The 66426-nt window shown below is 39.9% G+C and overlaps 1 protein-coding gene across 6 annotated transcripts; it reads right to left on the bottom strand.

Moving 5' to 3' along the window:
• Positions 1-4064: 4064 nt before the first annotated feature.
• Positions 4065-45686, bottom strand: gabrg2 (gamma-aminobutyric acid type A receptor subunit gamma2). 6 transcript variants are annotated; one of them, XM_076102527.1, is made up of 10 exons: positions 45548-45686; positions 37892-38031; positions 31999-32066; positions 28900-29120; positions 27251-27333; positions 25295-25432; positions 11359-11511; positions 8898-9103; positions 7394-7417; positions 4065-4343 (listed from the first exon to the last, which is right to left on the bottom strand). In XM_076102527.1, the coding sequence occupies exons 1-10, from the start codon at positions 45661-45663 to the stop codon at positions 4065-4067; spliced, it is 1428 nt and encodes a 475-aa protein (XP_075958642.1). In that variant the 5' UTR covers positions 45664-45686. The 6 variants fall into 6 exon arrangements, with proteins under 6 accessions (XP_075958642.1, XP_075958641.1, XP_075958644.1 ...); XM_076102526.1 differs by having other exon boundaries at positions 4065-4346; XM_076102529.1 differs by lacking the exon at positions 45548-45686 and adding an exon at positions 14532-14561 and having other exon boundaries at positions 37892-38006.
• Positions 45687-66426: the final 20740 nt, after the last annotated feature.

Below are 66426 nucleotides of genomic sequence, written 5' to 3' on the forward strand. Positions count from 1 at the left end.
AATGCTAAGTTATACTGTCTGGCATGTTTTTTCTCCCATTCGTTGAAATGCATAGTCATATTGCTTCACAACCAGTTTTCCTTACAAACTGATGTTTGTGTCTAATTGTGCCGGAAAAGTCTGCTGCTAAGCAATCTGAAAGACACACTTTCAACACCCCCTCTAAACGTCTCGCATTGTTTTATTTAAACACCTGTGCTAGGCCTCATAAGGTAAAATTATACAATATTTCATAAGAAATGCATGTCTTCTTCCCTCCCACATTAATCATCTCATGCCTCCACAGTGACACTTTGGAAGGATCCCAACCCCCACTTTTGGAGCCATTGGACTAAACTACCAAACTGTATGCAATTATAACTATACTTTTACTCAAGTATGATTTTTAATGTAGGAATTATCCTTGCTTGTCTGTTCATGGTATCGCATATATATTAAAAATATAGCATAGCAATGAAATATTACAACCACAAGTACACATACAGGAATACATAATAATGATGAACCTATGCCAGTGATAAATGCAATCATTTTATTGTAAAATTCCACAGCTATGTGCCATTCCCTTATGAAAAGGATTTTTTTCCAGTACATGTATAGTATATAATGCAGACCCTAACAGAATTGATCAGTGCCCCCGTTTTTTCTTTTTTTTTTTACAATACTCAATATACATAGATGACAAACAACATAATGTATGTATGAGGATCATATGAAATTAATTTTGTTCTTGGATACCTTTTGAGCTCCGTAATTCCAGTGTGTATTATTTTGTTTCCATCTGTTTGACAAAATACATAACAATAGAAAATATCTACATGTGCGGTTCACATAATATGTCTCATTTGTGGGTCCCAAAATAAATAAAATCACCTTGTCAAAAATAAGCACGGCGTAATAAACGTCCATGTCAATGCAGGCAAAAGGACTGAGACCAGATGAAACAGTGCTTGAATTAGTCCCAATTGTGAAAACATATCCAACATGCACACCACTGAATAAATCGTATCTCCCATATGCCTTTATAGCTCGGAATTTACAGTAGAGTGCACAAACAACTTATAAACAAGCTCTTACCATCATGGAAATAATAAAATGCCATATAGTATGTTTGTTTTTTGCACACTGTTATCCAAACACAAGATATGCTTGGTTATTTACAAACCCAGCATCCTGATAAAGTCAGAATCAGAAATGTCTTTGTGTTAGCCGTGATACAATGATTGGTTTTTATTGGTCTGGTCTACATTCAAACAATTGTCCTGATGCTTTTGGATCAGTACCATATCAATAACAAACAAAAAAACATACAAAAAAAGAAAAATGTCTGAGGAAATAGGGTGTGGCCAACTTTTGCTGCATAGCATTTCCTTCAAGGAAACGCACACTTTTAGCATATGTTTTTACTATAAGGCAGTAAAAGTGGATTCACAAATGATATTATGGTTTGATATTCTCTATTGCATGTGTGTCAGTTTGGCACTTTAAACTACAGAACACTGATGATGACCATTCTACATCGCTATTGACACACCTACGTCCCTAAAGATGTCAGAGATAAGAGTATGTGCACACTGAAGACGGACTACTAAGCGGCAGCTTCGGGACACAACAGGGCCACCATTAAATACGAAAGGGAAAGAACTTCAGGAAATATGAGATAATCTGGTAAATGCATATGTTAATATCATCATTGATGCTTTATTAAAGATGGCAAATACCAAGACCGATGAAAACCTTGCGGAGGTGGAAAACAAATATATGGATATAATCAATAGTCACTTCGACGAGCAAATGTTCTTCTTCTTCTGGTGGCTTGGGAACTGTTTTTTGTGTTTCTCCCCCCCCCCCTGGAAATAGTCTACTACTCAGAAGCTGCAAAAAAAGGTAATGTTGCAACTCACAAATTCAACAGATATAACAGTTTGACAGGCCTTTGTGAGAGTAGTGTACATCGATCACAACATAGAAAACACAAGATAAATAAGCTCAAGCTCCATTGACACATCAAACAAAAATGTATCTTTGATATAAATGACAGCATTCTGTGTTTCTTTTTAGGGGCTATATAAACATGAAATACTTTGTTTCAAATAAAATAAATAAATAAATACCATTAATGAATAAATAAATAAATACCCCATAACCCCAAAGTATTCTACATGGTCAGTTCAGCATAATACAATAAGTCTAATATACTGTATGATGATATATTGTAACAATGCTGAAATTACAAAATATATACCCTTATACAAAATCCCAAGGGCAGGACGAGTGTTTTCTTCTATTCATAATTTATTTACATAAACAATGTGATATACACCCACTCCTTTTGAGTTTACAAATGATACTGAAGCACTGTCTCCATTTGTTGCATACCGGTGTCTATCAAAATTGTAATCTGTAAGTGGTTGTAATTCATGTGCGTTACATGTTATCATACACAACATTTACAATTCAGACGCTTTCACCGTGCGAGCCGCTCGCTTCACACTCTTCATATTATGGCATTCAAGCTAATTTTATAGGGAAAATTTCAAAGAAAATACAAAAAAATAATGAAATTATGTCGAGCCAGTGAATCAATTTCCTCACGATGTAATAATTTACATTCTCAAAGTGTTTCTCCTAAAACAGATAGGACATGAGATGCTTGATAATAAAGTTTACACATCTCTTCTCAAATTAAGAAGATACTTTTTTGTACTTGGATTAAGTTCTTTAGTTTGTTTGATATAAATTCATATTTTTTCATTTTTTTTCGTTTTGTTTTGTTGCTCAACTTAGAAGAATGACACAGAATGAATCCTGTCGCACTGCAGGGATTTCAAAATACCCAACAGCTGTCTGTATCGACACTCACATTAAAGTGTAGATACGTTTGAAACTCACACAATGGTTACACTGTTGCAGCTTTCACTCTGGGAATGTAAAGGGCAAACAATGATTTTAAAATAAAACTAGTTTTAGTACAGCTTATCTTGCATAACCAAAATACAACAGAAGTGTGTCATTATGTAAATGCACACTTTTAACAGCAAATGTAGGGGAGGATGAGAGGTCAGTGTTGTCTATACTGTAAGCTAATAGCTGTGAGGAAAATAATTAAACCAGTTGTCTGGCCTGAAATTCTGGGCTGATCCTCCTACCTTGTATGCAAAGATGATTCCTCAACTGAAGAGGATAAACCGGGCACATTTTTATCATTTCATTTTCCTATTTTTCTAGAAAATAGTTTAATTAAATCTTAAATGTGAATCAACAGTGCTCATTTTTTTTTTTTTTCTATAGCCAACAACAGAAGACCATAAAATATGTTGATTTGTGGCCTGAAAGGTGCATGCAATAAATGTAAACCACTATGTAATAGTAAACTATATACAGTGTCTGTACAGTTGAGCATTTTTCATAAATAGCATCGTCTCTCCGTCTCTGACCACACGTGAAAAATGCAATGTTTAATTGTGCCAATACTTAAATGAATTACTTAGATTAGCATCACAGTCAAACATAGCTCTATTAAAGTGCTTCAGATTGTGTTTTAATATTTTAAGTGAAAAATTTAAGTGAAAAGGAATGATAAGATATACATTTTCTCTTTTTTTTTTTCAAGCGTTTGATGTGATCTGAATTGCTATTCATGTCAATTGTTTTCTATGGAAGGGATGCATTTGTCTTAAAATAAAGCAATTAGTAGAAGACCCATTGTGAAGAAACGGAGGAGGAATTCCAAAATAAAATGTCCAAAACCATATCATAAAACCAGAAAAAAACCCAACCTTGTGAATCCTCTTAATTGCTTACACAATCAATGATTTCACAACACATTTACAAACCTCCTCATACCAGTTAAATGTAATGCTACAACATTTGCAATGTCTGTTAACGTTCTCAAATAATAAAGCTAACATTTCAAGAGATTAAAACTAAGAAATTAAAGGAAATGCTTTAAATCAAATCAGTGGGTATTTCAGTGGGTCCCCTCCTTCGCAATGTCACTTGCTGGCACAGAGCATATGTAGAATGAAATGAGCTATATGATGAGGCTGGAAACCCACCCAGGCCTAGAGATAGAGATAGGAGACCCAGTAGACCAGGTTGAAGAGACCAAATGCAGTGGGGAAGAAGATGCGTGCATATGAGTCTATTTTGGCGACACGGATGTGCAACCTGCCGTGCCGCCAGGCTCCGGAGCGGCAGTCCTCGAAACAGCAGAAGAAGCTGGTGCAGTCCTTCCCGTCCAGACACTCATAACCATACTCTTCGTCTCGCTCCTGCATGTGCGTAGCGTTGTTCATCTGAATGGCTGTGGCCGAGCGTGGACGGATGTCTACCGTGGGTGTCTGCTTTTAACAGGACAAAATGACACAGTTAGCTGTCGGAGCCCCAGAGTGCCATAATTGAGAACTCCCTGACATAACAGGGGACCTAATTTGAGCTGCCATTTCCTGTCTCCCGCTTCAATTTCTGTCATTAGTCAGCAAAATGTAATTTGCACCCTCAATTTGCCAATGGACCCTTTCAATGTCAGAAAATACTAATTCAGCCATAACTACCACCTGTAGTTGTAATTAGTGAGGCTTATAGGAGCAACGGGTCAGTCGTCCCTGTGGAATCTATGATGCAAATTACACTTTTGGGCTGGCGGCTGAAGCAGCCATAATATTTTTAGTACAGTAGTCCATATTGCTTTACTTAGCAGCTATACTTTTTAAAGCTGGGGCTGGATAATGCCTAATTCTTTTTTTTACTATGCATTATTGCACAACATTTACAAGGTCAATACGAAATTCAGAGCATATCTAGTTCCTCGACGGCTGAGCCAGCAGCTCGCAGCTAATGGTGCTAAGAGCACTAAAAGTGCAAACAACATCAACAGTGATGACAGAGATAACGGCGTTAACCTGAGGGGGAACGGGAGGTGGGCGTAACGCGTCCAGGACGACGGGACGGCGTTATCGTCTAGAACTGCCGTACGAGTAGAATGTAAAGCGGCGGCCGCGAGTTAACCAGCGGGGCACGCTCACATGCACTAACATGCACTAAAAGGCACGTGCAGCTATGTAAACAGAGCTCAGAGTAGCCCGGAATACAACACACAAAGAAGAGCAAGACCTCACTCTCTGCTTGGGTAGATATTACTATATCTTTACATACGAATAGTTGTTTGATGCTATATTAATGTTCTAAATATCGTATAGAGAACCTTTAAAAATGCAGTGAAAACGCTGCAGCAAACAGATGACTGTGAGTCACATGTTCTAAGCACTTCTTTAAAATCTTTCGAATGCCCTGTGACTCAACAAAATGTCATAATTTGGACCTGTATGGATGTTGTAAGCATTTTTTTCTGAAATGCATTTATAAGATAGGTAGTAACTGGCTTATGATACATCATTAAGCTTAGCTTAGGGAGGAGCATGTGGTGGCAGATGTGCGGTACACAGCTCAATATTTCTCCAGCCCACTCTTTCTGTCACTAAATGGGTTGAAACAAACCTCCTTTTCAAATTGTGCTCACCACTGGAGGGCATATGCCTTTTATTTGTTCCTAAAATAGGACATCAGTAAGTCTGTGGCCCTGTCATTCTAAAGGGAGACAATTAGTATTCAAACAGACTGCTTTCATCAGCTTTTATCTTGAAATACCATGCCACCTTCGCACAAATTGGAATTCTGGCTGTTTGGCAGGATAAATGCCCCCCTCCCCCTCCCCACCCCCTCTGGCAGAGGTTCCTTGACCTTGCTGATAAACTAGAGTGTCAAGCTCATCATTTAAAAATGACAGTGCGTTGAGCAAAAGTTCAACTTCTAAGAATTTCACATCACCACTTTCCCTCAAAGAAATACCAGTAGCTGTCATTTCGTTCTTTATGTATTGTTTTTTTAACATAGGAATAATATTCTATCAATGATTGTACTGGCACTCCAACTATGTTTTACATCACATATTTATGCTCTATGTTGATTTGTTCTTTTTAAAATTGCAACATAGATCACAAAACCGTAAATACTCTGTCTCCATGAATGTTTTTGGCCCCATTTCAATGCATCTACAGCTTGCTACAAAAAAAAAAAAAATTGGTCATTGCAGTTTTAGTTTCAAAATATAATTATCTGTCAGCATGCATTCTCAAACAAGCTTAAACATACTTAAACTTGATTGAACTATTCATTCCCTACAACTTCTCGTCTTGCCCAGCACTAGTGCACAAACCTGTGGTCCCTTTGAAAACGATACATAACCACAAACAAAACAACATACGAGTTAGTTTCGCCATTTTTGTCCGTATTAATGCATGTTGAGGTCATGAGGCGATTAGCAGAACAGGTTATGACTCAGTTCTCAAAGGGGATTGGTTGCACTGGAGGAAGCGCAGTGGAAGCTCAAGCAGAAGGAGCATTAACAGCATCCTGCCACATGACCTGGTCAAGCTGGGCTGTGCTGTGTCGGTGTTAGCAAAAAATAAATTAAAAACAACAAAGAAACAACACAGTGGCATTGGCAACTTTAACTGGCTGAAATTAGACAACCTCTGAGAGAAGACAACAGGCAGAATCATTCAGGATCATTGCTGGAGGATCCCTCGTTATCTGACTTAAATTGAATACTTGATGGTTGTGTACAAATAAAGGTGGATTCTTCCGCAGTACATTTAGACCCATGTGTAGGCTGAAAATCTAATCAATCTGAGTGATTGCTCCCAATAACATATTGATGTGGACCACTATGTGTAAAAGAAGATTTTCTTGTCTTGAATTGTGTGTAAGATTAAATTCAGATCTTTGCTAGCTCCCACCCACCCTGGATGCTTTTTTGTGTGTGTTTAAAGATTGGCATGTGTTAATCTTCTGAACGGACCTCCATCTCTAATTAGACCTAACCGTGCAGGGGTTGTCTGTTTCAGTCTGCTAAGGCTCTGCTGACTCTGTAGGAAGAGTCAGGTTGAGAAGCCCAACAAACACACAGGTAGATTTACTGGCAGGAGAAGGGAAGGAACAGGAAACTATTGCAGCTACTGCTAGATCACTGTGGTTACAACAACAACAACAAGGAGTGAAACAGGACAGAGGGAGCCAGAATGAGTCCACGCAGGGCCTGGACTATTATATTCCTCTGGACAGGGGACGTGTGGGATGCTTATTTTAATTTGAAAAACTCCATAAGTACGTCTGGCTGGCTGCCTCCGCACTGTGCACTGCAGAGCGCCCCTTTTTAATGTTATCTCTGATACCTATTTGTTAACTGATGAGTACAGTAGGAATGCAGGTAGATACAGAGGGTGTAAAGAGAGGCATATCTGCTGTAGAACAGACAGAAAAGCAGTGAGGTGCTGGGGGCTCAAAGAGCCAAAATGTAGCAGACGCATGCAGTCAGACACAGGCAATATACCTTTGAGGAAAAGAGCCGGAGGAGCTTTTGTCCAGACAGGAAACAAAGAATATGTGGAATTGAAAGAGAGTAACAAACAAAAACAAAGAATACATGTAAACAGAGAACAAAAAAAACACAAGATAATGTGTGAAATTTACAATCACTCTACTGGCTAGCTCAAAATGGAAAGAGGAGAATTATACTGTAGAGAGACATACATGTTATGAACATACAGAGGGGGAGATGCATGGTGGGATACATGTATTTCACATGATTCTTATGCCAGCATCACCTTAGGAAAGATGTCACAGATGCCACACTGGAGAGATTAAGTCTATATGTAATAATACACCTTGTGATAATGTATGACGGTAATCTAGAAGAAACAAAATAAAATGATAGGAGGACATCTGATGTTGAAAATCCCTCTGCATCTTATGAAGAAGATCACAAGGAGCCAACACAGCTTACAAGTAAGATACACTTTTGAAGTTCTTTATTTATATTTCCTCGATTTCCTATTCTTTCCATGCTTTTTAACAATTCATGAATACCAAATGAATTTCAGTCAAAGACCTCGTTTTCTTGCATACTTTCTCCTTCCTATATCTTGGCAAGTCATGCAGAGAACCTAGAAAAGCCCCTCTGAGATGGCAAACTGGCGTGACACCTTCCACTTCATTAGTCATTCATTCGTCCACGAGACACTTAGAAACCTTAGTTACAGAGGCTGAAACTAGAGCGCCTCACTTTCCCAAAGTTCCACTTCAACACTCCTGTTCACCCAAGCACAGTAAACTTAGTGGAGAGGTATAATATCTTTCAAGTCTAATCCCACCCACCTAAAAAAAATGACATGACTACAAAGATGGATTTCAGTTAAACAACAAGAAAAATTCAAGTTGTTAATTTGTCTACTAATCACTTGTTTCATGCAAAATCTTCATTTCTATTCTAGCTGATTAAGTGCTCATCTCGCTGTTGAGAGGAAATGTCCTCGGCTCCATAAGTGCTCATAGATACATGACGAGAAATCATGTCCCTTCAAACCAAGCTGCCATGATCTCTTGAGAGATTTAAGGCTCACATCACATGACTGCAATTCTCCTGTCATGTGACATGGGTCTAAATTACAACTGTAACAGATACGTGGCGGATTAGAAAAAGGTTTTAGCGGCACGCCTCGCTCATTGATTAGTTTGTGTGGCGGCCCCTTGGAAGATGCTCCCTTAGAAATGCAGTGTTTAGCTTTTTTCCCCAAGACTTACTCCCTGAAGTGTAATACTGTGGGGCAGGGACAGTGAGAGAAATTGACATTTCACCTAAATAAAAGGATAATGTAAACGCTCTAATGATATTACATAAAGATATAGTATATAAGTAAATAAATAAAAGAATGTTTGTAGCTACATTGAGAAATTGAGCAAACGTTCCTGGTCAGAAACTGAAACCTCAAGAAAGTGTCCTCATAAAAAAACAAAAAACAAAACATCACTGTAATTAGTTTCAGAGAGACGCTCACCGGGTTTCTCCTCTTCTTGTCCTTTTTGGCGCTCGGCTTCCTGTTGCTGACAAAGTAGTGCAGCGTGCCGTACTCTATAAGTGCGGCGAAGACGAAGATGAAGCAGACTGACACAAACAGGTCCATGGCAGTCACATAGGAAACCTTTGGAAGGGATTTCCTGGCAATAGTACTCAGCGTGGTCATGGTCAGCACAGTGGTGATTCCTGGTAATGTGATTGGAGGGAAGACAGCAAATTAGATCTGCTCTAAATCACAACAAAATAGAAATGTGTAAGTTCAGTTTCTGTACTCTTTTGCACTGCCACATAGAGCTCAAAGGAATGCATCATTTTTACACTCTGAATTCTTATTTCATCTAAAAATGCTCCACAATTCTAGTTATACCATGAATACAATCATCTCGCCGTACTTAATGTGCTCGTCAATCTGTCATGAAGTTGAACATGATCCGCATGCTGCTCACAGTTTTATTCAGACATTTCTTCAGGTGTATAAAGAAGAGTTGATAAGATAGTATTGCATTTGTCACCAAAAGGATGTTCTCCCCAAAATAGTTTCGCAGTTGGAGGGAAGCTGAAACGAGCAAAGGTCCAAGTGGAGATCAAAGGAGTGGAGGTTTTTAATAATGTTCACAGATGAGAAGCAGTTTTTTTCAGTGCATTAAAATACTCAAAACTTATAGCCAAGTGCTGCGTATGATGTACATTTCCAATTTAGAAACGCACATGCCAAGGGGAGAAAAGAAAAGTCACTGGAGAATTACAGTGTCATTCAAATTTTCACGGAGATGCATAATATCATATTCATATGATGTCAGGTGAGATATTTATTTTCTGGTATTTTATTTTCTGATGTAATGCTGGAGGATTATTTCGCTGAACAATAACAAACTGTGACTTAACAGTAATATATATATATATATATATATATATATGAATTAAAGAGGATTAGTGTTTGCTGTTTAATAGCAAGCTCTTGCAGTTAGACGCCTATAAGGACGGAGTGAGCAGCTGTTTTACTGTCCCCTTGATCCACATAGTTTACGGTTTAGCCGCCATTGACCGTCACACTGACGTAGAGCATTCTTTTATCCGCCATCTGGTAACCCTCTCCCCCTTTTCGCACTCCCTCTGTCTCTAACGATGATGTAATGTAGATGGAGGCGATGACACATGATAAAGAAATGCGTTTATAAGTACACTGATATAACATTATTATCAATAGCAACGTCACAACCCTCACACTACCAAGAGTACCGCCTTGTACATAGGAGATGATTTGTGTTTAAAGTTATTGCCGACAGAAATACATCATTGTAAGTCTAGAATAACATCGTGGTATTGCAAGTGAATTGACATATTTCTGGATGTCATTGAAGGATTAGGAATTATGTCATCTGCATTAATCCGCCTCCTAACCACCTGGCTTCCTGTACCTTCTGCATCATCTTTCAACGGAAATTAAAATATTTGACTCTTGGTACAATTTTAGCTGGGAATTAGAAGTGTTATTATTTAGACTGCAAATCATGGCTGGAGCTGCATAAGCAGGGGGGAAAACCAAATAACCTATTTTTAGACAGATTAATGATGGGCAAAGTAACGATGCTGGTGAGGTAGAAAGAGGGTTTCTTCCTGCAGGGATTGTTTCACATTAAATTATGCTCGCTAATCATCCCATCACATTGACTTGAGGTCAGGAGTTAGAGCCTTAAGGGGCCAAAAGGAAAGCTGACAAAGGAATATGTACGCAACACCATCATGAGTGAACTTCTGAAGATGTCCAATGGATGCCGAGGGCAAGTTCAAAAGCTGATACATTTCCTTGAAATCCTCGCTCTCGCCCTCTTTTTTCATTGCGTGTCTCCTTATTGCTTTCGGTTAGGAGGCCACCTGCATTCTTATTTTGCTGAGGATGCATCTCTGCACTTTCCCTGCTGCATTGCATAATTAATGCCTCATTAAGGCATGTATGAAAACACATGTGCCAGGATAGGCTTTTCTAATCAAGACGAACTAGATTCGTAAGCAGCTGCCCTGTCTCAGAGGGGAAAAGAGGAGGAGGAAGGATGGTGAGGGAAAGAAAAAAGGAAAGGAGAGAAAGGCAGGAAAGAGGAAGCTTAGGCAGATTGCTTTTCAGTTTGAGGTGGTGTGTGACCACCACAGGGTTTTTGATGTGTTTCACAGCAGAGAGTAATTAAGGCCCACTAATGAAGCACACTGGTATAACTGAAGCATATGTGTGTTTGGGCCAAGTGGAATGATTATAAAAATGAACTACAGCAAAGGAATTGTCAAGGCTTCATGAGCAGTTACAGAGGAGAGGGATGTGGGGTCTAAAAGAAAATAAAAGCTACATTTTTGCTAACTGACCTTTTTTCTTTTTTATAACTGATTTCAGCATGTACAGCAATTGGTAAAAACCTTGCGGCAGAAATGACTTTCTTTTTTCCGTTTACCTAATGATGTCCTTGCAGGTACAGCATCCTTGTTGATCCAGAATGAGACCCAGGAGAGGACAACAATCAGGGTGCATGGGATGTAGGTCTGAATGGTAAAGTAGCCCATTCTCCTGCTCAGGTCAAAGAAGACGGTCAGCACCACATAGTCTCCTGGAGAGAGAAAAATAAGAAAGGAAAGATAGAGTAAGGGCATGTGGAATGTGTGACAAAACATACGGGATGTAAAGTGTCTATATGGGATAGAATGTACTTTATTACTTTAGTATAAAAAATGCAAAGTGATTAGTCTTGAGTATTGATTTTCACATCCATCCTAGAAGACAAGGACAAAATAATCGAACCGCGCCCTGCAGTTAAAAAAGTATGGTTCAAGTATTAGTAGGTATTATCTTAGGTTGTTAAAACAGAAACACCAAGCATGGATTAAACAAACTGATAAGTCATGGGCTGATCAATATGTAATGTTGTGTAACCAAAATCTTCACAGCATGTTTGCCCAAGGCAAGTGGAGATCTAACATGAAACGGAGAGTTTCAGAGAGCTAGAGCCAGACTTGCTTGGAGACACACACACACACACAAACACACACACACACACACACACGCACACACACACACACACACACACACACACTCAAACAAACCCTCATCTCTTGCCAGTAGTTAGCTGGACCATGAACACTAGCGTCCAGCTGATGATGAGCCATCCCTGGGCTGGCTGGCTGTCTGACCCCAGCAGATGTTAGGTGTTAAGAGGTTGAGGTTAGCTGAGCCCAGATAGGCCTGACCCTGACAATATGGATCATCTGGCCTGCCTGTTCAAAATGCATGCTAAGCACGGACGCACACGTGCGTGCACCCTCTTGCACCACACACGCACACACAATGGGCTTCTATCACCTCAGCAAAAAGAGTGAATTAAACCAGGACCAAACAGGAAGACAGGCATGTACAAGAACAAATTCATCACACAAATACTCCAGCAGCATTCCTGCCAGCCGGACTATGCAGCAATGCTTGCCAACAGTTACTGTCCTCTTGAGCGGTCTAACCGTGTACCTGTCTGTCAGTTTCCCTGGGTTTAATGGCAGTTCACTGCTGGCCTCCAGCTCAGTCAGTTGTCTGCTAATTGATTAACATCAGACTGTTAGCGGTGTCGGAAACCTCCCCTGGCCTCTCGCTATGGCTTGTAACATGCAGGGCACAAAACTACTCTCTCTCTCAGCCATGTATCTACAGTGTGTGTTTGTGTGTGTGTGTTTTTAGGTACCCACAGCAAATTGAATATTCTCTGCAGCTGGGGATTGAACAGCTGGCTAATAATTTCCCTCATGCGCACAACACATACTGCAGTTTATTGAAAAACAGCCAACATCTGGGTATTTGTGTGTTAATGAGAAACAATGAGGGAACGAGATGTGTGTGTGTTATTTCTGCGAAGATATGCACTCTGTGTGTGTGTGTGTGTGTGTGTGTGTGTAAATCCACTTAGTGTCTGGACAGGGACCAAGTCTGTGAGATTCATCCCACAATGCACCTCTGTTCACCCAGCCATTGATAGCACCATTAAATAAACCAAGTGCAATAACCTCAGCAGCACAACCATAACTGTTCATATCACCATGTGTGTTTTCTGCTGATGCAGGCAGGTGCACGGTATATTACAGTGCGCCGCCTCGGTTTGTAGGAGTACGGGAGATACATGAAGGCTGCTCTCGGGGGTCCCACAGCCCACTATTTTTTTTATTTTTTATTAACATTACATTAGCAGGGGCCTAAAACCGAGACCCCTGACAGCTGAGAAACTGCCGGTTAATACACTTATTCCAGCTCGGTCAGCAACATGAAGCCTCCTTCATATTTCTTCGGACACTTAATGATAATGGGATTGCCACCACAGGGGTGAGGTCGGCTGGCGAAAGACCCTCCTGGCTTATGCATCTCTTCGCTAGTTTCATTACGGGGCACAGCACTTGCCAGGAAGACACTTTGAGGAGTTGTTATCGACCGATGCCCTCCATTCTGGCAGGCTGATATATCTGTATCAGCCTGCCTGCCATTATGACTCTGTAATGCATCAGTTTGTTAATGACTTCCTGATTCCACTCAATACGAAAGGCTTTCCAGTTCCGTCCCTGGTTTAAGTGTTTGGCTCTGATTTCACAACATTACCGAATGGGGATCAAATAGTTTAGTGCTCAAGATAAACAATCCCAAAACAATTAGTGGACTGCGGACATGTTAGATGTTGTTTATTTATATTTGAATGCCTGCTTGAGTCAATCTTAACTTGTTTAATTCTTGTCTGATTCTTCGATTTTTTTTAATTATTCCCATAGCATATGTTTGTGTTTGTAAAACAAGTCTACAAAATGTGTTAATGTGCATTGCCAAGACAGTGTTTCCCCTTTTCCCTAAGGTTGACTGCTTTTGGGTGATGGGCGACCATGGACGACAGGGTAAGACCCGCACTAGGTGTTACGAGAGAGTATTTTGATCGTGTGAACTTTTAGCAGCGGCGCTCATAATTCGAATATAGCGTAAAACCATTGCCTGATATCAAGCAACGAAAACAATACACCACTAAGAGAGGCCAAACACTTGAATTTATTTCAAATGTGTACATTTTGTTCAAGTTGCACTTTAAAGTGCTGTATGGCAAGTTAGATGGTGGCTCACACTTGCACGCACTCAACGCCTGTGTGTGGGATGAAAGGTCCGTTTATGTCACATACGACTGCAGCTGTGATATCAAAGCATCCAAGCCTTCGTGCCTGCATTCATCCTAACGCGAGCCCTCAAACTAACCTTAGCTAGAACACCCCATCTGTCAACGCCAGCAGATGAGGGCGTGTTCACAGGAGTGTTCACACGCCATCTTCACAGGGTCTATATAAAAGCTCTCTTTTTTCAAGGGTGTTACCGCTGAGGTCAAATTGACCTTCTCAACAATGAATATAAAGAAGATGTCATACATGGTGCTATGATCTCACAGCCTTTCGCATGTATCCAACGACACCCACATCTCCTGTGATCTACAGGCAGCTGCAGTCCTAAGTCTTTCATAATCAACTGCATGTGCTGATTTCCCTCAGTAACAAAAAGCACACTCAGAGATCAGATCTCTGTCGAGGCCTCTCGTTTGGCCTCTTTTCTTTGCCTCTCTATTACCAAAAGTTAAAATTTCAACAATCCTATCATCTTTTCGCTGTAATTACATCGCTAAGTCAAGCCTTTTATATTTCATGAATGAAAAATGCTGATGACAGCTGTGTGAAAAATCAACTATGCAGACAACAGCTCAAATCTATTGTTTGCATTAAGATATGGTTTGAAGTATTTTCATTAGGATCACACATTTCCTCGGCAAAAGCGATTTACTACAAGCTGATGTAATCTACAAAAAAAGCAATAAAAACTTGGCGGGGATGATCATTCATCAGAATTGTGTTACTTTGTTGTTAAAAGCCGCAGAGACAACGCACTCAACAGAATTTAGACGCACACACACACACACACACACACACACACACAACGGAGCAGAGCAAAGCAGAGGAAACGAGAAGATTATTGTTACAGTATGCGCCTTCTACTGAGGTGGAAATACACACAAAAAGTGGATGTTTTATTATTATTATTAGAATACAGATATCGTTACAACATTCTCTATTTGACGGGAGAGTATTGAACCTGTGAGAGGGAATGTTGATCCAAATGTGGCTGTGCATTATTGCAGAACAGCCACAGGGGAATTCATGGGAATGAAACATGGTAATTCAAAGATTGCTGACCAGGGAAGAAAAAAAACAAAAAAAAACTGTCACATGAGAATATGGTTCTGCTGGCAGCCAGGCTGTAAATTGGTGTGGATATGGATGAGCAGGGGAGACCTGAGGCACATGCTGGCCATCCAATGAAGGGAGACGAGCCAGACACATGGCAGGGCCGCTGACAGGCTGTCATACCGAGCTCCTCTCCTGTCAAGGGTCAACCAAATCAGGGGTGACACGTGTGCATGTGCGTGTGTGAGAAAGACGGGAGCTTTGCTAATGACCAGGGTTATGCCACGGCTGTTTGCCAGGGTCAACAATACTTACAGGGAATGTTAACTCACCACTTCCTGTGACATGACTAGAAGCTATATACCAGTGATTAACTAGTTACTATGCTTTTGCATTTTGCCTCCGCAGGCTACTGCAGCTATTCCTGCCCTACAGCGGGTGGCAAGATGATGTCACGGCAAAAAAAAAAGAAGAAAAAAGCACAGCATTGTCGTGGTGAGTGACTGCGGGAACAGAGCAGCATGATTAAACACCAGACAGGAGTCTGCAGAGTTTGATTGCCTTGTTGTTAACATTGTGTTGAATGTGACAGAGACCGATGAATATCCCTCTCTACAACACACTAATAGCTCTCACATTATTTAGAGCAACGCTGTTTATAGGATTGATGACTCGTAGTGAGAATCTGCCAAATTGGTTTTCCTTACCATTATTTGAAGTGGAAAAGTTAGGAAAGCATGTTTAAAAGTTAGTATATCTATGCAGGGGGAGGGTTGGGCTGTTGCCACCTTGTGGCCCAGATGTGATTGTGATTTAGTGGTGCGTATTACCACACAAATGTGTAATCAATCTATTCACCACAAAAGCATTTACCACACAGACCATGGGGCAGTTATTCCCTCCGCTACCATCTTAAAAGATGCCACCCTTTCTGGAGCTACAGCTTATTTCAGGTCACAAACAAACATCTTGTTTACTTCTTATCGCCTAAACCGTTTTACTTCTCTCCAGATAAGATGAGACAACTGCGTTAGTGAGTTTATTACGCCATATGATGAAAACACAGGCCAACACATTCAACTTCTCTCTCAGTGTGTTATCCGTGTTTCAGCTTACCTCGTCTAAAAATGGCTTCATCATTTCTTATTCACAGTCACACACTGAGATGCAATTCACACTCGTTACATAAGCTCCAACTTCTAAAAATTAAACTCTCACTCTTCTTTCTCCCCATATTTAATATTTCACCTTTTTATTAATTATTTTTAGTCTGACCTCCTGTTTGAACTATTTCGGCCAGGTGACAAGACTTATTCTTATTCAGTCACGACACTGATGGCTAGACTTCTTTAAAAAAAAAAAGGACAGATGAGCTGCAATTCAAACTAAATATAAAGCGAGGAGAGAAGAATGAGACGCAGTGTGTGACGCAGTGAAAGAAAACCAGAGATGAGCACACAAGACGAAAAGCTTTCCGGAGGTCATATTGGTGTGGGGATCCGTTCAGCTAGGATTCGTGTGAAAATATAAATGGACAACCTGAAAGCAAAGATGGACGGACGGATGACTGTACAAGTTCAGACAAGCACTCAGGAGGAAATGGATGGACAATATTTGCCATTGTTCTCAGTAATATCTTGCACCGTATGAATATCTTTTTAAGTGATATAACACAAGAGTGATTCAACTCGAATCATTTGACATTTTAGCTTCCATTGTTCTACTCGACACACCTGCTGCAGGATACTGACCAGAACAATCTACAAGTACCTCCCACAGGCAAGAATTCCCACACACGAGAACTCAAACAACAGAGTATACACTTTGTTATGTGACGATATGATGTCTCAGAACATTTTACTGTTCAACAATATGATCTTATTGAGCTGTGACGATTTAGGTCACTTTGCATTGATTGGGTGTTTTTGAGAGGAATCAGTTGACATTCACTATATCTCATCTTACTGTAATGTCTTCTTTAATGAATCATATGAGCTCAGTGATAAATAAAAAAGACTCATTATTACAGGATATCTTGAATTTGTCCGTCCTAATGGCACCATGTATTGATCTTCACAATAGCAACAATGTGATTTCGTTTTACTTCGATGGATGAGCTCAGACAAACACTGTATAAGTTAAGTAAGTGCTGTTACAGATGAGAGTTCTGGATCCCTGGTTTCAAGCTTTGAAATCGAATGAATCATATTCAACACACTGAATGAATTGCCCAAAACTATAGCACTGATTTATGCCTGTGCATACTCGCACTAAGTAACATTTACTTTTAAGTACCTCGATAATCACAAAGCTTTGCCAAAACAGCACTCCCAGAAAAACATGTGCCAACTTTAAGAAATTGATATTTTCAGTGCAGTAAGCCTCATATGCAAATGTTCACTTTGTGCTGAACGTCATACATGATCCTCGCTATCCAGCATTCATATTAACAATGCATTGCCTCATACAGATTCATGAACAGCTTCATTGAAGGTAACACATGTCCAAGTCCAAGCTTAGATGGCATGGCATTAAATGTTACTTTAACATTTAAGAGACTTACTGGAAACAGGCCTCTGATACAATATAATATCTCTGACAAGTATTAGCATAAATATGCAGCGATATAATATATTATCGATTCTAAGTTCTATTTTTTTAACTGCATTTAGTGCTTCCCTAGACTCCAGGTGATGTGCTGCACAGTGTCATTATAATTCATGGGAAACTCATTTAGCTTTTATTGCAATTGTGAGATTTATGCTCATGCCATGTATTAACCAGCCAGACACAATATGTTCCACAACCCTCTCCTCATTTCTTATAGCTAATTACTTAGAAACCTTGGGATGCAGAATATTACGCAAGGCCAATAAGCTGAGTGAGAAGAACATCTAGGACCAAACTTTACAGCAGTTAATTGAGCAATGAGGTTTTGGCCCAGGAGCAATCGCTCCACAGAGTGGCATCAACTTTGAACGCATCTAGCCTCTAAACCAGCTCTGTCTGTGTCAACAGGGTACCAAGAAGAGACAGTTAAAGTTCATTTTGTGTGTGCATGCAGATGCGAGCAGTAGATGTATAAACTCCATTTAGGCTGTAGTAATAGCTGGTCGAAAGTAGGATTTCAAAAGTACCCCATTCGGCACATCTCTTAAAAATTACAGTGTGTATGTGTGACTATTTCCCTTCCTGCACCTGCAGGCTTACAAAGTCTCTCGCTCTACCCTCGTCAAAATCCAAGTCCAACCCCATCAACCCCTTCAGTGCTTCACACCATGAAGTAAAAGTGATGTTTCAAAATGACAGCTGCACCAGCAGAAGTCAAGAAGGACATAAACAGCTTTGACCTGTTTTGGTATTGGCTGAACATTCGCTTCTTTTCCCTTCATCTCTTCTTTTTTTTTTTTTATCTTGGATCTCTCCGCCCAATGACCTCCATCTTTGCCAATGGCATCTCAACCGAAAAACAGGAACCAAAACAACCTCACTTATTCACGTCTACTTGCCACCGCCACTTTCCCAAAGCAATCTCTTCTCCTATGGCATATTACCATTCTCCGTCTTCAGGTTTTAATTACTAGCTTATTAGACACACACACACACACACACACAGAGAAAGAGAAAGAGAGGAAAAGAGAAAGAAAGAGAGAGGGAGAGAAAGAGAGAGAAAGAGAAAAAGAGAGAGGGAGAGACGAGGGGGAGGTTGTAAAAAATTAGGACACATGAATACATGGGCAGCTAAATAAAAATCATCTCTTTTGCAAGAGTGAGCAGAGAAGAAGGGAGAAGAAGGAGGATTGTAAAGAGCAGACCCGTGTAAATGTGAATACTGTTAGTGTATGGGGCGGGTGAGGATGTGTGTGTGTGTGGAAGATGGGAGAAGGAATGGGGAGGAGTGTAAATTGGTATTTAACTTCACAAAAGTAGGATTCTGGCTGAGTCAGAGCATTTTGCCTCCCACTCCTGCCCATCACAACTATCACCCAGAAGCAAGAGGGAGAACACACACACAAAAAAGAGAGAGAGAGAGAGAGAGAGAGAGAGCGAGAGCGAGAGAGCAGCTATTATAGCAACAGATGGTTTCAGCGCTTCTTAACCTTTTTCCTTCAGCAAAGATTGTCATCTGATAAAAAAAACTGCAACATTTTATTCCTTTGATTTGCGGTTTTCATTTACAGCATAAAGTCACGGGTGACGTATTCTGCACCACCTGTGTAGTATTTTCATTATATGTCTGATTTATTACTTTCTAAAAATAAAGGGATTTTTAACAAGCTCATTAAGACTGACAGTTTCTGTTGTATAGGTGAAGTACATGGTGAAGTACATGCTTGAATTGTATCATTCACAACAGAGCATTACTACAATATTTGACATAAACATGAATAGAGTAATATTTGAACATTTTCTGCTCAGTATGCATCTGCACATTACTAAATCTCATATGGCATCTCCTTTTACATTTTTGTGAATCATTCCGAGAATGTGTTACTCATCAAGACCATGTATGCATTTGAAACTGGAATAATTTCGCCCAATATGCTTGAGCTTTCACATGTTTGATTCGATCAGGGATGCAATGTCTCAGAAATAATAAAAAAAAAGAAGTTATTGGCATTTTGTTTTTATTGCTTTTTGTCTCCCTCCATCTTCTCTTGATTAAACCAGGCAGGTGGTGACGAGCATCCTTGCCTCGGTGGCATCATTGTGTTTCGAGAAATTTGATAACATTTTCCCTTTAATTTGCTTTGAATTTCAGCTATTGAACTCATATGTGGTGTGCCCGTTACCACACCAGCACTGGGGGATTTCACAACCCTCCCGACACCAAGACAATATTGCCACACGTCTGTTCCACCTCTCTTTTAAGCTGATTTCTTTAAGGGAACAGCTGTTTTAATTTGGCAGTGCAATAGTAACACATAACAACATTGATGGAAACCCAACTAATCATTTCATACTCCTGACACAACACTGAAATGTTATCAAAGGACCCAATGCTTTTCTTCTTGACCCTCTATAAAATATATGGACCCACCCAGATGCGATATCAAGAAGGAAGATGGAGGAAATTGTGCTGCAGCAGAACTGCATCGCAGCAGAACTGCATCCATTCTTGTCGTGTGCGAGAGTGTGTTTAGTGTAGCTGAGGATTCAATTATGGTCTAGTTCCCCATTTGCAGCACAGGGCCTAAAGATGCACTCTCCCAAGCTATAAGGGAAATCCTTTGGCGTGTCAGAGAGTGAGTGTGTTTATATATATATATATATATATATATATATATATATATATAGTGTATATACCGAGTGCATGGGCGTTCATGTGTTTGTTTGGCTGACTGTCCTCCTCTCGCCGGGCCACTTCCTTTCAACCACAATGCCTCCAGATTTGCCCCATCAACGAATCATCTGCAAACTGTGGAGCTCCGTAATCTGAAGAGGGCCACTGATGTATCCCTGGGCGTTCTCCACTCAAACTGAATCACACAGGCAGCCGCACAGAGACAACAGGGCAGCACGGCATGGCTTTTGGAAGGTCACTCTAAGAATAGCTTTCAATACGTAAAAAAATAAATAAAAGACTTGTATCCAGTGGAGAGCACGGACTGAAATGTGCATGCAGGCAAATGGACACAGAAGCATGCATTAATTCATGGACACAGGCGCAGACCAAAGCACTCTGAATACTGTCAAACACACACATATGTACTGCTGGCTGATGCACATAACGTACATCTGTGCTCAGCTGAAGCAACAAATTAAGCACAAGTCCTGTTTGAACCCTCACACACTGCAGAGAAAAGTGAGGCTAGTAACGAAACAATAAAGAAAGACAGCAATGGCATTGATTCCCTTTATGCTGGAAAGGAAAAGCTTCTTTGCAATCTAAGCAGTGCTTTTCTAAGCTGTTCCACTAATGTGCTGGGAGATCCCTGTGGTAGTGCTTGATAGTTAATGTAAATGCACCACCCAATTATATGGATCAAAAAGCTGTCCTAAACAAAATGGGGTTTAAATAATTCCAGTAAGAGTTTTAATTTTGAGTCTACTGAATTTTTTTTTTTTGTTTAATAAACTCCAATGCCATCTGCTTCCGGCTGGCTACCTGAGGCTGACGCTGCGCGCCACTTTGAAATCATGGTGGGACAAAGAAAATAATTTTATCGCAACGAAAAACGAAGTCTCCTCAAAGCTTATGACAAACTGCCAAAAACAAGCCATTGAGATGCAGCAAAGAAACTCGGTGTTCCTCAGTGTAGTCTTCTCCGCACGAGAAATAAAGACAAATAAAAAAAATTCAGTCATAATAGTCATCCGCTTATAGTGATCACTGATCATTTATAATGTTCTGGTTATTTGCTTGCAAAAAACTACCAATAATCCAATTGGAGTACAAGTTTATATAAAGCTGCGGTAAATCCACACACTTTGCCCAAAGCCGCACGTCCTGACACACTTGACCTCTGTAAACTGGCAAAATGGATTCTGTTTTGCAATTTCCCTTTGCAGGACCAATAAATGCCACAACTACCATCCCTTTCCATTTTATTCCTGTCACCCCTCTATGATTTTTCCACTCCTGCGTTATCTTTCTTTTTCTTTCTGTCCTTGTCTGCACTATGATGCTCATCCCTGAACTCCAGCCTGGCAGATGGGTGAGAACACAGCTCCCAGCATCAAGCTTAACCCAGCCACTGAGGGGTTAACTCAGTGTATCTAGTGCCTTGGCTGTCCTACCTTCAACATTGTCTGCATCTCTTTTTCTCTCTATTCTGTCCACTGGCGTCCTTTCAAGGGTCCTTGCTTGTGACAAGCAGCAGTGAATGTTTATTTTTTTTTTTTTTATGAGATTGTGTACGTGCATCCAAATGTGTGTATGTGTGTGTCTGTGTTTGTAAATGCAGGTATAAGCTTCCAGGCAGTAGAGGCGGCTCTGATGTGAAGTGACATGCTGAGAGACCAAGTCTTTGGACACTGGCTGTGAGAAGGAAGAGAAAAAGAATATCTGTAACCAACTACAACCTTCCATGCCGGACAAAGAACCCTTCGCTGAGAGGGATTCAGTGTCTGGCTAGTGGACAACGCAGTATTGTACACACCATCAGATGAGTGCCTGAGCCCAGGGCTGTCTGGTGGAAGGACATTCTCCCTACTCTATCTACAGGCCCCCCGCTAACAAGACTCCTTCAGTGCGAATGCAGAAGGCGACACAGTAGCTTTATCCTAAGTCAATTTAACAACAACCAAAAAGATGATTAGTGTTTGTCCTTTATATAAAAAACATTTTTTTGTACATTTCACAGAAAGCAGAAGCCCGAAAATAAGGAAACAAAGCTATATGTAGGTAATTTAAGATATTTATGTATATTTGATCGGTAATACCAGAAGACAAGATAAAATTGAAAACGGTAAAAGAGGATTTTGAATGAATTTACTGAAGAACAAATAAATGCAATAGTGTTAATAAGCATTTAGTTTGAAAAGATCAGGAACTATGTTTGTAATGTTTTTAATAATGTTTGTCTGCAATTAAAATGTACAAAAGTAGCTGCTGATGATACAACATGTTATGGAATATTTCTAGATTTTCAGCATACCTTTCAGGAGTGCTACCCGCAAAGTACTTGAGATGACGGGGGTAATTATAAAGGCCCCAGCTGACGGCTTTTTGAGACAGATGTGTTCGTGAGTCTTGAAGCAGGTCAGATACCCAAACTGACTGCAAAATGAGACAAGAGGTCTCTCCGCCACAGCCAAGGTTCTCTGCTCTGACAAGAGACCAGATGGCTGTTTGTGGAAACAACAAACCAGATCAGATAGAGGGAGAGTCAGAGGACGCTGCAGATTCTCCACTACAGCTCATCCTCCCACACAGATAGCCTTTTCATGTTGTCACTTGAACATGTTCTGATTGAAACAGAAGGAAAATGTAAGAGCATGTTTTAAAAAAACAAAACAACATTTTTAAAATCAACTTGCACCAGGGTTTTACAACGCACATGCACTGTGCAAGGGTGTGTGTTAGCACTATGCGTCAGTGACATTCTGTTGAACTGTGGCGAATTACAGAACGACTGGGTGAATTCAGTTATTCCCACGGCTACTGTGTGTGCGAGTGCAGTCGCATTAAAAAGACAAGTGTAACCAGGGCTAAATGTGTGTGAAGTGACTATTTCTGTTGAAACACTTGGAATAATAAACTATATTGCAGAGGCCAACGCATCATCTTCCTGTATCTTTAGAGTGGGTACGTATCAAAATTGTACTGTGATCAAACTCAAAACTGTAAACACTTGTTTTCTTCTCTTTGTGTAGCTAAAGTACGTGCTTCTCACAAGGCAGACTTGGCTTTTATTGTGAAAGGTAAGCAGCATACTAAATGATTAGATGCTGAGCTGCAAATGAAAGCGAGAAAAACGACCCTTCTGTCACATGTCTGAAACAATGACTTTACTTTCTGTAACCTTCCAGCCTGTAGCACATTCTAAAGGGATGGAGTAAGGCCAAAAAACATCCATTCCCCCTGATCAATACTCACATAACAGAAAGACTAGGATGAATTGACTATCTCATAAAAAGGAGATTGAGTTGGAGAATAAAAAAAAAACAAAAAAAAAAAAACATTGGTGTTTATAGGGAAAAAGCCTTTCTTTCTTTGTCATCTCAAAATGTCCAAGTTTAAGCGAATAAATGCGGAAATGGCAGTATTTCTTTCGAAGCGATCAAACAGTAGGATTCTTGAGGGGATATATTACTTGTACATATAAAATAGACCCTTATTTTGAATGTCCGTTGTCAGCTCCTCCAAGCCCAAACAATTCCTTGCAGAGCATTACATACATCACATACCGATATCTCATGAGTATAAACATAAACAAACAAGCATGGATGCAGACACAGTAGCCCTCTTCTAAAACATCAATACTGTCAGGGAAAAGCAGATGTTTTTCCTCAAGCAAGCATTCATATTCCTGCATTCATTCGGAATGGAATCCAGCAAGTATACAACATAATGAATGATGCACATTGTCCCTCTCTGTGTGTTATTTCATAGGCACCACATTATTTAACCCCACCCACCCTTGTTAGAGCATGCCGTGAAGGACATTTGACTAGAATAGCAGAAAAGTCAGAAACGTATGCATTGAAAATAAATGAGCAATTTTTACTGACAGTGTTTCTATTTTGCAAATAACATCTTGGCATCTAAAATGTATCATAACTTTTGTAACTTATTCTTATAGTGCATTGCTTTCTTGACATTGGTTCTTCAGTTATTGTATCTGTAGAAAATGGAGCAGAATATAAGATATGCATGTAATATATTTGAATAATTTTATTGTATAACATCCTAATTGCAAGTCCACCATTTGGTTTTTCTTTTAACCAATTTAGGTAAAATGAATATGGATGTAAATGCCCACTGGCTCAGAAAGAATGAAATACACACTCTTAATAATGACAGAAGTGGCTACAAAACTAAGACGATCAGTCATCACACATGTGGAATAGTAACACAATTGGACTATAAGGTACGTACCATAAGATTACCATAAGGATTACCATAAGGAAAGATAGTCAAGACAAGTCATATCAAAACTTTAACTTGTGCACAAAACTGGAAAGGGGATGTATTGTAAGAACAAGGGTAGTGATATATGCAGTAGGTAGCCATGATAGATTTAACTTGAAGAAGTGTGAACTAAAAGTGGATAAAACATCAAGAGTCATGTCAATCAACAGTGATTGCTTACAGATCAGACTTGGAAGAGGAATGGCAATTTTGAGAGTCAGAGAGACATGGACTTTACTTCATAATGTGTTTAGAGTCACTGGCATGCATGTGTTAAGCCTGATAATAATAATAATAATAATAATGCCTCTCATATTTCCGTGAATGAAATTTCAGCATATCATCACATTACGGTGATGCTGCCTGCATGCTCCTGCCTCCATCAGATTAAATATATCATGCCCGACATGAATGTTGTGTCACGCAGCACCCACAGATCAAGACATCATTCCTACCACACAAGCAATGTGCCACTGGCAAAGAACGAGTATTGAAGAATGATTTTTATTTTTATTTTTAAATGAATATTTTTAAAGAAGCTGCTTGTTAGAAACAAGTATAGATTATTTCCTTACCAGAGACAGTCCTGACAATCTCAGAGGTGTTTCTCAGGCCCACGAAGGAGAACTGGTAGAGCCTCCAGGAGCGAATGTCCCCGACTTCAACTGAGCTTCTTTTCCACTTGTAAATAATCTCCTCCCTGGGGTAGCCATCTGAACAGGGAAGAACACAGTTACATTGAGCTTTGTCACAGGGAGAGGAGAGGAGAGAAGCTTGGTGCAGAAATGACACAACATTAATTTCTTTAAGGAGATATCTTAAGACTTGACCCCTTAGATAAGCTCTCTGCATTATAAAAACGTGTTTGAAAACTGTTCAATATAAAACAAAGACAGAGACGCAGTCTGTTCTATTTTAGAGTGATCCATGCAGACAAAGTCAGTAAGCTCGGAGGGGAACTGTTTCATGAACGAATCATCATATAACAGACTCCTGACAAAATATGCAGTCCATCTGTGGAGTGAAAACTTGAAAGCTGAAACACTCAAAATTGATCCACGTCTGTCTATGACTTGGATTCCAGTAACGTTATTACATCAAGAGGATGCTCTCTGGTTGTGAGAATTACAATAACAATCTTACTAATTCACTTAGACGAAATGATATTTGTTAGTATTGAATTCATGTCTGGTATCCAAATTTCGATTAAAAACTTCTAGACTAATAGTACGTTACATTTCGGAACTGCAACTCCTTATCCTGCGAAGGTTGTCGTCAGTCTAGATATGAGCTGTGTGCAGCCGACAACGGAGCGGCTTGAATAATGCACATGAAGCTTCCTTAGTTCGAACTTTAAACGACTTTATTACTAAAGTGCTCTCAGGCATCCAGTAATGCTGAACCTCGGAGGAGAAGGGGATGGAAGAATCTGCCCATTTGCCACATTACAGCCAGGCAGGCGGGCAGTCTGCTCCTTCGCCGGCAATGCATCCAGGACAAATTATTGATTCGGTGTCCTTTTGGGAAGCTAGAACAACAATGCTCCGTGAGCTCAATGTTGTGAATTCACTTTGAGCAAACTTAAATGATAATGGTGCATCATCTGTATCTGTAAAGCATTCTCCTAAACCGCTGCAAAAGAGGTTCAGGAAACTGGTAAATTGCTTTGTGGCACGTGTTGAGAAAATATGCCCGCGTGATACATTGCTGCACACTGCTCAGTGCTCCGCCTGCTGCCTCTGAGATTGAGCTCATGCACTGTACATCAAGCGATTTTCAAAGTTCTGAAAACATCCACGGCTTTCATCAAATTTAAATGAACGCTTCTGTTCCATTTTTAGGCCCGCTACCCCTCCGCTTTCTCTTTCTTGTTGCTCTGCAGCTATTTAGGAAGCATTCTCTCTGGAGAATATCCCATGGTGCATCTCTCTGTAGATCCATAGCGGCCTCATTAGCATAACATACGCTCATCATTCGGAGGGACTGACTCATTTGGATTTGTGTCACTTTTTGAAATGTCTTTTAGAGCAGTATTGACAAAGTGCAGGAAAAAATCAATCAGTACTCAGCCTGTTTGCAATACGACATCTATTATTAAATCCCCTTAATGAATGCCTATATACTGTATGTATGTACTATAAATGAATGAATGAATAGTTTAACAAACGTTTTTCTTCAAATATGTCCTATTGTAACACATACACTACACTACATATAGTTATATTTTCCTCATTTATTAAAGAACTCTTTGAAGACGAAGAAAGCATTTTAGCTGGCAGAGAGTGCAAGATATACTGTAGATAGTGTACATGCATACATCTATATGTTAAACCTAAATACACATGTGACTCGCCTTACTGGAGATTGGAGAGGTCTGAAAGAAATCCTAAACCTGTTGCATAATGATTCCTTGAATGATGTCTTCGTTGGGCTCATATGTTGCTCGTTCATGGGCCCAGCGTGTGCGTGTTTGAGATGAAACAGAGGAAGAGGTAAAACAGTCGGGGATATCAGCATATGGACAAACTTACAGCTTGAAAACTCCAGGGGACACGAGTGCTCATCCATCGGGAAGTTGTTCAGTTTAAGCTGGCACTCGGCATCGATGGTCAACCTGCAGATACACAATATTTGGATCATATATATATATATTTACACCCCTATCCTTATCAATATGAACACAAGGCATTATGAATTAGAATTTCACCAAACTAAATTGATGGTTTTCACAGCAACACACACACACACGTCTCTTTGTTTTCACACTTCAGGGAGTTTGAAGGCAAAGTCATTAAACTTCCCCTTAATGAGAGAATGACCTTAAATGACTTTACCCATCCATGCACCCGCTATTGTCATGTATTATTGTCCTCCCAATCACTGCGGTCATCCTAATTAACCAGTGGTTAAATTCAGAGTTCCTTAACAAATTAATGAAGTGGAGGGGTAGTGTTCTGCACAGCAGAACATCCATCACGGCTTGATTGACTCCAGAAAGGTTCACTTTCTCTCTTATTATCACTGATAACATATTGTGGTGTCAGCATAAACGTCTGCTGTATTTATGATGGCATGCAAAACATGATAATAAGCACAATTAATATATCCCCTTCAATCTATCCTCCTGTTTCACATGTTTGTTGTTGGCTTCATGAGTACACTCATAACCAGTATGCAGTCAGTTTAATATTGAGCAACCAATAACATTGAGCATTGTGTAGTACTTCCAACCCATCAGAGGAGTCATTTCCTATCTACTATATGTGTCCAATCAATTGCTCTGCAGGCAACATTGGGCCATTAAACAATAAAGCAATTACTATATTTAGCAATATATTAATGTTTTCTTTAGAAACTTCCCAAACATTTCTGAAACACAAACTACTGAAAAAAATATATAACAGGAACATTAAAAATGTTCAAACCATATGCTGTGTAAGAGTGCCTAAAAACATTAGTTTAGGGAGATGTAGTTACAGTGTTCCCTTGCCACTAACAACTTCCTGCATATTTCAGTAGCGCAGATTTCACTTTCGCTGATAAATGTCACATTTAAAATGCTGAAATTTAAAATTGCCCAAGGCCTGTTCAGGATAATCAGTACAATGAATCAGTGTAGTGTAGAGAGGCCGTCAATTGTTGGGTACTTCAGTATACTTTCTAAAGTACACACAGTGATTATGGTGGATCCCAGGAAGAGATGGAAGCACCTTGGTGGCAACAAATTGATAATAATCCAAATAAAAAATGAAATGCTGCACAGTTATCGTTCGTTCTTAGTCCAGTTTAAGTGCTCAAATTGTTGAATCGAGGCTAATTACCATGCATTTTCACTGTTATCTATTGTTTTCTAATTTATTCAACCGAGAGCACTAGAACTAATTGTTTCTGTAAATAGATTTTGAACTCCCAATTATCTTTCCAACATAGGAGAAAAAAATGCTCTTTTACACTAAATCTAAAAATAGAAGCACTTTTTAATCTTTTGGTTTAGAGAAAATAGCATTAAATGGATCCAAAATGGTATGGATAATGATAACTGATAATTTAAGCTTTCAATGGGATAAAATGGTAATAAGTGGTAAATTAAATAATTCTGTGACACAATCAATCCAACTGTTAGAACTGATTTGAGTATTGCTCATTGCTCATCTCAGACATTCCTGAAAGAAACATTTACCTGAGGGTGTAGAGTATCCGACCATCATTCCAGATACGAAGCATGCGATTGGGTGTGGTGATCCAGTGGGCGTCGGCCTTCTTCGAGTTGCGGAAAAAAGTGTCTGGGATCCAGATCTTCCCAACCATGTTGCTGTTAAGACGTAGAACCTTCATCGAGCTGTTGAATTTTAACCTCCTGTCGTACCAGGTCTGAGCAAAAAAGATGTCGATGGTGTATTCCTGAAGACAGATAAAACAAGGTTTTTTTACCCAAATTGTTATGTTCAACTTTGAGTTTAAAAGCTGAACGTGCTTTATATAACACACCAGATAAAAGTCTGTGTCAGGAAAACCTTGCAAACGGTATTGTTTATAACCAGTGCTGTCACCAATGCCTGGCTTTTAACTGTGATAAACAACCAAATCAAATCGAATTGTGGGCTACAAAAGCACTGGTTCTTCTGTCTGAGGGGAACTTTTCTATGGCAGTCAAACACTTAATGCTGGAACACATTTGCAGGCACTTTTTTCCACAGACAAGAGGGTTCCTATTCAGGCCAAGAAGTCCTTTTGTCCCTCCTAAAGAGCTCTGTTGAAAAAGACCATCTTGAAGCCCTCAACCTGAAAATTAAATGTTCAACGGGGCAATTAATAATTCCCCTTGTTTGGCTCAAGTATTATCTAACCTCATAACCTGCTGCCTTGGCAGCACTTTGTCCTGAGCCTGACAAAACCATCTGTCTCCTATTCAGTCCTTGTAAGAGCTGTGTTAGAATATACGTATGAGGGATGAAAAGCGGCATGGGGAGAGTTGAAAAGCTAAGGTGAGATGTGGTCTAATGTGAGAGGGAAAGGAGACACGGTGAGTGAGAGAGCTCTATCGTGTCTTTCATATGTATTTTGTTATTTGGAATGGTTGAGCCCTGACGTTCAAAGTGAAGTACAGCTGGAGAGAGAGAAAAAATCTGGGGATTTGTGTGCAAGAGGGCATAGAGGCATTAACTTCCGGACAAAGCTTAGCCCGACAATAAAGTCTAAATCCATGCCACAGAGTCCTAAACGAGATTAGAAAAATAACATTTTCACCAGGCGACGTTACTATCCTTTTAACATCCTTTTTTCCCACCAAGGACAGCCAGAGAGTTCAAATCCAATGATGAGAGACAGATTGAATGCCTTAGGATCTGTGCCTTGCTTAGTGTAATGAACATATATTTATTTTAATTTGTTTTCTGCTATTGTACATGAGTTACAAATTTGCCATCTTTCAAAGCTTCGTCCTGCATAATTAAGACTTACAAATTGTGTTCGTGCTTGTGTGCTCTTCAGAAAATCTACCTACCACATGTGTCATGTCATAGTGTGACCTCACTGCCCAAACCACAGTAATTACATATGAATGTGAAGCGATCGGTCACGGTTCCATGTCGGCGAGATGCCCTCGTCACACAAACGCAGACTCCCTTATGCGAGCGCAAACACACATTTTCTAACTGATCCCATCAATGCTTTTCTTTCAACTTCACTGTGACTGCAGTTATTGAGAGTGGGTGTTTTAACTAAGACTAAGTGAAACGGAACGCCACCACCATGTAGAGCAGACTGCTCTGCAGAATAACAATAGAAGTGGGTTCTCAGCGAGGACGTGCTACAGAAAACAATGACACATAAAGCAACGCTGATGTGAGATTTGCTATTTCTTCTTTCTATCCAACAAACATTTGTGTTTTCCTCTCCACCATCAGATGAACTGTTCTCTTTGTCGTCACTGCAGCAGGACAGCTATATATTCTATTAATATTCCTCAGTTTTCATTTTTCGAATTCATTAGTTACTGTGCATTGTTACATCACCACCAATGGAAATCAAAGAAAAAACATGGAGTACAATCTGTCGATCTGAAACCGAGAGCTGAAATTCAGTTCCAACTCGTCTAATTGTTATTTTTATTAATAGGGCCGCACTGATACATATCAGTTTTGGAAGCTGGTACTGTACAAAAAAGCAGCGCTCCCACTCATATTGGCTGAAACTGTTGTGCATCGCTGTAAGAGTAATAAAACAAATGCTACACGGACGTGGCTTTGTGAACATAAAAAGCTTCTTGCATCTTAAAGTAATAAAGCGTTTAAAAAAAATAACATGATTGCATTCTGTGTATTCTATTGCTACCTTAACATTTGTACTCTATACACTAACAGAACAATAATGAGAGAAACTATTATTGGACCAATACTGATTTACAAAATGGAAAGCAATATAATAATGCATGTACCTGATAATAGCAAGGTTAACCTCTACCTCACCAGAATGTAAGGTTATGCGTTTGTAGATAACTGAACTACTTTTAAAAGAAAAAAGGTTTTTATATGCAACCTTTTATTAAAGAAATGTTCATCAAAAACAAACAGCATTGCGGTTGGTGAACACAATTGCATTTAGCACAACCAGTACACAGTTCGAATGTGTCACTTTCACCATTAAAACAGATAAACATGATCAAAAGTCAAAAACAAAAAAAAAGCCTCATCTTCAAACCAGATCTAAGGAAAATCAGAAGCTGGTATATTGATTTGAATACACTAAGAGCTTGAACAGGTGACACCTCGGATTGTCGCTGATGTAATTCTTGGCAACCACAAAGTGCGAGCATCTTAGGATTTGCCAACTCGCACAGCCATTCGCAAATATGCTGCTTTGAAATCTGGCTTGTGTGTTGAGCAACACAATTGGTCAACTGTTTATCAGTATTTCTAATTTGAAAATGTTTAATGCAATGCAGGTGCAAAGGCCAGTGCAGTAGTTAAGTAGCTGATTGACACCTGCATTGTGTTGCTACACTACAAGGGCAGAAGGGCAGCATAGTCATTAGATGGACCAACCAATCCACCGTGACAGCAAGCATCTGCTCTGCTGAAGTGTGCTTGAGCAAGACGGTGAAACCCCGCTAGCTCCAGAGAGCTACCCTCGACATCATTATGCGCTCAGCTCCCCGAGGATGGAGGTAGGCCGAAGACATTTTTAAAATAAATATCCTCCATTAGTTACACATGCAGTTTATGCCTGATTATTGATAAAAAACATTGCCATATTAACACTATATTCCAGTATTACTCACCATATTGATGGCATTTACTGGGCCGATGCTGTTGACAAACATGTCTGTGTGGATCACTGTTGGTTTCACTGAAAAGAAGCACAAGAAAGTCAGTTTTATAGATGAGCAACTATTTCTCATGCACACAAGTTTTAGGAAGTTTCTTTTTTTTAGTTTTGTCTTCATCGTCATCGTCAATGAAGAAACAAGGGAAATAATCTCCTTGTTGTTAAAGTGTGAATACGAAGCCGCTGGACAGCATCACTGCTCAGCTGGCTTTCAGTGGGATGTCGTGTTAAGTTCCATCTGATACACACCTGATTGACAGATGCAAATGATGAAAAAATGAGAAAGCTTTGAAAGATTGCACACTGCACCAAGTTCAGTGAAAATGCAACATTTCGTCATCCACAATACGAAACAACATCTTTATACTGAAGCCACTAAAGTCAATCAAAGACAATGGAAAAATGCAATTAGAAATTCAAAAAACTAGATGTGCAATGCAGAAAAAAATGGATTTTTATCAAAATAGAGGAAATGAAAAAAACACTATATATGACTTTCATTATATAATATTACACAAACATATCAAGCTAATATTTCAAGCAAAAACTTTCAAGCAAATAGTCTCATGTTTTATAACATATCAGGCCAATATGTACACACAATGAAGACAGGTGTAGAAAACAAGCTTCACATTAAATCACCTAAATGAAATGATCCCACTTTACTTTCATGACACTGTATTACGTTATCACGATTTTACCAGGTGTAAGATGCGTCAGATAGCGCTAATGAAATAGAAAACCTTGTTCCTTTGTCTGCAAGGAGACGACATCAGAGCCTACAGGGACAATTTCATCTTCAAACAGGCCTCCTGACAATGTCAGAAAACCACATGCACTGTCTGTATTTACTGCCAAACTCCCATCCCATTTACCACAATACCTTTGTGCCCTCTGCAACATCCCATCCATCCCTTTCCTACCCTGCTATGCTTCAGGCCTGTGGGCTGCTCTTGATAGCCAATCAGTTACTGTCTTTTCTCACAGACCTGCTGATGCCGGGCGCTCCCACAGTGACGGGCTTTCCTGTTAGAAGTGCCTCGTAAATATCGTGACTTGAAAGGTTTGAGGAAGCACTACAATTCTGAGCCCAATGGAGACGACAAAAAAGCAGCAGTTAAATTGTAATCTATTTAATGTTAAACACAAGCACTAAACTCACAGCTAGACCTTGAAGACTGGGTGCTGGATCCTAAATGGAGATGATAAAAAGGGGAAGACAAGGACAGCACTCCAAATTGACTTTTTCTAATATTGCCAGACGGATGTCAGAAGGGTGTCTTGCCTGAAGTGCCCATGTGGCAATATCAAAAAAAAGGAAAATTGGAGTGCTGTCCTACTCCTTCCTTTGTTAAACTATTGAACGTTGCAATCTTCATGTATAAATCAAATATCTTAGCTTGAACACTTGCATGTGTACATCTGTCCCCCGCCCACCATGCATTACACCTTGGTGTCTGCTGCCTACACTTAGTGAGATGGGCAGACGTCAGAAACAGTTTGGCTCAGGAAACTTGAAAGCTTGGTGTCAAACAAGACACCCATGCTCTGTCAGACCCTCCAAGTCATCCTGGATCACTACACTTGCGTGCACTTCACTACAATGCGTATCTTTATGGATGACTGGACGGTGCCTGAGAAGAGAGTCTGGGTTAAGATATGGGAGCAGGAGTGAGTGTAAGAGATAGTTACATAGAGGGGGTTACACGGGCACACATGCATGTGCATTGCACCCTCACACCTTTGCACACATATCTTTGAACAAACTCATGCGCACGCACACACACACACACACACAATACACTATTGTTGACTTCCACTACCGGCTACGACTACAAGTGCACATTACTGTGTTTGCATAATCTGAATTGTGAATCTGAAAATGTGATGCAGAAATATGTAACCCTCGACTGGATTATTGGTAAAAACAAAATCCATATAAATGTACATTCATGGCGTGAATAAAATATTAACAAATTAAAAAGCAAGGTGTATTATTTTATATAGCAAACTGGAAAGTGGATGTTTTTCATATATGCACAAACAGATGCCAAGGAAAAAATATTCCAAGTTGCCAGAGAACATTAAGTGGATGTGCTGAGATTTCTAACTTGCTGTCTGAGATGACATAATGCATGCAACACAGCCACCACAGGCATCCTAGTGAACGGCTGATCAAATTAGCTCAAAGAATGACCAAATACAGCTCCATGCATGAGCAATCATCTCGACCTATTAATTAAACTCACTGTACAACTTCATGTCCTCTCCATTGCTCTCTAAATATGTAAATTATATGAAGCAATGTATTTATTTTCTAGAAGACAATGACTTTCCATCACTATCCATCCATGGATGTATTATGATTTAAGGATTTTCTCTCTCTCTCGATGTCTCTGTCCTATTTGCTTCACTTTTCATATGTACAGTAGACTCCAGGGGCATTAAAATTAAATGAGCATCACAATGGACTTCAAAGGGAGGCTGTGGCACATTCAGCAATGAATCTAAATCCAGAGCATTTCAGCGCTTTGAGGAATGGAGGAGAATCTTTGCTTTGCCTTGGTATGGTTGGTTGGTTGGTTGGTTGATTGGTTGGTGGAGCAGATGACAGTATAGCCAGCTAATTATAACCCCTCTGTAGCTGTGTAACTTGGCAGCAGCTGGAATACCACCAGTGAGCAAGATCATAGTGCGTTTGAAGATGATGGTTAAGACGGTGGCAGCCAGCTGCAGCGGCTCTCTGGGCTGATGCTGCACCTCAAAGCAGATCTGAGCTGCTCTTCAATTTAAAGCACAAGCCCACTTCTGAAGTCTTTTTAGAATAAAGATGCTGCACTTCATGAAATGTGTCGCATTATATGCCGCATACATTTTGTACAGTATATGGGAAAACCATGAAAGCAGTGTAACAGACTTACTGTTTACGTCCATGTTACTCTGCCGCTTTCATCTTGTGCCATCATTTGAACAATTCATTAGTCACGCTTTAAAGCTGCATCAGGTCAATTCTTAGCAGCGGCACCTCAAATAATTTGCCATGTTTGTGGTGGGGAAGCCAGTGAGGGATTGTACTATTTTGGTTGCACTGGAGAAGCCTACCGGTGCTCCTTCAAGGTAGGGGTTTAAACCTGGGTAGAACCTCTCAGTGGCAGGTGTGAAGAAGCAGCTGATGAGGTAGCACATACAGTATATTCCCTCCTTGGGTCAACAGTGGGGGGAGCAATGACAAAGACCACAGCACATTTCAAATTGGGAGAAAACAGGACAAAAAAATCCTTAGTGTTAAAAACAATTTGGCAAGTTTGGAGCGCCTTAGCAGCTGAGGAGTTACACCACATGTAATGTAACAACAACGTCCTGCAAGGGCATTTATTCAAATCTATTCTTACCAGTTGCTCCTTTAATACAGCACCAACCGGTGACCCTACAGTAGATGGCGAAGCAATTCACTGCTGGCATATAAAGTGGTATGTCTTTATTATTCTGTAAGAGTACGTGACAGGTTCCGACTTAAACCAGTTTCCCAGGAATACTGACCCATGAATCATCAAGTATTCAAGGGCACTGAATAGCTATATATTCTGCTCTTGCAGATGGACGTGACAGGCTTTAGGATATACGTGCACTTGTGCAGACGATGGAGCCCCGCCCAGCTGTCTGTCAAAGTGTAGGGAGTAAGCTACTTGTCTCTTTCTCACATCGACAAGACAAGGCTTGCTACCCCGACCGTAATGTGTGCAAGTACATTGTCAGAGGTAGACATTATTTATAGTCAGCCCGGATGCCCGTCAACACACAACACACACATAGAACACACAAGGACACCTTGTACTACCGAGCATAGTGTAACAATGAACTCTATGCTGTGCATATTCAATCCTCCATGTTCAATTTATACAGCCAGTGAATAGACCATCCAGTGCAGTGCAATTAAAAAGTCATTATTTCCTATTGTTTTTCAATCTGCAGCAGATATATTCACAGGGTATCAGTTGGCATGACTAACATTATTACTAGCAACCACTAGAGGTGAGGCAAGTCACAAGACTTAGTTACGAAGTCCCACATCGAGTCCAAGTCCTAACTATTTTGTTTCGAGTCTTCAACAAGTCATGAGTCGATTTCAATTGAATGCCATTTAGAATTCAAAACAGAGTCATAGTAGAGTAGACTTAAAGAATTAATGAATGCTTTTCAAAGTGTGTATTTACTAGTGTCAAATAAACATTGCAGAGCCATCTGAGTTGCTGTGCCTTGGCATGCTATTCCTGTGAAGAGGGTTGGTGTTTGATAGCATTTTATCGGGTCTAAATCCAGTTGCGGATTCAGACAATCAGCCAAGTTTAATTTAGTCTTTTTAAACAGTAACTCACTGCAGTATTGTTAACTAGATACCTACAGGTGATACAATCCGCCAATAGTGATGTGTTTTTTTAAACTGGCTAAAGCAGCAGTCAGCACAGGCTAAAAGTGAGAAGCCATCGAAACGCACCTTTCCCTCATGTTTGTTCAATTTGACTGGCTGCTGCCGGATTAATTCAAAAATGTATCTGTTGTCAGGAAAAAAAGTACTTTGTATAGCATGATTTTTAATTGTCGGGCTTTGCTAGGATATCAAGTAATTCCAGGCCATCAGGGTAGAGGTCAAGCAAAGTAACGCGTCCCAGGTGTTCACAGCTCCTTATAGGCTGATTTTTTTCATTTCAGAAGAAATTGTGCATCCATCCTCGATAACGCTAGCTCATGTCGCACCACTGAGCTAGCTGGCGTTACAGCTCAGCCGAGGAGGACGCCATAAATGTTTACATCTCGCACCGTCACGCACATGAGCCTCGTTCATGTGTAGATGCGCTCTTTACTTCTTCGCGTTGATACGGTTGTGAGGTTTAGGTTGTTTGAGAGAAAACATCAGCCAATGTCTCCAACACTCAGCAACTCACACAAAAACAATCTAGATTGATACATTGCACCACGGGTAAGAGGAATAATATGTATTATGGATTTTGTGGTGAACTGTCCCTTTAAGATGCAATTCCTCTAATTATTATTCGCCAGGAAAGTCATCGATCGGTCGTGTGTGTGAGTTCATCTGTCCTTGGCCACTACTTTGTGGTTGATTTGATATTTTGTTTTGGATGGTGTGTTAGGCTAAATGCTAACAGCTAACAGTGCTACCAATACACAGACTGCTGTACATCATTCATCACTCAGCCGCTGCTCCACGGGCAGACAGCCTGATGAGTTTGATGATGTAGATTGTATAACATGTCTTATACAACGACTTTGAGTCAATTGACTGAATATGTTTTTGTGTTTGATTGAAATTTGTTTTACGATGTGTTTTTTTTGGTGTCTAGACGAGGGGTTAGACAATTGTGGGTTGCATTCATTCAATCACATAATACAGCAGTGCTCTTTGCAGACAAACCGGGTCGAGATCTGCAGTATACTGAGTGCACCGTTCTAGTTGCTGCTTAATTCTCCATAAAGGAGAAAGTCTTACCTAATTTATGAACTCATTTTATGTATTTCTTCGTGACAATTTTGAGCAAGATGTAAGAGGAGTGTATTTTGGGTTAGGGTACACACTGCAGCACAGTCATGGTTTATCTTCAACAAGTGAGAATGAGGCGGCTCCAGGATCCTTTTAGAAATCCGTAGGTGACATCACAGATGATACGTCATATTTTCTTCAGTTATTATATAAAGTGCTTGGGTATGAGCATGTTTGTCGGATAATGAGTGCATATACGTGTCTGTTTGCACATTTTGGTCGGTAATGTGGGTGTATTTCTTTGTGATTCTGCAACTAATCGAATCATCTGTGAGAAATCAGCACCCACCTCCGATGTCAGGTCTGAGCTTGTTGTCATATCCGTCTAGTAGGCTGTTTAGGATGTGTGTGACGTCACTCTCGAACACTTTGGGAGTCAGCACCCACGTCTTGTTGGTAGCCTCATCATCCTCATCAGTCTGGAAGGAGCTGCGAGGAAGAGAGAGAAAATGAATGCATTCAATCAATAATTTATTTTAAAGAAGAGCAAGCTGTGTTTTTTTACCCCGTGCTCTGCTTTCTTTATAAATACATATTAGGAGCTTAGAGACGAGGTCAGAAGGGATATTTTCAGGGCTTTTCTTCATCACGTTACAGCTAATAGAGACAAACTGAAATATGTGTGATTAAGCTTCCCTTTCCATTTAGTTTTATGGGATTTCTTGTGAAACAAAGTAGTTGCACCACTGAAAACTGTTAACAAGAGTTACAGAAAAAAAGAGTCAAATGAAGCGACCATTTTGTAGTATTAATATATGAATTATCTATGGTACACATTCAGTGCAACACTCTATAAGGTTATCGTTAATCAAATATCCATGTTGTCTTGGTCAACCACCCGTTAAAAGTGGTTATCTCCTTTATATACCAGATATATTGGTTTTTTTCCAGTCTGAGATGTGTGTTCTTGCAGCAATGCCATCTTGTGAATACACTGTAATTTGCAAAACATCCCATAATCCCATGGTTCTCAGTCTTGTTCCTCACATAGAACACTTAAGAGATGCAGAAAATACCAAAGCACAAAGCAATCGTAGCCTGAAATGGCACAAGGCTCGTAAATATATGCTAATTTAAGAGGCTATATAATAGATATATAGTGAGTTTATTGCTGATGGGAATTATGCTTTCTCTGAGGGGACCTGCGGTTAGCTGATCTAAAAGGAGATAACTCATTATCTGAGTTTTACACTGTTTGGTTTATTTTCAATGGAACATACATTGGGGCAAATCAGTGTGCACCACCAAGCCAGCTGAGAGCCACTCTCATCTATGTGACACATCGCTTTCATCATTAAATTGGTCCTCCCGGAAGCCTCGTACTAACTTTTTCCCCATGGAGAGATCTTGCAAATGTTTAATTTAACTAATGTGGTTAGGTAGTCAGCAACTCTTAACATGAAATGCTCACATGGACAGATTCATCACAAGGATGCATCAATTTCTTCATCTGTCAAGACTGAAACAAGTTTAATAATGGCCCCTTTTTAAAAGTGAGATGTTTTGACGTTTGTTGGCTTCCATCCAGGTGGCCAACTTTCCCCAAAAACGTATGTGACAAAGGACTAGTGTGACGAACTGATTGACAAAGAGCTGTGACACTGTTTCCAAAAAAAAAAAGGGGGTAATCTCTTCAAGTAAAGGCTTAAAAGTAAACGTAAGTCTTAATAGCTTGACATGCATTCAAAGTGCTAGGTTTCACTACTGCAAAAAGTAAAAATCTACCCACTGCTTCTCAAAATGTCCTTTATTTCATTCACATGACAAAAGAAATGTAAAGGAATTGCATTAACTTTTACTGTGACGTCCAGAGTTTGAACGACAACTTCCACAATTATAAACAAAAACAGCAAGAGCTCTCCTTCAATTTCCAACTTGGTGAAAAAAATTCTAAGATGGGAAAGTTGGGTAACTTGACGGCAGAATTGTTTATCAAAGTGTAACTAGGTTTTTAGGGCCCAACAAGCTTCAGTGAGAGCTGGAGAACACAAGCCAATTTTCCTAAGTTTACTTCCTCACCTCAGACGTCTTAAACTGAAAGGATAATGATGTCTCAAGAGACCCCTACCACAAATACCACCACGGCTGGGCTATAAATGTTTTTTCCTGTTCTCCCAGAGACAAGCGTGATCTTGGTAAATTATATGTCTGAAATGGTTTGGTCTCCGTTACAAAAGATCTTTCTTTTAGCTCTGAGACCTGAGTAGAAGATGGAGGTATGACAATGCATTAGGGCTAATTAATGCTGGCAACAACAATGCTGCTGTCAAGTAGGACTATAGTGTGTCAGGAGACTTGATGTTGTCTGCAGTAAGAGGGAATGTGTGTACCGCTGAAGGCCAGGGTTGAGATGTGTATGCACTCTATGTGTCTGACAGAAAGAGAGGAGTAGTCAGAAAAGCATGAACATGATGTGTGAATGATATTGAAGAAATCTCTATATCAACTCCAAGAGGTTTGTAAAAGCACCAGTTGAGTCGTACTACTGTCAAAGGAATTGAAAAAGATTGAAATGACAAATTGAAATGTAAAAAAAACAAGTATTGTTAAAAAAACGTATAGACATCATTTTTATCTTCATATCTTGAATAACAGGGAGGAGCAGTGCTTCTGATCTGAGCATATTAAAACTTAAGGTCTGCTACAAATCTCAGTTATTTCAAATCAATACTTATCTCCTACTATTTGTGTGATCTTCCCTGTATGCCTACGCATTAAAGAGAGGCCTACTGCACTAACTACATGGAAGTTGTGCCTCAGATGACGAAAAACTCTGATGATTAACACATGTGTACAGGCACACAATGCATCAGAAACAAGACAGAGAAAGGTGATAGATGGACAGATAGATACAGCACGATAGAGTGAGATAGAGAGATTCTGAGAAAGGGTTTGAAGAATCAGTCAACAGCATAAAAGAGTAACAGTGAAACAGTTGCGAGCTTTCAGGAAAGCTTTAGAGCAATGAGAGGACAAGGAGACTTCTGAATGAAATAATAAAGAATCATTAATGGTGACATGGGAAAAAAAAGACAGTTTTACTGGTAAAGCACAAGGATAGAGGCTTTAATAGCTTTCTCGTGTTCTTAGGCTGGGTGCAAGGAATAATCTTTTGACCAGCACTCTTCCTTAGACTGCATTAAGTGCCATTAAGTGCCATCCATCTACACCACAATACTAGTGCCTAAAACATTAAATCTTAATATTTTTTCTCAGGTGGATGCTTTTAGATATGCCTTACTGGATGTCATAAAATATAAATCCAGAGAGTATCCGTCTCTGGCACTGACAGACTAGATGTATAGTTGTATAGATGGGTAGATAAACAGGGCAGAGAAGGGTGTAAGAACTTGAAACGTCTGTATTCATCTCGCAGAGTAACTTTGTGCATATGGAAATGCTCCAAAGACAAATAGATCAAAGGAAGAGCCATGTGTTCGCCACTGCAGGCAGATCTGAGGTTTTGCCTACTAATGCGGTACCTGAAGATCCACAGAGAGGTCTGCGCCAGTGTGTATGTATGTGTGCATGCTGTTATGCGTTTTTGTGCCGATATTAGTGTTTGTTTTTCATGCATATCCATGTTGCAGCCTATGTAATGATGGAAAGACTGGCGTCAAGTGTTGCGTTCACACCAACTCTCATTGAGGACAGTCTGATATTGTCATACAGTCTACCCCTACACATTTAGAGCCGTCGTCAATAAACACTCTCATCGGCTCTTTGAAGCCATTGATGCCTGTGCTTTATCTTGTTTTATCTTGTATATATTTATTTAATGTCTTGTTTTAAATCGTCTTGTCTTAATGTTTTTATACACTTTTTAACTGTTGCTGCTGTACTGACTGATGAGTCGCCAACTTAATTCCGTTGTATGTTCGTACAATGACAATAAACATCCTTATCCTTATATTGAGCGGTCAAAAAAGATCTCTATTAAAATCACATCTCAGGTTCCATGTAAAGCAGCGGTGAAGTGCCCCATCTTCTGCCGTTTTACACATTCATGAGACGGTCTAAGTAGGGTAATGACAGCAATACCAGCTATAGAAACAGCTCTGTGGCCCTCATTAGCATACACATGAAGTTCCCTTGAGCCATCGTCTTTGCATGTTTTAAACAGTACCGACATGAAGGAACCAAATCTAGTGAACCCTTGTGCCAATTATCAACCAACGTGAAATTGGTGCACGTCACATTGTTGCTACAGCACAACCCTCCTCTCACAAGTGCTACCAGATTAGGCCAATTTGTATTGTTGCCAATGTGGTGTATCAAGTTAAAGGGCCAATCAGTAATACCTTAGAGTATTTAAATGGGAAGTTTGAGAATAAGACTCTCAGCAGCTGCAACATTAAATATTAATAAGTAATTAAGATCCTGTTTAACGTTGGTGGATTAAAACGCTTGTCAATCAGAGGAAGTGATAGTAGGGTCCAATTCTGGGTGGGGTGACATTTCTGTTTGTAATCTATTTAAATCACTTAACTGTTTGGAGGTTCACATGATTGACGATACAGTGAGTCAAATTCCAATACAACATTGACTGATTAGTAATAAACTCCTCCAATCATGTGAATTCAGGCCATATACATGACCATGGAGGGAAAGCAAACAGTGGACTAGTTTTTAACAGTATCCTCTCTCTACTCTGGTATCTTCTTTCACCTGCTGCATAACTGTGTCCTTAAAATAGAAACACACAGACCCTTTTGGAGTAACTGTAGTAGATCTATATTTATCCACGGGATCTCTTAGAATAAAAGGTAGAACTAGTGAAAGCCAAAGTGAAAATACTTTAGATAGGACACTCAGAAAGAACAAGGCACGTTATGCCCCAATATCCATGACCCTTCTTCAGGTTTCATGTGGTGCAAACACATTTAAGAAATAAATACATGGGATAGTCATTATGTTTGTCAACATTATACACCTCAACCCTTTCCAAGTGGTGACAAGAAGCAGTGTATGAGTGCTTGATTGAGCCTTATACACTGTAGTTTTCCCAATTAAAATCGATGGAACTGCATTTACTAATAACCAAGTATGACTGGGTTTGGTAACTGGAATGCTACAAATGGCCGACTCAGGATTGAATTCATTACATTTGCACCAAATGTGTCATGAAATTTGTCACAATGTATCCACACTCAAAGCAGCTCAAAAGAACACTAACCTACAGACATTTTCATCAGCTGAGATTTTCATGTGCCATCTGCATTTAATGTATTGTGTGTCCATAGCATATTCTTGCTAGTAAACTAAGTTTAGCAAGAAAACTGACTCTGCAGACCCCCCCCCCCCCCCCCCCCCCAAAGAAAAAATATGGAATATCTAATTGAAGTTACTGTAGATAACTGTGTGGGTGTTTATGTTGCTGGCAAGCTATCTGTTGTTGATGTGTCTCTTAAGCCACAACTACATTTGGCATTGTAGTGCTTTTGCTACCTTATTGGATTCCTGCATTGCTTGCATTGAAACGACATGAGCTATACAACATTGACATTTTAGGTGATGAGGGCTAGAGATAAATTCTCAACACATCAACATTTTTACATCAGAGAAATATGCTGAAGTGATGTTATAAAACCCTGACAGATTTAGAGGAACTATGCCATATTGAGGATTATTCTTCACTTGAAATGGAAAAAAGAAATGTTGTTAAACCACCAGTACTACTCTGTTCGACCTACTAAGCTTTGTATTTTTCATATACAGTATGTCAGATTATAAGAACTGAAGTATTATTTGTCAGGCATTAGAGGAAGCTGTATAGATTATATGTTGTGTATCAAATGGGATTTATTGACAGTTAATGGGACTTCAATGACACCAATAAAAACTAGCATGTCTTATTGGAATTTTAAACGACAATCCTGACATCTGATTTACTGTAATGTCACATGTACGTATATATTTATTTTCCGTGTCCATCAAAACAATAGAGGCTCTTGTTGATCCATGGGAAATATACATTAGTATTAAAATAAGTTCTGGTACAGTCATGGTTGGAAAACAGTTAAAAACAGAAAATACAAAATGAATACAAAAATAAATTGCAGTGGGTCCCAAATTTTGATTATATAATGCATTTCATCTGCAACCTAAAATGCTGGAGGTGAGTTTACCAAACAGGAAACATGACTTGGCATAATAGAAAACCTGAGCAGAGCACTTCCTCACTCTGACATCACATCCTCCTGCGATGGCCATACTGTGAGGGTTTACTAAATCTCCTAGCAGACCCTGGGCCTACATCTGGAGCCTAATTATTGACTGAAGGAACAATATGCCAAAACATTTGTTGATACACATCTTCTACTTTTACATGAGGGAGGACTGCGCATTGGGGTTCATGTATGGTGATGCAATTAGACATCACTACACATAGTAACTGTCAATGAGTCACAAAGTAGCATAGATTACTGAAAGCATGCCTGAGGCCTTGAGAGATTCCTTATGTAAGAGGTCTCATACATGAATCACAAATAGCGTCTGATTCAACTTACCGAGCAATTAGCTGTCTTTTAATAACTATACAGTACACAGGACTTGTATATGAACTATTTGAAAGAGAATACATCTTGCTGTGATAGGGGGTAACTAGCTTTGAGCCACATATATTACATTTGTACAGGTGTTCACCTATAGATCTCTCATTTGGCCTTGGTATGATTATCAAAGAAGCACCAAACTGTCACATCCCAGTTCATTATGTATCAATCACGCATGCACAACTTATAAAATCCATAACCTGCACATATATATCAATTGTTGGTGTAATTCAATTGGGCAAGGTGTCGCGGTAACTGAAGGCCATCGTGAACACTGCTTGTGCATAGAATTAAAAAACTGCACAGGCCTGACAATGAAGCCCGGGCACTGGGGCAGGGAGCATTGAGGTTGCGATCAGCATGACGGTGATTGATCGTCGTCTGATTTATCTGCCTCCATTTTTCGCCCTCCAGCAGCACAAAACGACGAAAGCGAAGCGAGGAGTCTTGTCATCCTTCCTCTTGACTTCTCTCATCTTAGCACACGAGGAATAATGTCTTGACGGGGAAGACCAAACAGCTTCTCTCAAATCTGCACCTCAGTTCAAGCTGAAATGGCAGTCCTTTGCCTGTATATGTGTGTGTGTGTGTGTGTGTGTTCAAGACAAGGATGACTCCATATGTGTTATCCTTGTCCTTATTGTGCCTTTACACTTGTATTCTCTGTGTGAATGTCTGCCATTTTGAAATGCTTTTTTTTTTAATTTCAGATACGTGAGATGAAACATACCCTCATTCATACTCAAGTTGTCTTTATTACAAATGACTGTTTGCATAAAGCTATTCGAGTTACTGCCACATCCAACACCTGCGTTTAATAACCAGGCTCTGGATCTTAGAATAGACTTGATCCTTGAAGACAGCTTAGCAGGGACTATATGTAGCCTTAGCTTCAAGCAAATTAGCCTGCCACTATGCTATTTCTAACGCTGGACATATTGTGAGAGATGCTGGCCTGTTCATAGACATGTTTAACTGCACGGTATTAAATCATCAGACTCCCACAGCCGAATATTTAAGTCAGACTGTAGCTGTTCGTCGCTTTTGTTTTCTGTAAAGAAAAAAAAAAAAAAAAAAAAAAAAAAAAAAGAATCTCCCAGTAATGCGGTGCATGTGTCACTGTAGGTATCTAAAAAAATGTCTATCACACTCCCATATCGAAACACGATTAAAGATGTGATATACGCGCAACATGCCTTGGTTTTTCTAATAAAACCAGATTCCTCTCAGCTACCTAATCGGCCAGGATCCCACTAAAAGCAGGCTTGTGTTGGCATGAGATGGGAGGCGCCGCAGAATTACGTGTTGTTAAAATAAGGCACACGCAAACCAAAAAAAGCCGACATAGAATCACGGTTTAGAGAGGACATATGACGGCATCGATGGCTTACCTTATAGGAAGATTAACGACAATAAACACCCAGAGAAACAGCTTCAGGGGAAGGGAAGGCTTCGCCATTGCTGTCGAGCATTTGGAGGCAAAATTCGGTGAAGCCATCATCACCATCTTCGTTTCCTCTTTATTGCAGATGGACGTCTCCGTCTATTTACTGTGTTTCCTCTCTACGACACATTACGCACGTTAGCGGTAGCGGGTCTGCAAACCTAGACCCGATGCGGACGTGCGGTGAAGGGAAATCAGCCCAAACAAAATCGATGCGAGCAGAAAGCTTGATTTCGCGTCGCTTGTTTTTTTTTTTTTTTGTTTTTTTTGCGTCTGTTGGCGAATCGTAAGTCTAACAGGGCCCTAAAAACCTGCCACAGACTGCGAACCCCCGTAATATGCTACTCTAATGTCGAGCAGCTGAAAAAAAAACAACAGAAGAGACTCAGCCTGAATGCAGATTAACACTGGGGTCAGAGAGGAACTGATGCACGGTGCTGCAGCACGGATCAACACATGCGTGCTTTCACCAAGCGGAAGCAGGGCTGCACTGACTACGGTAAAAAAGAATTAGCTTGGTGCTACAGAAAAAAAATGGTGGTTTCATTTTAAACTGCTACATATAGCAGTAATACATATATATATATATAATCTTTTTAACAACATTCACTTATTAGGAATAAACTCCTCCAATCATGTGAATTCAGGCGATATGCATTACCATGGAGGGAAAGCAAACATTAGTGGACTAGTTTTAACAGTATCCTCTCTCTACTCTAGTATCTTCTTTCACCTGCTGCGTACCTGTGTCCTCAAAATAGAAACACACAGACCCTTTTGGAGTAACTGTAGTAGATCTATATTTATCCACGGGATCTCTTAGAATAAAAGGTAGAACTAGTGAAAGCCGGACACTCAAAAAGAACAAGGCACGTTATGCAGCAATATCCATGACCCTTCTTTAGGTTTCAGGTGGTGTTCATATTTCATATTTTTAACAGATATGTCAAAATGGTGAAAATAATCTTGTTGCCAAATAATGTGACACAATTTCTTAAGTGACATCCTGGGGTCCTTAGGTTTGTTGCAGACTAATGAGGAGCAAGTACATCCAAAATTACTTTTTGGAGTACACTTTTTCAAAGAAACTCCCCTATAAGTAATTACACAAATCATTTCAGGTGGATAAGTGTGTGTGTGTGTGTGTGTGTGTGTGTGTGCGTGTGTGTGTGTGTGTGTGTGTGTGTGTGTGTGTGTGTGAGTGTCCCTTTATGCCATACACATCTATTTAGAATCCTAAATGAGCCGCAGGCCTGAGTCGAGTCCAGTCACGCTTTCAGCACCTTGGACAGCTCTATTAGTTTTCATCTGTATAACAAACCACCATTCAGCACCAAGGACAGCTTCCGTCAGTTTGTTGCTGCTCAACTCAGAGGATACAGCCTCTCACGGCCCAGTTGATTTGACAATAAATACACACCGTCATCCCCAAAAAGGAGCTGATTAGTTTACTTTGATATTTAGTTTTCACTTTAATTGATTGCATGACTGAATGAGGTTAAGCAGCCCAAAGGACATATCTCTATTTTGGCATTATACACATTTATTTAATGATATGTGCTTTTCCAAGTCTTTTGACATATTTAAAAAACAATCCAGAAAGAGCATCCTGAGGTTGTCATAGTCCTTCATAGGGTGCTCTCACCCATTTTATTATCCTTATATAAGTATGATGCTCCTGCTTTGGTGGGGTGTAAATTCTTTCCAAGGACTCCTTGAGGGGATGTTTTAGAAAAAAAATGTCTTTATAATCTAAAGTACAAAATGGTAGCCAATCCCACACTGTCTCATAAATAACTGTTTGCAATCCTCCCCCCTCTCGATCTATTTACACACTTGAATGGCAAGTTTCTAGCATCTTTAAATGCTACTTTAAAAGAGAGAAGGAAAATCAGGATAAATAAATAACACAAAATATGCAAAGATTACATTTGGTGCTTATTAGGACTGTGTGCGTGATGCAAATGACAAGAGCAAAGTAGATCACATGTCCTCAGCAGCATTGTTCGGTCTTCTGTTTCGATTGACCCAAGGACATATCTGTCAAGTTTCCATTTTCAAGTTTGCTTTCTTCTGAACTGCGTTTCTCCTTTATTGTTATCTTCACTCAAAGATAAGAAGAACAATTTGGCTTCATACATCATACAGATATACTGTATATATATATATATATATATATATATATAGAGAGAGAGAGAGAGAGAGAGAGAGAGAGAGTTCCTTTCCAGCAAACAAACAAAAAATATGACTGTAAAGGGAGAACAATGAGCACTGCAGTCGCAGTAGAAACAAGCAAGTGCTAGCGTCATCGTCTTGTCATGGTGCATTAGCCCAAATTCCCCTCTAAACATTTATTACATGGGCATACAGGCATTGAACATGCTGCATTATCACTTTTATGGTCCCATGGAGGCGACAGCTATGGTAAACTTTTGCTCAGTTTTCCCATATGTTTGAGGCCTGATAAACTCATTCACTCAGAATGACAACCGGCCATTAACTGGTTTCTGGTTTTAACCATTAGTTATTAAAATTTGACTGTGGCAATCAAAGTTGATTGTAGCCGCCTCAGTGTGACATGCATGGAAGATGAGCTGTGTCTGATTTGAAATAGCCATCATGTGTTTATTTGTGGCAAGTGAGGCTCAGCGTAGGTTAATCATCTTAAGAAAATTGACAGATGCTTCATCAGGCATGCAGCACTCCTTAAAAGAGAGTAAACCAGCAGCCGCTCCCAAAAACAGTATAAATTAAGAAAGGAAGTCTTGTAATATTCAATATATTCTTATAACCCGTTTGCAATGTGTATTACCTGGCCATAGTGTACCTCAAAAGATCTCTTACTGAAGATATAGGTTTCACAAGCCAAACAGCGAAAACAAGACAGTAATATGGGTCATGTTTTAAAAAAAATGTATGTATAATAAATATGACTATAATACTTAAAACATATTAACCATGTTTGTTTGGCTGTTTTATGATTTGTTTTGCAGTTAAAACACTCTATTGCCCTCGCATGCTATTTTTTTTTTTCAATTTGACATCCCTGTATAAATATTCTACATATTTACAACTTTGGAAATGAAAATAGAATTTTAGGCCTTTCTCATCATACTCTGTAAATGAAACTGGTATAAACAGACACACACACACACACACACACACACACACACATGCATGTCCCATATCATTCAGTCCCCAGGGCCAGCTATCACTCTCTGCCCTGCAGCCATATCACCACAGCTGTCAGAGACTCTAGCCATGCAGGTCATGAACCAAATGTCAACATCAGAGATACTGGTAAGCAGTAGGAGGTATCGATCTAGCTAAGATGGAAGAGGTAATATAGAAGAATGCTATACCCAGTGGCTACTAAGTTGTTACGGTTAATTAACCCATGTGGATGTATTTTGTTTTCGTGGTAGACCGTCACAGTTGAGTTATAATTCGATTGAAAGGATTTGTGCAGAGGTAAAGGCTTTTCTATTGCTATTACAGCATGTTACTAGATGATTAATTGTAATCTATATGGCTCATACCCAACATTTATTCTGATGATACAAGGCAGGCAGTTAATATCCGCAGCAGAATCTACCTCTGTTCCTCTTTTTCAGACTCTCTCTCTCTCTCTCTCTCTCTCTCTCTCTCTCTCTCTCTCTCTCTCTCTCTCTCTCTCTCTCCCTAACAGAGAGAGAAAGAGGGAGAGAGAATGAGAGATGTCAGGTTAGATCCACTTGGTCCAATAGTCACAGCAGAAATTTGAACCAAATTGGAGCATCCCCATATCACGGGTGCACCTGGGCTCTCACGCATTGACCTACCTCAGGAAACCTATTGTGTGTTTATAACAATGAGAAAGAACATGGATGTAGTTACCTTTACTGGCATTTACTCATAATTATTATAGGGCTCCTGGCGTACACGTAGAATTTGTGTTATACAGACATATTACACCAACCTGATTCAAATATCTGTAGTAAGTTAAACTGATTCAAGTGGCTTTAGTGACATTGTGAAGTGCATGAAATCTATTACAATGCAGCATAATATATATCTTTATAAAACGTCCTGTTACAAAGCACCCATGGTTTTGATTTCGGTAATCAAAATGATTGGGTACATGGTGGGCAGAGACAGTACTGGCATGTGAAGGCTTAGTTTAGTGACATGCCTGCTTAAAAAAAAATCCATAATGAGTTCATCCCTCATGGCACATATTCTCTCTGCAGACAGGGTGCATGTGTGAGTCTGGCTATGATGATATGTTGTGTCATCTTTAGAAAAGAGCTGGGGGAGGTATAGTCTTCTACAATGGCACCATTGAACACACAGATGCCCAGTTCCACTATCATTCCAGTTTTACAACCCACACATATGCTGTCACAGCCCCACTCGGTTAGCATCAAGCTGTGGGAGCAGAGTGATCTACTGTAAGCACTATTGGATATGAGAATATTGGTCTGGCATTCAGACTACTGTGATGTAACATCCAAATCTAAAAACCCAAAACAGTAGAAGAAAAACAACTTTTGAAACTTTTGAAAGATTCTGCTGCAGCGGTGACAAGAACTAAAATAAAAAGCACTGAAACTAAGGTCAGTTTGTCTGTTTATTAAACTTAGCAAATGTGCAAACACATCCCTCCTCACTGAGAGCTTTCGGACATGAACATGAGAAAGCACTCTCTGTGGTCTGACATTACTAACATTTTGAAACCACATCTGAAATGCTACCAGACTGGATTCCACCTTGCTCATCTTCAGTGTAATTGACTCTAGCCTTTTATTTACCATAACTGTTGTATAGCGCAACTTTCTTTAAAATCGTATTAGACCCCATTTAGAAATTGTTTCTTCATCCAACAACATGTCATGCTGAGTCATTTGGTGCTCTCTGCTGATTTAATGAGGGCCCCCGTTAAGAGTAACAACTTCAAGCTTTCTGTCATCTTTTATTCTTCATTTCAACTAGAAACACAACGTGATTATAGGAATAACCTAGGGGAGTTTACCACCTTGACCCAGGAGAATAACTTCATATGAACATGTGTTTCATTCACTGTTGGCTGTTCCCAATACACAACTCTGTGGTCACAAATATGCCTTACTATGCTACCATTAGCCCTCCCCCAATTTCATTTTCACCATTTCAATTTTAAGGAGATTTGTTTTCAAAGTGATCATGCTTACGTATCAGAGCCTGGAGGTTTACAGTTGAATAACAACCACGTCATCACCATGGGGGAGAATACCACGAGAATTGGCTTGATATGTGATGCCAACAGCCCACTCACTGTGGACAGGCAGCTGCAGAGGGTGTGAACTGTTTCAGACTTGTGGGCACTCGGATCTTTCAACCTGAAGGGGACACAAACCACCAAATCAATCACCTCTCAGTCAGAATGGCATGACTAAACAAGCTTTTACCCTCACGCTGTTTGCATTTAGCCTGGTAAACTGTGTGGACTGTGTTTGGAAACTCCTTGAGTAAGCCCATGTGATGAATGATTGATATATATATATGGCCAAGGGTAATATGCAGTTAGGCAGGATGCCGCACTGTAAAGCAGTGAAATATACATTGTAGCCGCTTGCAGACTAGAAGCTTCCACAGGAACCTGCCAACAAAGTGCAATCTAATCGACAGTGAAACTACCGTAGGCCGATCTATATTTGGAGGGTTCAGAAGCTGTTTTGGCAGATAACAGAAACAGTAATGTTTGCAAAGGTCTAACACCAAGATGGCTTTTTAAAGTTTGTCTCAGGTAACATACAATATGAATATTTTAGACCATTAATTCAAAATATTTACAGCCAAACAATGCCTCCAAAACAGTGAAAACGAATAAATACTGTAAATCTAGAACAGTGTGCTCCCTTCCAATCCAGGCTACTCTATTTGATTAGGACAAATGGCCTTGAAATAACAACGGGAGTAGAACAAATCAAAGTGAGAGTTCATCAGCCAAGTGATGAAATATATAGCATATCCTAGGTCCCATTTGAGTTTTCAATTTTGTTTTATAGAGTTGAAAGAAAGTTCAGAAAGACAACGTATCTGGCTCTATCTAAATTGTTTTGATTCAGTAAACCATCCATTGTATATGGATTGAACATTTGCTCTAAGCCTGTAACAATCAAGTTCAGTTGCCTGATTTCCATGAGGCTTGCACACATGCTCCTGAACTGTGGCTTGGAGGTGCCTGCCAGCATGTAACCTCTCCACTGTGATTGGGGGGAAATTTAGCTGGCTGATTTCATGGCCTCTTTATGTGGTATTTGGTCTGCTTGGCGTTAAGCAGGTATAATCTCCCCTCCCAAAGGTAGATCACAGGGAGTTTCTGCTTTCAGCTTTGGTATTATTTCTGAGGCTTTTGTGTTCTCTTCAGGGTCACGGCTTTATCAAGCACAAGCCACAATTGAGCCCAAAGTCACTGATGCAGAAACTACAGATTACATATGAGGGAGAAAATGCCAACATAGGAGAGTGCTGCAAGTTACAGGCAGAGCATGCATTGTCAAGTAAGTTAAAGCAGAGGGATAGTGCAATACGTGACGTGTTTTTTTTTTGACTATTTCTGCCTTCAACCCTCAGGAATTTGTCTCCTTTTTTTCTAAAGCCTCTTTGTGAGGAAAAAAAAAACTGAAGCGTGAGAAAGCTGCATCACAGAAATGCTTCCACACATGCCAAAATATGTATCTGCTTTGGGATGTACAGTATGATACATTATTCTAGCATAAGTACATCTCCCTATCATTACACAACAGTTGCCATCAAGATTAACGGTTCCCCTGGCACAATGCTAACGCCATGAAAATTCCAGCAATGCTTTTAGTGCTGTAGGGAATCAATTTTCAGTGAAATACAAATTATTTTCTGCCTGTGGCCTTCATTGCACCACATTTGTTTACCAAAATAAAACTGAAAGTGTTGCTGGCATTTTCACCTTCATGGTGGACTCTCTATTTCCATTTGCCTTTTTTTGTAGTTGTAAGATGTGCCAGAGCCCCACTTTGTCATCAGATGAACACTAATGCCCCATTCATCATAGACCTGAGTTTCCAAAAAAACTTGAAAATTCCCCTCATCTTACTGGCCCATTTTTTTTAGGAGATTGAAATAGCTATAAAGACGCATATTTACTTTCACCACAGCTAATAAAAAAGCTCTAATGTAGCTTGATGCGTTCTTCCCGTCTTCAGTTGGACTCATTAAGCCCGGGACCCCTATTGACTCTGACACTTACATCCCCAGGACAATTTCTTAGAGTTAAACACCCTTACACTCTTTTCCCTATTAATATACACACTTGTTTTAATATACTCTTATTTGTTTGTTTATTTACCATATTTCTATATGAGCGCTAATGGTGGCCAAAGGCTGTGACTCACAATACTGCAGATAACAGAACATTACTGTATCTTTCATTATTCGTTATCAACATGATAATATGGTGACTTGATTGGACTATAACAGGAGAAATAAATTGCTCTAATTCAACACAATAGTTTTATTTTCATGAATATGAGGCCTACTTCACCTAATCAGTGCAGGACATCTGCACACACCTCAGTAATTTTTAATCCCTTTGATCATTTCAAATTCACTGCGTAGGAGAAGGCTGTATCTAAAGCTCATTACTCTTTTCTGCGTCTCCGTCAGAATGCTTACATAACATCTTGTTCAACCCAAGGCCATAGCACTCCGTCCCAATGTGCATAGCAGGCATATTGGTTACTCACAACAACAGTCGGTAATTTACTCAGCCTTGGTGGAGGGGGCCTCCCATCTCACTAAGAGGATACACAACAGCCAGGGTTGACATGTCCATAGAGTTTAGGTTCATGGCAAAATAAAATAAGAGAAGATACAGTATCCAACATCTATAGAAACTTCTCCTGCATCACAATACAATCCTTCTCTGTCCATCATTGACCTTGTGTTCAGTGTGTTCCAAAATAGTTGTTGCTAGCAATCATTCAAAGGCAAAACACGTGTGTTTCTTTAAAGATGGGCTCGCCTAACTAAACATTTACCCCTGACTTGGACATTCACGTTCCATGATACCAGTTTACCTCAACATACAGTGGGTTTGTCGGACTTCTACTGTCTTCATATTACATAATCAACTCCAACTCTGATTATACAACCTGCTAGTGCCTCTGTACACACCCTGTGCATCCTGGGATTTGTCTGTAAACCTGGTAAGTGCAGGTAGTCAGCCTGCCTTCATCCCTCTCCACTGAGCAGTGGGGAGTCCGTGTAAACGTATCCCTTTCTGCTCCTCTGATCACAGACCTATAAAGGCACTGGTGGGAGCCCCAGTGGCAGCCTGGCTTGCTGTATGTGCTGGGACAGCAAAGCTACCGTGTGTTGTATGTCTCTACAAGCTTAGATCCTTTGGCTCCTTACGCATGAATACCACCAGTGGAGTTATCAGAGGTGAAGTGCACTGCTGGGTTGATGTTTGGAGACACACCAAGGACAGTACTGTGGTGTCTCACATGAAGAACAGGAAATCTACAGTCACACCTGAAAAATACCTAAAAAGGGAGAATAGCAGACACACACAATTACTGTAGAGACAACCTAATAGAAAGTGCAAATAAACAAAAAACGGCTCTTGTTGGTAGATCCCTACTGACAATACGACATCACATCAGTTGCTACTGATTTCACACTGTGACTCCTCTGACACATCATAGAGTTTACAAAGAGTTTTTTGTTTATAAAGCTGCCAAATGTATTCTGGATCAGTGGGAGTGTCTTCACGCCTGATGCCTAACCCAAGGCCATTAGCTCTTACCTGGGGAGCTGAAACATGGTTTGTGTCTAATTTAGATAGAAAGGAAAGTGCCTTGGGCTGAAAGCGATGCATTGGTGAAACTGTAGTGTCTAGGACTCCGCTCTGGGAGTTGCTTGAGTTCACACTAAAACCTCTGTTTGTGTTTTATTTTTACAAGCTTTATGTGATGAGCTGCTGCATTCAGAAATCCTCGAAAGTTGTTGTTAATTTGGCAGTTTTTCACTCTAACTCATAATTAAAAAGTTTGTTTGAAGCTAAAACATCCAAGTGGAACAACTATTGTCCAAACCAGCACTTTTTATACAGACAGCCCAGCCCAACAAACAGCAACATTATTTTGTACACTCTACTACAATAATGTTCTTGATTGATATTTCCTCCTTTTTCTTAAAGAAATGTATGCAACATTATAAAATATAATGATTGAAAGCGTCCATACATTCGACAATATAGAGCTGCAGATGTACAACTGTCTCAGTTATTACTCTTTCTATGTTCAACTCATATTAATTACTCTATTAAACTATATACAGCGAATGTAACAGCTCCAGGAGGTGTCGCTTGATGACATCATAGTCTTCATTCTCTTTTGTGTGACTTCCAAGGAGTTTTTTTTTACTGTTTGCAGAGCCAAGGTCATTGAGACATAGTCTCCATTTATTGATGCTTTTGAAGGCTGCAGAGGACGTCACAGTATTCAAGTTTAGATTGTATAGATATATAGACATTTTTTTATGTTCTTACAACTGGCTGTAGCAGCTTGGTACTGTAAGACTGTGCATCTTGGAAAGATCTTCTCAGTACAAAAATATGCTGTTAGAAATCCCGTAATAATAGAAGATAGTGAAATAACTGGATGATGTGTAGGGTGAGAGAAATATTCCTTAAAATGATGTTGCAATTTTAAGCATTTGTTTGTATGAAGAGTAAAAATGAAATAATATTTTAACCAAAAGTCTAGTAATCCCCTGGCCCAAAATGGATTGGGTTGGCAAGTGTGTGTACGTGTGTGTGTGTGGGGGGGGGGGGGGGGGGGAGCCCAAGAACTGGACTGAACTCAACCGTACATGAGTCCACTCCTCCTGTTGATGTTCTACATTGAAAGAGTTGATGAGATTCAGTGTCCATTTATATTTCAAAGATTTTCAATTATGCAATACACTTCTTTGATGGGCGTCATGTAAAGGTCAATTTGGGCTTCACACATTGAAGGTTTGAGTAATTCATTTGCTGTAGCAGTCATTTTCCTTACTTGCAGCAGAACGAATGAGGACTAATGTGGTCAGCCTGCAGTGTGTTGCAGATTCTGATTTGTGTGCTAGTGTGTTATATACTACACGAGTTTACTGCAGAGCCGTTGTCCTCCCCACCCTGCTGTGTTGAGCCAAATCATGGACCACCTACAGCGGGCACCAGAGAGCCCTCGAACAGTTCTTTACAAAAGATTCCGAGGATCAGCTGGGAGGACAGACGCACAAACATCAGAGGAAGCCAACACGACCAGCATCCCCACCACAAAAATGCAGCAGCAACTCTGATGGACCGACCATGTCATCCGAATGTCAAACACACATCTCCCCAAGCAGATTTTGTATTCCCCAGCTGAAGGGAGAACAGCAAGCTCCGGGTAAGCAAAAGCAACATTTCAAGGACAATATCAATATCTGAAGACATTCAACATCACATTGAGCAACCGGGAGCACATTGTACTGTAGAGGCACTCCTGGAAGAAAACTTACAGACAGGAGTTGTGTGTCATGAAATGGGACTTTGCCATGCCACAGAGACAAAGCGACAGCGCTAAAAGGAGAGAGAGAAAAAGTCTCAACCATCACCAACGGACACAACTTACGCCTGCCCACACTGCACCAAAGTATGTGGATCGCAAATTGGCCTCTACAGTCAGTCAGACCCACAAGTAGACAACCAAACAGAGAATACCCTGGAAGTCGTTGACATTTTAAATAATATGGGTTTTCAAAACCTGTCTCTGGTTTCATTTTCAATGGACCTCCAAAAGTTAATATCATGCCGACCTTGAGAAAAGTACTACCTTCACAGTTGCCAGTGGTGCTACTCAGCAGAACAATGGCATTTTACTGGGGAACCATCATGCATAACAGTGTGTAACTGGGAACCTGCTGAAGAAACACTGGCACAATGGGTAAATCCTGCATTTATAATGTAATCTCATCATCATCATCACAATCATCACCATCATTGTTGTCATCCATGTCATCATTGTTGTTGTATCTGCTTCATTATACTTCATTTTGTCTCATCAGCCCAATTTTGGTTACACCGTCCTCATATTGTTTATTGCATCATCAACATTAAACCATCATCAACTGATTCCCACTTCATCCATCCCACATCTCAGATGAATGGGCCAGGGTAAATAAGCATTCAGGGGAGGGAGGTAGGATGTTTGTTTTCAAATGTGAGAACAATTACCTGGACACATGATTTGATTTAAAGCAGAAGCATAATGGATCAGCTAAGTGTCTTCTTAATGCCCTTTCTGGAGAGCATTCAAAACCTCTATTGGATTATTTCATCCCCCCTCCGGCTCTACCATTCCCTCCATTCTTCACCCTGTATCTCTTCCTCTGTCTCTCTGTCGCTCGCTTCACCCTTGCCTCTCCTGGTCTCATGCTGCCACTTGGGATGAAACCCGCTTGGATGGCTGCAAGACAGCTTGGAAGTGTGAGAAAGGGTATCTGACATAACGATGGTCACGCTATGCCGAGGCAGTCGTATATCTGATGTTCTGTCAATCACATGCTAACCCACAGTGGACCCTCACTTGAGATTCAGTGCATACTGAACCTTCAGAATACATTACAATAGATCCTTTCCAGTGTGAGTCTGTTTTCTGTTAACATTCAAGATTTTTTTACTTTTTATATTGGAACATTTTTTTACAATGTAACAGCTCAGTGAAACAGGTTGAGGACTTGAACAAACCTTTCGGCTCACTAAAAGCCATGCTGTCACATCACGCAACCAAGTCCAAAGGGGCATAAAAAGGCAGGAATGTGATACACCTGGGATGAAAGAACGCACATTTTGGCAGAGAACAATGCCTCAAGGGTTAAGGGTGAAGGAGATGCAGTTTTTTTTCTCAACTGACACACTTCTACCAAGACTGCAAATGCAGTGATGCGCTAACTTCAAATGCATTCAGTCAAAGTTTTCGTGATTTTTTTATTCTCTTCGCATAATTCTCTTTACTTTTCCACACAACTGTCACAAAGAAATGTTGACAGAACATTCACACAAGTGCAGGCAACAAGTGCAGAGAATGCTCTGCTAACAATATTGTCATTCTTGTTCCCAGTGAAGAGCAAAATGCTTCTGTGGCTTCGACTAATTAACTGTCAATTCAAAGAGTGAAACCACTCTTCTTAAGAGTGGTTTCACTCTTTGAATTGCATCCGTGCTGTAGGGTTGTATGAAAAACAGGTCGGGAAATCTATGAAGGGACTACAGTTGTCCAGCTATGTTACATTGTTATGGTGTCCCATTGAACAGTATGAGGTTTAATCTGACTTTTATGGTCTGTGTTGAAAAACAGAGTTGTTTGGTTTGGGTTGATATCTCTTCGTAGACACCAGTAGAACCATGTGTGAGCTCAACACCTTTTGTTGTTATGCAAAGCACAAACTGGTGTTTGTCGTAGCCATTCTCAAAACTGGCCTTTTGTTTTTACAGTTTTGTGTAAAAAGTAGGAACATTTGCTTCTGTTGTGTTCCCTGTTCGCTCAATTTACCACCAAGAGCCTGTTTTGCATCTTGCCACATATTTGCAGCAAATAATAGAATAAGGTCTTAATTGACTTGACGTGATGAAATTACCGAAAGAGTTCAAGAAACTCAAATAGAGCATGAAAGCAAGAAAGCAGAAAAAGATGGTTCAGTGGCCTTAAACCAAATCTGTCACCATTAATGGCAGTTAATTGGCACTTTGAATTCATAAAAATCAGATTACGTTGACACACACCCATCTGTTTAGACATTTGGTTGCCCAGCATGTTTGTGAAACACAATTTGCTTGGTTTACCAAATTGAATTTCAGTCAGAGGGAGCTCCTCTCAAAACAAAATTTAGGAAAAATTAAAATGCAGAAATGTTATGAGTTTGGCTCTGAGACATAATTTGGAAAAGAACAATAAATAATTGGTGGGAGATTTCTCAGTGGCCAGGTTTGAAATAAAATTATGAATTTGGTGCTAAGAAATCACGATCATACACGTCTCAGAAGGAATAATAGCTGGCACCAAAGGCACGTCGCTGCCTGGCTGTGGGTAATGTGTTAATAATGTAGAAGAAAATGAGACATCTCAAAATTGCCACCCGTAAGATATACTTTGCTGCTTGCTTGTTGTGATTTCGACTTCATGAAAAATAAGGACCCACACCTCATTTTTGCCCTTGGGCTCCCTTCAGGGTGAATCTGGCCCTGATCACATTAAAGCCATCTTCTTCATACCTGCCAATTGTACGTCCAATATCCACTGGCCTGTGTGATCTGACAAATATCAGGGTCCCATCAGCTTGGAAGGGCAGTTGGTTAACAACCATTGATGTGATATATGTGACTGACAAATCAAAAGTCAATTTAGAATACCTAAAACTGGCCAAGAGCTATATGGAGTAGTAATAGACAAGGGATTGGAGCTGCACACCAAAGATATAGAAAAACTACTTGGCACCATATAAAACTCTTTGTAGACACACACAATGTTTGGTGGTCCACAAAATCGAATAAGTAGATTCTGTGTGACAAGAAACCATAATCCCAAACCTTACATTATTCTTTTGTTCTGTGATAATGACCACCTGCTGAATGCAACAATCATATTGTGTGTGACAGAGAGACAAACTCTCTCTGTCTGGTCCCATCCCAATATCCTGCTTTCGCTCTCTCTCTCTCTCTCTCTCTCTCTCTCTCTCTCTCTCTCTCTCTCTCTCTCTCTCCTCTCTCAGGGTTCAGGCTCTCAGGGAACAACTCTTTCATCGCCCCGCTCCACACGTAGCCTATCTTTCACTTGGTCATATAAGTTGGACAAAACGAGGGGGGAAAGAAAGAGCCAAAGAGACACAAAGACACATCAACTGTCTGTTACATATCAAAGGACTTTATGAAGGACACTGTACAGTTTTGTGTTTCTCTGTTTAGGGAATGCTTCTCAGGTGTGGAGAAAAAAGTTGCTTGTTTTTAGGCATTTTTCAAGTCTGATTGTGTATTTAGTTGGGTTTTTGCACCAGACGGCCAGCAACCAACCAAATATTGCAACACCTCCCCCTGCTGGATCTACTGCAGTGAGATGAGCAGATGAATAATTAAGGCTCTTTCTCTATCTCTCCCTATTGTATTTGTCAGTCTCTTACTCTCTTAAGCTTTCTCTCTCTTCTTAAGCCAATATCTCTCTATATATTTTTCATTTTCTCCAAGGATCGATCCATCTATCCATCTATCTATCCATCTATCTATAAATCACCTCCCTATCCCTGCTGTTGTTTACATGGTGGGCGGGGTCAGAATGCCACATGACACATTAAGGGGTGGATGAAGAGGGAAAATGCATTGCCTGAGGATTCCACAAATGTCAACATTAACAAATTACATCAGCATTAGCTCTGCCTGTGTGTGTGTGTGTGTGTGTGTGTGTGTGTGTGTGTGTGTGTGTGTGTGTGTACTTGTATTTGAACGACTGGAGGGCTTACACACAAGAAAACAAGTGCTCGTTAAGGATTTTGAAATATGTGGCAGTGTTTATAGAATCAACCACACAATTATATACTGGATCAAATTATGATGTATATTGGATTTATTTGTCCTCAAGATGACTGTGCATGTGTGTGAGGCATATGGGTCCATACACAGCATGCACATACATGACAGAGAAAGAACACAATCATTTCAAATCATACAAATGTTTCATGTTTGAGAAGGAAATCTGCAGGGTTTTTATGAGAGAGAGAGCATCAGGTAGACCCTCATGTAATGTGAAATTGTTGCCCAAAACAACGGTAGTACATCTGTATTTCATAACAGAAAGACATGTTTTTCTGTCAAGTCGAGTTTTTAAGCAGTCCATTGCCAAATAACTCAAGTCTCACAGCAGTGACGTCCGACTCAAGTCTCAAGTCTACAGTTCTATTATGTAGTAAATCTTCTGGTTTAGTTTTTTATAATAAGTCTTGTTGTGTCCCTGGTAACAAGCTGCAATTGTTACCCTGCACAAAATATCTTTTGACTACACTAACAACTGCTATTTGGCCTATTTAGAAACACTCTGGAAAAGAACACCATATGTTTTGATCTGCTTCTGGTCTGATCAGGATCCATTTGCCTTCCCCGTCGTTTGCATTTAACCTGCTAACATGTTGATGGATGCCTTTGCCTCCAATGTATCCCGAGGGAGGTGATGTGAGATATGTGTCGATTCAGTGTACAACAGTCTATCAAGGCTTGGTTTATAGTTCAACTCACTGCAGTATGTGCTGCCTATCACACACACAGACCAGCAGCTTAAGAGCTATACATCTAAAGATAAAAGGCTATGTGCAGGCCCAGGTTGTGACATTGTGTGGCGTTATGTGAACATATGACAACAGTAATGGAAGCGGAGAAGCATGTCCTCCTCAAATCTGTTTATTTTTAGATGGTTCCCCTCATAATTGCATCGCAAAAGCATGATGTATCTTAACTATACTTCCAATCAATGTTTCACCCTGTGCTTCCTCGGTCACACACCGTGTTATCCTTTAAGTTCTTTATTGATTTATGCTCTTGAGACAGGAAAAGCACTGGCCTTGAGAGGAAATCATATTTTGTACCTGTACAAGCCAATACATTTATTAAGGGTAGATCCAGCACTGTGTTATACTTTCAGGAAGTCAGTTTGGCAGGGTAATCCCCAGTGGAAAACAGGGCAAACCTCTTTCTCAAAGTCCATAGTGAAATTGAATGTAATAAAAAAAATGTGTTAGGAAGTAAAATGAAAAATATGATACTCTTGTGTTTGAATTCAATACAACTTGTGCCCTTTGAATGGCTATTGTTCTGTCAAAAATAGATAGTTTCAAAGGGACATGTCATGGCAACACGATATGATTGGATGGCAACGTGTGGCCGAGCAGAAGTAAGCTTCATATCCTTTTTACTGCAGAGCTTTTTAGTGAGAGATATGCATAGCAACTATTGGTTTTGACAAAGAGCATGCGAAAGGCCACACAGAGAGAGAGAGGGAACATGGAAGGGATGGAAACAGAGAGAGAGAGAGAAGGGACAAATAAAATATCACAAAAGAATCAACACACCCTTCTGAATCCCTGAAGTTGGAAACAGTGCCCAGTTCGATCAGGGCACAAGATTAGGACGAACAATAACCAGGTAATGATCGTGCTGACTGTGGTACATGTGGGATTACACACTGTGATTTACAGTGAACAGGAGAGCAGCGCAGATCTGGGCGTAACACACTCACATTCAACAAAAATATGTGCATGAAACACATGCACAGAAAACACGCATAAACATAGAAGCAAAATCACACTGGCCAAGGTGATGCTGTAAATCTATCATGTTTGTCGTACCTGTGGACAAATGTGCGTGTGCTTGGTTCAATACTGAACACGCCTACTGGAGCTTACTTTAATCCAAGACAGCTGTCGGCACACACATTCTGATAACACCCTGTAAAGAAAGCTATTTCTAAACAAATACAAAAAATCCAAATAGCCTTGCACTGAACCACACAAACACATTGTCCACGTTGGATCCAAGTGTATTCATTCTTTGACCTTCAAGAATTAGGCAGTGTTTACTGACTGCATAGCTGACTGGCTTACTGCAGCAAAACTGAAGCCAGGGCCATTGTTTGGAAAAAAGAATTCAAAAACGCAAACGGGTAGAATTTGTTCCACATAAATCCAGTTGTATTTCTACAAAGGGTGAATTGTGTGCTGCAGATATGGTCACTGAATCAATAAGCACCACCTCGCTGCTGTACGAAAAGGAGAAAGTGCAAATAGAAGGTAGGCTATACATATAATGATATAATGTTGCACCACCTTTTTAGTTGGTGCAACTTAAAATATTATACATACTACAGTTATCCAATGTAATTAGTAAAGTTTCATTATTTCATAAGAGCAAAACTAATTGTGTTTAAGCTGTTGTCCAAAAATAGCAAGGAGCTCCACATGTCTTCATAACGTGTGACTCTATTAACTGGTGGAGTTGAAGTGGTGTTTCTGTGAGCAGTCAGAAAACAGTTAATTCCACATTAAAGCCTTCACTTTGCAATTTAATGGAACAGGATGCATTTGGTGATGTAAGCCAAATAAATTACCCCTCTGTTGTCTGGTATTAAATATAATCAAGGATTGCAACAAGCTTAAGACGACTCTCGATTCAGGATGCTTGGCTGGCAAGTGGAGAGAGCACACAAACGTAATCCAATGATGGTAAAACAGCAACTTTTAATTATGTTACATAACTGCCGCTACATAAGGCAACCCTACAGACTCAACTGAATGCGTATCGCATGAAAAGGGAAAGCAATTTTGTAGGTGACAAAGCGGCTCTTGTCTTATTACAGTCAATCATACATATTTAGAATTAATGGATCAGGAGGATGTAGTTTGTGATTTGAAAAGGAACAGATGTGCAAGTCAAACATCTAAAAAAAGTTAAGGGAAGTCAAAAGGACAACGCTGATTAGAGACTAGCACGGAATACAATCAGCCTTCAACAACAATTACAGTATATTTTCACAATAGCTGCTTTGAGTTTTTTACTTTCATGTGGTACAGTGGCATCATACTTGATACTATAAAAGTGGTTCTACACTCCACTATCTCTGCTCTCTGTTCTACAACGATTGTTTCTGGGCTTTTCTGTGCCCTTCTCTCAACTCATCGTCATTTTTTTCTCCTTCTTTTCCTCTTCTTTTCCTTTGCCTCTATATTTGCTTCCATATTCCCTTCTTCTCTTTCACTTTGCTCTGTAATTACCCTTGATCTTATCATTTGCCTTCTATTGTGTCTGTCTTCTGCTCCCCCTTTTCTTGCTACCTTCTCTGACGGTTTCTCCAATGAGTATCTCTCCCTTGCCTTTCCTACATGCCCTTGCGCACCCTCCCCTCACACCCTACAACCCGCTTTCCATCCACCTACTTTTTTTCTATTCTCTCAGTTCACCTTTAGTTTCTTGTGCTCTCTGTCTGCCGTTTCTCATTTCAGTCTTGGCACAAGTTCACTTCTTCTAGAAAGCAGAGCAACACAACATCAACTGCTGTCAGAATGGATGGGATGGTTGAATAGGAGATCAATGGTTCAGTGGTCAGGCTGACCCTGGGCGTCAACTTCAAAACAATGAGAGAGACGAGGAGAAAGGGAAACAAAACCCAACTGAAATACAAAATTGTGGAGACAAATACGCATCGCTCTAGTCCTAGAAAGTACATTTAAATATAAATGATAGGAAGGGAGAAGACATAAGAAGCAGTTGTGTTCTAATGAGTGCTGCGGGAGGAAACAAAGACAATATGCTGATGACATCATGATGGCCTAGAGGATATGTCCCATTCTCTACCCTATCATCACCGAGTCTTTCCTCTGGACGGACGAGTCTTGCCTCTGGCTTCTTCCTCCATCATTAGCCGATGCCCAATATTCAGCAGCCGTCTAACAAGACCTAATGTCGAGCTCATTTAGATAAACCTGTCACTATGGCGGCTCTGCAAATGTTATGTTATATGACTAACATTATCCTTATTGCAAAAGAACAGCTCGTGGGCTTAAATCTGCATTGCTCTGCTTACACAAGCTTGCCTGGCCGAGGTTTAGCAAGTCATTTTCTGTGTTCTCTGCAACATTGTGGCTCCAAATGGTAACATTCCCCAAGAGGGACTTCTTCTTTGTCGTAGTAGTTGCATCTAAGCACATTTGAGGTTGATACTGTTGTTATAAGAGGCTGCTTTGTGTCTTGGTAATTTGTGTAAATCTCATGCAGTGCAGCAGAATCCCTAAGGGAAACTGTGTCATCGTCCAATGAGGTTGAAATGAACAAAGCACAGTTCTGGAGTTTGGGTTATAACATCCTGTATAGAAAACACAGATGTGATAACTTCACTTCCGTTTTACCATCTTTCAGCTCATTGTTTTGATTGTACGACCCCAAACGTCATTGTTCTGGCTGACTTTCATGGCTCTCGTCAACCCAAATTCTATCCTCAGCTGCCAGACGTTTTTAGTTAAAAGGGTTTGATAAAACCCCTGCATGCTACCTGCCTATCGTCAAATGGCCGACAGAAAAAGTTAAAAACTAGCCAAAAACAAGACTCCAAATCAATGCTGATTTTGCCCTGTTTCTGCTGGATGTACGCCACAAAAATATGATAATATGTAAATGCAGTTTTCATATCTTGTTTGGCTGCCGCTAAGTGGCCAAAAAATGATTTACATCCATTTTAGGTCACAGTAGCAACACCATAGTGTAAAAATGAATGCTTTACAATGATAAGTCCTAAAGCATATTCTAAAATATACTCTTGTTAAAATATACAAGTATTGTCAGCAAATTGAACTTGATGTATAAGTACGTAGCATAAAATGGAAGGCTCTAGTAAAGCACCTTACAATTCTACTTAAGTGCAGTACTTGAGTCACTGTGCTTTGTTACATGAATCTCTGTGAAGTTACAGCACATGGAGAGAAAACTGCCGAGGCGTCCTGCTTTCATCAGCCTGTCTCACTGAGTCATCATAAAAAGGTTGGCACTTTGCATCATAATACGACCTCACATTTGTGCCTAACATTTTGTTGTGATGTACTGGCCATTCAATTTCATCCAAGCTTCAAGGAGGAGCTTTTGACAATGGATGGATTTCACAATGGCCGCCTTCAAGAGTCCCATTCAAATAATGACCCCATAAGCCTTGTTGAGGTAAATACATTACTGATTGATGTTTTTTTTTTTTTTTAAACAACTACCATGAGGAAAAATTGGATTATGCTGTGTAAAGAAGGATGATCAATGGTAAGCATCTTTCTTATTTGCCTTTTTTGTACAGCTATTTCTACATTGTGACAGTGCTGCATAAAGGTGCCCTTGGTTGAATTCCCATTCATTCCTGCAAAGAACACACTTCATGGACAGACTGTTCAATTCACCTCTAAGTACTAGGAGACAAGGAGAAGCACTGTCTTTTCTTAAAAGGGAAAGGAGGGTTTGTACTTGTGACAATAACCATCCACATAGTGCTTTTGTTAAATTTCAATGTGTGCTTAAAAACACAGATCAAGAGAAAAACGCAGTATTTGCATTTAAGGCCGAAACAATTGGAGTACAATTCATCCTGTGCCCAAGACTGAGTGGGACATGTCTCCCTTATGAGGGAATAAGTGACAGTCACAGAGAGAGAGAGGAGGAGGAGGAGAACCAGGCAGAGAGAAAGAGGAAAAAGCCTCTTCTAGCTGCTCTTCTGCCAGCAAGAAGCAGCTTTATTACATAACAGTCTCAGGGCTTGGCAGCTCACATGCTTTTAAGGAAGAAGCACACGTTCCCTTGCACCTGAAATCTCATGGCAGGGTGGGAGAAGATGGAGATGAGGTAGAAGCTTGAGAGCAGAGGCGGCAAGAGAAGAAGAGACAAGCATCAGTCAATAACTACTCACACTGATTGCATCCACAATTGCTTCTCTACTGTCAATTATTGTTAAAATAATAATAAAATAATAATAAAATATAATAAAATATAATAAACAACAACAATAACTATAATAATAACAATAATAATGATACTACTACTAATACTAATAATATAGCCTAATGTTGTTCTACCTTTGCTTTTATCAATGTTTTTGCATTGAGTAGAACTCTTTAAAATGTATTACATTTGTGGTAGACAGGAATTGCAAAATGAAAAAGTTGTAATGCAAACAGGGATGTAGTAAATATAGCAATGCAGGCCTGCAGCCTTGTTTGAAAAAGACCACAAAAAAAAAA

The sequence above is a fragment of the Anarhichas minor genome, unplaced genomic scaffold (genome assembly GCF_050575085.1).
Source record: "Anarhichas minor isolate MPS153535 unplaced genomic scaffold, ASM5057508v1 ptg000027l, whole genome shotgun sequence".
Lineage (NCBI taxonomy): Eukaryota > Metazoa > Chordata > Actinopteri > Perciformes > Anarhichadidae > Anarhichas > Anarhichas minor.

Excerpts from the sequence above, each read along its gene's own strand:
- gabrg2 (XM_076102526.1), bottom strand. The coding sequence starts at position 45,663 with ATGGTGATGATGGCTTCACCGAATTTTGCCTCCAAATGCTCGACAGCA. Across the intron at positions 25,433-27,250 it reads TCCCCTGGAGTTTTCAAGCT|ATGGCTACCCCAGGGAGGAG; the intron begins GTAAGTTTGTCC and ends TTCCCTGTTCAG. Across the intron at positions 4,347-7,393 it reads TCCGGCTCTTTTCCTCAAAG|CAGACACCCACGGTAGACAT; the intron begins GTATATTGCCTG and ends TCCTGTTAAAAG.